The 72,089-nt window shown below is 36.5% G+C and overlaps 1 protein-coding gene and 1 non-coding gene across 2 annotated transcripts; one reads left to right on the forward strand and one right to left on the reverse strand.

The window, feature by feature from the left end:
* Positions 1–40,255: 40,255 nt before the first annotated feature.
* Positions 40,256–42,140, reverse strand: LOC122099422. Its single transcript, XM_042670057.1, is given in 2 exon segments — positions 40,256–40,449; positions 41,252–42,140. Coding segments are annotated over 2 exon segments (1,083 nt in total).
* Positions 42,141–68,639: 26,499 nt separating this feature from the next.
* LOC122099431 lies at positions 68,640–68,746 on the forward strand. The gene has a single exon (XR_006145917.1). It is a non-coding gene; the product is annotated as a U6 spliceosomal RNA (small nuclear RNA).
* The last annotated feature ends 3,343 nt before the right edge of the window (positions 68,747–72,089 follow it).

Here is a 72,089-nt window from a genome sequence, read left to right on the forward strand (position 1 = left end):
ACAGTCAATACATGAATAAAAAAATAAAATGAATAATTACACTGAACGCATTATGAATTAAACATGTGTGTAAACATAAATCACGTATTTAAAATGTACATGAATAGGATGCTTTCTAGTGGTGGGGATTGATTTCAGGCCTAAGGAACAGACTTGAATTTCTTGACTTCAAGGAGGCACACAGTCCAACAGTGTTACCCAGACCATGAGTTCACATCCCATTCCTGGCAGAAAAAATGACACCTTTATACTATGTGACGTCCAATTTTTAGGTATTTCATTATGCCTCCATTTAATGAATGTAATTTTTAAATGCTTCATAAAGTATTCATTAAAATCGATCAGAGTACCATAATGTAATTGTGTAAAATTTTATCCTAGAATCATTCAAAAACTCCCCATTCAATCATGACACACATCACATTCCATTGGTAATCATATGGATAGGAATGAGTTTCTTAGGATCTCCTGCCATTTGGAGGTGGCAGGACCAGGATTCAAACTGTGGGCTCCAGCTCCTACCAATTAAACCCGAGGATAGGGAACTCACCGATCTGTTCGAGAATATCAGCAAGTCCAAAGATTAGGCAGGCACCAGTGGCTCTCAGCAGTCCTCCATACTTACAAGGCTGTGACGGGAGGATGATGGTCAAAGTCACCCTAAGCATGAAAGTTGTTGAGACCCCTGTCCAGTTGTGCCAACAAAACCAAAAATAGAGCTGTGTGGCTCCAGTGGTAGAGGGGTAGCCTTGAGCAAAAGCAGCTCACGGACTGTGCCTAGATCCTGAGTTGAAGGTCCAAGAGTGGCAACAAACAGACATACAGAACAATCTGTGCAGCCATCCCGCTAAAGCAGGTCTCCCTCTTGTCTCCAACTGGATTGGACAAGGCACTGCTGTCATCTTGACTCCACCCATTCTGCCTGGATCACAGGATCCAGACCCCCATTCTTTCATGGTTTTTCTGTCCAATGGGATACAAGAATGGTGGCCACACTCACATTCCATTCTGCCCTGTAGCACTGGGATTCCCTCTGTTGGTTGACACCACTACAAGCAGTTGAGGAAGGTAGAGGTGACTGAGTGGTGAACAAGAGACTTGAGGCCTAGGAGAAGAGGCCTTGCTCAGCCCCACCACATGCCCGCCCGCGCCCCAGCTCTCTACCATCCTTCCCCGTGGTGCAGCATTTCAAACCTTGTGCTGCCTGCTCAGACCTGTGGTGTTTCTTGTAGTCCTCAGGCAGTTGTGCAATAGTGCACCACCGGTTGGCTTGCGGCCACCTTGTTGGCCACCTTGTACTTTGCTCCGGGCCTGAGTGTCCGCCATGCCTCTGCCATCCCTGCTCACCAGAGCAGCTGCCAACAGCTTCTTCCTGCAGCACATGTGAGTGGCTGCCATGCAGGCCCTCCCTGAGATCCCATATTCCCCTTTTACCCCCTCCTGACCCAGACCCACACCTCCCTGGTGCCCCATATTCTGGCCCAAATGCATCCCAAGGTGGAGGTGGGTGTTGACCCGAGGTTCCCACCCCCATCCCTAGTGGCCAGTGTCCCAGGAAAAGGGGAGATTCAGGATTGGGTGAGGAGTGGGCACCACGGAGCCCCTGACTTAGAGCAGTGGGAGCCACAGAGCTGCACATCTGCACTCTTCCTCTCCCTGGTGGGAACTTGGTGGCTTTAGTCAGAGGGGAACAACACCTCCACACCTGCCTTCTGGTGTCTTTTCATGGGGGTGGGGGTGTTGGATACAGATGATACAACCCCCTTGCTGTGTGAGCCCTTGTCTTCTGTGCTTGGTCACCCTTTTCAACTGAAGAGGGTCCCAGACAAACCCAGTAGGGAGGTAAGGGTGCTGGGAGTCAGAACAGAAGGTGAATATCTGGGAGGACCACCCCCCCCACACACACACACATACACCCGGCCTGTCTCCCCCCCACCCCCAGCTGTCAACAGTTCTCATAGGCTGATCACATTTTGCAGCTCTGCCAGCTTCTGCTGGTGCTCCCGGTCCATCTGGTTTCCAACAAACTCAGGAGAGGCACTGCTCTAAATATGTGTGTGTGTGTGTGTGTGTGTGTGTGTGTGTGAGAGAGAGAGAGAGAGAGAGAGAGAGAGAGACAGACAGACAGACAGACAGACAGACAGACAGAGACAGAGACAGAGACCGAGAGAGACAATGAAAGAGACAGAGAGACAGAGAGACAGAGACAGGGAGAAACACAGAGAGACAGAGAGACATAGAGAGAGAGAGACAGAGAGATTATCTTTCTCCTTGTAAGCCCGACTGTACTCAGGTGAGTAATAAGTTGGCAAATTACAGGTGCTGCATGGATGAGTGTTGTCACTGGTCTGGACATGTGTGTGTGTGTGTGTGTGTGCGTGCGTGCAAGTGCATGTGTAGAAGTGGGTTGTAACAAGGAGGCTGGATGTTTTGGTAACTTCTATCTGCTATCTTTGGGGGGGTGCATGGGCTTTACAGCTGAAGTCTGGGGGCCTGGAAGGGTGAGACGCTTGAAGGGGACTCAGCACACTTAAAGTACAAGAACAAGGGATCTCTTTTACCTGGAGCTGTGTACTCTCGGGTCTGGTAGTTGGCAGTGGGGTGCTTGGGAAGACCTGGGAGTGGCCCGCAGTGGGTGGCTTCCCAGGGGTACAGAGAGCATGGCCAACACTTAGTAAGGATATGAGCCCTGCTAGTATGGAGCACAACAACATAGGTCAGACTCCGGGTCTTGTCATCATGATGTCTGATGGGCAAGGCCAACCCTATTTTGAATCTTGAGCTGTGATATTCAGATCACAGCCTCCTGAGTAGCTAGGATTATAGACATGAGCTTCGGGCAGTGGGCCTCTGGTTCTTAGGTATCTTAGGGATTGACCTCAAGGCCTTAGGCTTGCCAGTCAGGTCTTCTACCATTCAAGACAAGCTTTTCTGTCTTGGGTATTTCTGAGATGGAGACTTAATATATGCTAAGTCTGCGCTGGATCCCGGTCCTCCTATCTGTGACATGTGTGTGTCACCAAGCCCTGTCCTCTGTAGTTGGGATGGTAGACATGTGGTGCTACACTCAGTCATTGGTCTAGATGGATTGTCGCAAATTCAGTCCATAGCAGCCGATTCTTAACCACAGGTTAAGCTCTGGGTTGGGCCCCCACCATTGGACTTCAATCTCCTCATGGGACCGTTGTGAGGAAACAAGGGATTAATACAGAGAGATCTCTGGAGCACGGCCAGGCACAGACAGAGCAGCCCTCAGATACGGTTCTCAGCAGTTCTGTGAGCATATGACAGAAAGATACCAGCAAAGAGCTCAAATGGTGTGTGTTAATGGTGAGACAGGCATGGGATTATGAACAAAACATGGGTCTCTTTCATTATGACCCTATCCCTATGAGGAAGTGGATCCTTCACTTTGTTCAGTTTTGCAGATGTGGAAACTGAGGCACAGAGAAGCTGGGTGACCTACCTGACTCCCACATGACAGGAAGCACAGCCTGACTTGCTGAGTCAGGCTCCCTAGGACAATAGGTGCTATTCAGTAATTTCTTGTGGTAGGAAGTCCACATCTTTTCAGTCGTGGGGCTTGAACTCAGGGAATGGGCACTGTCCCCGAGCGCCTCAGCTCAAGGATAGCACTCTACCACTTGAGTCACAAGGCCACTTCTGATTTTCTTGTGGTTCTTTGGAGATAAGAGTCGTACAGTCGTTCCTGCCTGGGTTGGCTATGAACCATGATCCTCATATCTCAGTACATAGGGTTATAGGCCTGAATTACTGGCACCTGCCTTAAGTGTATTTCTGAACTTCTTTCTCTTTCTCTCTCTCAGGAACTTTTTGAATGGGTGCTGGAGGAGGTGGCCCAGTGTCCCCATGTGGCTGGAACCAAGGTGGTCCTCTCATTCTGGAGGTGGGCTGTGGGTCAGGAGCTGTCTCGCTCAGTCTGTTGTATGAGCTCCATGAGGTAAGCCCCTCTATGCCTGGCTAGACCATGATGGTTATTTATTGTCTATCTAGCCTTACTTGACACAGTATTGTGTTCAATGTCCTTTTCTAGCAAAAATTTCTGGCCAAATTATGATACATAGTTACAGAATGAAAATGTAATGCCATCTTAAGAAAGTCATTTAGGGCTGTGGGATTGTGGCTTCATGGTACGGTGATTCCTTAGCATGCCTGAAACCCTGGGTTCAATTCCTCAGTACCACATAAACAGAAAAAGAAACACTGGAAATGGTGCTGTGCATCAAGTGGTAGAGGGTTAGCCTTGAGAAATAAAATCTGAGGAATAATTCCCTATCCCTGAGTTTAAGCCCCAGGACTGGCAAAACAACACAACAACAAAAATTTACCTAGTAAATGCAAAATAAAGAACCTATACTTGGAACATATAATTACACCTTCCATACTGATATCTGACAATAGTCCTTAATTCATGTACTTTACCTATATTAGGATACTGTGTTGAAAAAAAGTGTTCTTTATAAGGTCATGGCAATTAATGCCAAGAATGTACTTAGATGTCAGGTGAAGATTAACTCTGGAAATTCAAAAATTCCAGGTTTTTGAGTGATCACTGCTAATCACAATGAGAAGGGTAGTCTAAGTGAGATTTGGAAACTTTTTTGGCCAGCCATGGCACCAAAAAGGCATAGGCTAATTAATAGTTGTGACGAAGAGAAGGAATGACTCCAGATGGAAGGAATAAATGATAGTAACTATGGTATAGCAGAAACCATTCTAGGGACTCATTTTTGGTTATTGAAGAACTAGTTACCAACTACGCTTATTCCTCATTGCCTTTAACATTCTAAATCTCTTAGGCTAATTCTTAATCTCTGTGTGATAAATGTATCTCCTTCTATGCTGTTCTTTCATACCTGATATCCTTTGCTGTCTAAAAATCTCTTTCTGTATTTCTATATGAACATTTCCTGATACTGAATACACTTACACAGATGGAAGAGGATGCTAATGTATGGGTCCCATAGCTCATGAGTCATTAATGTAACAGCATGGAAAAGTAGGACATATTTATTCCTACCTCAATTAATCTGAAAAGTGGCAATGTCACATAATTTGGTTCAGATTTCCATTCTTTGTATTTTGTCTTTTGTCTAGTGTCATTAACTGCACTAAACACAAATATGAGCCGGGTGCTGGTGACTCATGCTTGTAATCCTAGCTATTCAGGAGGTTGAGACCAGAGGATTGCGGTTAAAACCAGCCTAGTCAGGAACATCCATGAAATCTTTATCTTCATTAAACCAGAAACCCAGAAGTGATGCTGTAGCTAAAGTGGTAGAGCGCTCAACTTGAGTTGAAGATCTGAAGGACAGTGCCCAGGATCAGAGTTGAAGCCCCACAACTAACAAAAAAGTGCAAATATGACTTTAAGTTTCCCCAAAGGGAATGATGAAGTAAATAGTAATCTTCTCAAGCAGAGACAGTAATTCCAAAATGATTCAGTGCACCTACTTTTGCTGAGTTACTTGTTATGTCTTCTTTGCTGAACATATTCTCTTCTTTTAAAAATTGTCAAATATTAACTTAATAATAATCTTCATCTAATATTTCTTAGTTCAAAAGAGAAGTCTATACAGTTGATGTCACTTAGCTTTCTTACTATCTTAGTTCAAAGTCAACCCAGGAGGCAGAGTCTGTCAAACTCTTAACTGTAATTAAACACCGAAAAAGCCAGAAGTGGAGTTCTGGCTCAAGAAGTAGAGTACTAGCTTTGGAGGCAGGTGGGCAGGAAAAATAACTGTAGAGGGACAGGGTGCACCCTCTGAGTTCAAACTCCGGAACCAGCACAAACTAAACAAACAAGCAAACAAAACAAACCTCAAGTATTTCTTTGGGACCCTCTTTGAAGGAGTGCTGGTCTGAGGAGAGGCTCCTTTTGCTTCACACACTCACTGGATCCTGCTTTTTTGAAATCCTTCTTGCTATTGAAAACTCAGGACCAGACTAAAGGAATTGATAACTGACTCCTGTAACAAGAGAATCATCTCAGGAGTGAAACGTCAATCCATAAGACACTTTAAACCTCCATATCTTTGTTTCTTTGCAGTATAACACTTTTTTTGGGGGGGGGTCCGGTCATGGGTCCTGAACTCTGGGCCTGGGGGCTGTCCAGTTATAAACAGTGTTGGATAACATACAATAAGGATGACAAGAGGAGAGTTTCAATATCAATAAATAAAATCACATAAACAGGTACCGACAGTAAAAAACACTAAAGTTATTCCTGCAGTTTCTCTAATGTGTACTCACTTTTCTTGGTGGTATTTTTTTCCAATAAATAAAATCGTTTATTTCCACATTTTGATGGACTAAGCTATAGTTTTCAACTAAGAGTGATTATTCCAAATAACATTCTCATATAGATAGTATTCAAACCAATGTTTCCAATGATATATTAAGAGTATGTTCTTCAGTACAGCTATAAACACATGACCCAATTTACATAATACCACTTACATATCTGTAGTTACCATAAAAGGACACAGGCTGTAGAGCCAGTAGTTAAAATTTATTTTTATTTATGCATGAAACAATTTGTGAATTTATACCAACAAATTGAATTTGACTCTTTATTTATAAGCTAAGGTGGAAAACGTAAGGACTCTTCACTTATCTTTTTTCTTGCTCCAGAAGTCAACAAATATATTCTTCAATATTTCTGGTAGATTACCTCCATTTACAGATGAGAAATATAAGGCCAACAGTCAATATAGTGAGTAAATAATGATACTGGAATTTGTATCTGAGCTCTTCACTCTGTGCTTACAAGGAGAGTAACATGGTGATGGAGAGGACCAATATGAAAAGACTATGTGGAAAAATCATACTTTATAAACGGTAGTTTTAGGACTAGAGGATCAGTGATGAGTATTTGAAACAGGCTGGTGTCAGGAGCATAAAAGGGAGTACATAGAAATTGTATTAGTGACAGAAACAGAAAATCTTGATCATTCATCTTATCTAATGGCAGGGAGTAGAAGGGTAAGAAGAAATCTAAAGTGCATCCACATCTCTGGCTAGCATTTGTGTTAGTTATATATTCTTGGTGATAAGGACTACAAGTGGAAATGATGGATTTAGAGGAAAAACTCTCAGAAAATTCTAAAGTTTATGTTACACAGATGCAAAGATAGGTCTGTTTAGATATCATCAAAATATCCACGACCATAAATATGAAAAAGTAATAAAATCAGGGGTATTATTAAAGGGAAGAGGAAAAGGAAAATTCGGACAAATGTGCGAGCAATGTGAGCAACAGTGTGGACAAGATTAGAAGAAAGAGATAAATAAGGAAACAAAAAAGTAATAAACACAGATTTACAGAAGTAAAGGAAGGAAAGAATTTGCAGGAAGGTATTGAAGGAAATATGCTATTTGGATTTGAAAAGTAAACGACATAGACAAGTTCAAAAAGAACAGTGTTTTGGTGAAAGTCATATTGATAAAATTTTGAGATATGAATGTGAAGTCATGAAATTCTGGATCCATGAATTCAACAGATCCTGTTGATTTTAAATGCAGGGAACAAACGCTTTTATCATAACCTTAGAAGAATTATACAGATATAACTCTCATTAACTACTTAGAGGTATTCTGTGAATATTTTTGAAGACTTATTTAGCCAGGAGTTTAGAGATTGAACTACAGCACAAACCAGCCTAACTTGTGCTCCAATTCCAAGGAGTGACCCATGTGTCCACACTAGTTTGGGATTTTATTGAAATGTCTTTAGATATGTTTGGATATCTTATCAGCCTAATCATTATAAATGTAGGGCAATAGCACCAAGTATTAGGTTAAACATACAGCTTTACTGATGTGACTGAAGACTCCTCGAATTGATTCTTCTTTAGAATAAAAAATGCCTCAATAGCCATTGACAGATCATAACTGCCATATACTCTATTTAAATCTAATTTTTGTTAAGAATATCTCCATGCTGTAATAACCCTGTCAATCAACCTGCCACAAATTCTTATATGTAGAAGTGCTCTTATAACCTTCAAGTTTGTATTGAATGGAAGAGTTCAGACATTGCCCTCACCACTAGGATTAAATGACTAAAAAGATTAGACATTTTGTGTTAATGCCATTCTTTTATTTTTTCATACACATTGGCAAGTGAGGAAGGATTCTGATGTAACAATAGTACAATTTTGACTTGTACTAACACAACATCTAGGATCTAGTGTTAATTCAGGTACTTACTAATTAGCTCCATAATTTGTGGATATTTATATTTCTCCTGGTAAAACTAATGAGCTCCAAGGAAATGCCCCTAAGGAGCCTTTCAATTCCAATATCACTGTTTGTCTCATACTGCTTTAAATTCTACATCCTCGAACGTGGGCATAGAGTTATACTGTGGAACTTTTCTCCTCAGAGAGTGAGTACTACCCTATTGTTTATCATGGACAAAACACCTTGATAAATAAACTGGGCGTGTGCAAACAAGAACTGGTAGTTGAACAATGTTTTAGCAGTTTGTAAAGATGAAATGGAAATAGAGTAATCATGATCTCAAAAGGAATGTGCAAAGAAGACAAAGGCACAAAGTAGAATGTGCCAAGGGAATGCTGAAGTATAATTTCAAATTATGTGCTCAGGTGTGAGGATGTGTTCAAAGTACTACTTCAGAGAATGTAGTTTAATATCTTGGGGAAAAACTGCTTTAAACTATTCTGGGATAATTGTACAAGTAGAAGCCCCTAACTCCGACTGTAATCACCCAAAACATCATCAAATTAGGGACTATTTTCCAAGTGCAACGTGAGAAAAAGAGGGCTCATCACAGTTAGTGTTCAGGTTGAAGTAATGGAAATCATATAATTTTTCTTATAAATCTTCATTTATTTTTGGAGCATTAAAGTAGGGAAAAACCAAGTAAATATATTGCATGTTCCTAAATTAAGCGGGATGTATCATATTGTTCTCTCTTTTAACTTGGAAGTTGTAGATTATATCTTTTTATGCTCTAACTTGGGACACTGCTCTGCTCTGTTATTTCTTCTCTTCCCCTTCTTTTGCCCGTCCGCTTACATAATTTTTATTTAAAGAGACATACTTGAGCTTGCATTTCTAAATTCTTCAAAATTATCTGAATTTCTTCATACTTCTGGCAGCATCATAAATCTTTCTCAAGGGAATATTTTGTCACTACCATTTTTATCCTATTGGATATCTTCCTGCCTAATTCAGTGCAAAATATACATTAGACTCATCCAGATATCTCAACACTTGTACCAACATAAAATATTATCTAACTTAGAAATTATGATTTTATTATATCTGGGGAGGTGGCATCTGTCATTTTTGAATGACCCTAAGTGATACTTACATTAAATCATGTTTTAAACCAATATGCCACTCAGAAGATGAACGAATCAATAAAATCGATGAAATCGATATTACACACACACAAACACACACACACACACACACACACACACACACACACAAGGTGGAATTTTATGCTTCCAATTCTACTAAGTAAAATAAGCAAGACACAAAGAAACAGATTCCATGGTTTCCCTCATGTATAATAACTAGGGAATGTCTAGGATGGTCCTAGCAGATGAATAGAATGGCTCAAGAGCTATGTATATATGACCATATAAGTGGATGCTGAGCAAAATGAACTCCTAGACATTGAAACAGAGGTTTTCCTTTGTGGTTGTTGTTTTTAATGTACTATGTGATTTCTTTTTTCTTTTGTGTTTTCCCCTGTGGTTTATCCCCTGCTGCATATGATTTCAGTATCCTGTGTATTGTATACATATTTATCGTAATTTAGCAAGGAAGAGGAACAACAAAATGTTGACACAAAGGATAAAGGACAAACCAATGCAATAGCAATACTCACAAGACAGCATGTTGGAAATTTACACTACAACTTGTGAGGGGTATTGTGAATGAAAAGTGTGAGAAAAATGAGGGAGGGGGTAAAAAGTTCGACATGTTATGTATTCACTACATTACAATTACTGAAACCCCTTCTATATATTAAATTGACAATAAAATTAAATTTAAAAAATAAGCTACATAAAATATAATTCCACTCTGTTGGTATACTAAATATTATTCTATGTGTATTACCTTTAAAAATGAACAAAATTTGGCTTCAAATTTGAATTAGTTGCCCCTTTCTTTATCAGAGGGTCCTCAACTGGAATGTTACAAACTATAAAAAATTTTCAGAATACACATGCCATTATTTTGAAAAAAAATATTTTAGTATTGTCTCATACTAAATAGAAAATAGTTCAATTCTCTGGAAACTCCTAACTTTTAAAACTGAATTTTTTTTATTATTTATTTTATTTTATTTGTGAACATACTGTACAGAGGGGTTACAAATACATGGGCAGGATAATGTGTACATTTCTTACCAAGCATTGCAGCCTCCTCCTTTGTTTACCCTTCACATCCCTTCCCAGCCTCCCCCCTGCCCCCCCAGTCTCAATCCTCCCCCCCCCCCCCACGCACCGACGTTGTAAAGCTCGTTTTAGACATAACAACTTGTACTTCTCATTGTTGCAACAGGTCCACCTGTATCCTTAAACAACTGGTTTTTCCCCATCTCCTCCACAAGTTATACTGACATCAAATATAGTGAAAGCAGGGGTTGTACTCTGGGGGAGGGCCATACAAAGCAACAAAGAAATAATCTTATAAATGCGTTAGAAACACATGCATGAAAGAAAAAAAACATTAAAATACATATCTAAGGGTTCATTTTCCTGACATCACATTATCTGACCTTTTCCGCTTGACTCATACATATACTAGATATTGCAAATAAGGGAAACCATGGGGCCTATGTTTCCTTGGGCCTGGCTTACTTCGCTTAATATAATTTTTTCCAAGTCTTTCCATTTCCTAACAAACGGGGCAATGTCATTCTTTCTGATGGAGGCATAGAATTCCATTGTGTATATATACCACATTTTCTTGATCCATTCATCTACTGAGGGGCATCTGGGTTGGTTCCAGATCTTAGCTATGGGAAATAATGCTGCAATAAACATAGTTGTGCTGGTAGCTTTAGTGTGGTCTTGTTTGTAAACATTTGGGAAAATGCCCAAAAGTGGGATTGCTGGGTCATAGGGGAGTTCTATGTGGAGACTTTTGAGGAACCTCCATACTGCTTTCCAAAGTGGTTGAACAAGTTTACATTCCCACCAACAATGAAGTAAGGTTCCCTTCTGTCCACATCCCCTCCAGCATGTTGTTGTTAGAGTTCTTGATTTTTGCCATTCTAACTGGAGTGAGGTGGTATCTCAATGTTGTTTTGATTTGCATTTCTTTTATGGCTAGGGAGGTTGAGCGTTTCTTCATGTGTCTATTGGCCATCCTTCTTTCTTCTTCAGAGAAGTTTCTCTTTAAGTCTTTCCCCAACTTGTTTATTGGGCAGTTGTTTCTTTGAGGATTTGTTGTTGGGGGATTTAATTTTTTGAGTTCCAAGTAAATTTTAGATATGAGACCCTTGTCTGTTGTATGGCTAGTAAAGATCTTCTCCCAATCCGTGGGCTTTCTATTGATCTTGCTAGCTATGTCCTTTGCCATGCAGAAGCTCTGCAACTTCATGCAATCCCATTTGTCCAAGCTTTCTTTGATTTGTTGTGTTTCCGGTTCTCTATTCAGAAAATTTCGGCCTGAGACAAGGAGACCTAGGATTTCTCCTATTCCATCCTGTAATGTTTTCAGACTGTCTGATTTGACTTGGAGGTCTTTGATCCATTTGGAGTTGATTCTGGTGCAGGGTGATATATAAGGATCTAGCTTTAGCTTTCTACAAATAGTTAACCAATTTTGCCAGCACCATTTACTGAAGAGGCTGTCTGTGTTCCATTCTATTGTTTTAGCTCCCTTATTGAAGATTAGATGGCTAGAGGTCTGTAGGTTCATTTCTGGGTTTTCAATTCTATTCCATTGGTCCTGAGGTCTGTTCTTATGCCAATATCAAGCTGTTTTAATTACTAAAACTGAATTTTTGTTAAGAGGAGAGAATATATCTGTTCTTCAAAATTCCTATGACTGCTAACTACTCATTTTCAAATTCTGAACATGCCATACCAGAGACATTTAAAACAGTGCCTGTATGCATTTTATTTAATTCTGCAATTGATGCAGTTTCTAATGGGGCATTACATAATTAAAGGTCAATAGAAAAACTAGCCACATTCTGGTAGAAGATAAAACTATGAAGAATCTATAATAATTAATTACTCTAGAGTAAACATTTGTTCATCAGATTAAGCTATTATTTCTATGACAATCAATCCCAACATTTTATGCATTGAAGTCATTCTAGCCCAACATTTTCCAACTTGTAAGGTGCATCGTAAAATTCCCTAAATTCACAGCATGACTAGCTTAACACTATTGTGAAAAATTCTACACTTCTACTAATGTAATGCCCTTTCTATTGTTCTAAGAACACTGCACTAAACTTTGCTGCATCATTTTCCCCCAAGTGGTATTCTTGAGATCAGAAAATTTGCAAATATTCTTTATACTTATCTGTTATCTATAATAGATATTCAGGAGGCTACGATCTGAATATTATGGTTCAAAGCACACCCAGGTAGGAAGGTTTCTTAGATTCTTTTCTCCAATAAACTGCTCAGGAAAAGACAGACACAAGTGGCACTGAAGTTCAAGTGGTATATCAGTAATCTTGACCAAAAACAGGCTCAGGGACAGTGCCCAGCCCCAAAGGTCAAGCCCTAGGACAAACAAAACAACAAAAACAAAATGAAAAAAAACCCTGAAACCCAGCATATTTCTCATTGTATACAGAAGTACGTAATTGAGGAAATTTCTACAAACTTTAACTTTGGTGTGGGTATGGGGAGAAGGAGGACTGCTTGGGGAGGCCGGGGGAGGCTGGGAAGGGATGTGAAGGGTAAACAAAGGAGGAGGCTGCAATGCTTGATAAGAAATGTACTCATGATCTTGCCCATGTAATTGTAACCCCTCTGTACAGTATTTTCACAAAAAAAAAAGAAATTTCTTCCTGTGTTATGTATATGTAGAAGAAAAAAGATGTCTCACAATAACTCTCTTCATACCATGTTACACCAAAATCTCAAAATATTGCTCTTTTTCTAAATGTATACATTACTATCACTCATTTCTTGGCAACTCTTTCTAGATTATTCATATTATCACGTTATACATGAACTGTTGGAATTATCTATTAACTAAGTCCTAATTATAACTCTCTTGAAAGAATATTCTAGACAAATAGAATGCCAGAATCATTTGTGAATTTGTAAATTAAATCTTCTACATAAAAGAATTTTGTAATATTCTGTAGAATATGAAATTACAAACAAAATATTTATTGTGAATCTAAATTCTCATTTAGCCAGGTCTACAATGTGCTACATTATTTATCTTTTCTATTTTTCCAGGCTTAAGGTTTTGTAATCCTTCATCATTTCTTTGGAATCCAACAGAATGATGCTTACTTTTTCAAATTTTTGGTTCGGAGTCATGAGCTATTTTGCATCTAGGAATATTCTGTAATGAAGAGAGCATGTAAAACTTGACTGAGGATGATATATGAGTTGCATTTCAATAGGAAATGACTTCTCAAAACATAATGACAAAATTATCCCAAACTTCCAAATGGAAATTCCTTTCTTGACCTTTGGTTTGTTTTATTGAGCAAAATTATAGTACCTAGCCCAAGGAAAGTATCACTATGCAATCCACTCTCTAATCTCCTGTCCTAATCTGAGTGTTAGAATTTCAGGTTTGTATCACATCATCCTGCCATAGGTTGTTGGTTTATTTAATCTAGAAACATACTAGTAATTCTGAACTTCTCCGATGATCTTATCCTCTAGACTGACTGTTCAAACTTTTGATGTACAATTTTCAAAGATGTCCTAACATTTGACATAAGATATGAACATTTTCAGATGCATCTGCAGGGGTCTCTGATTCATTCCTCCATGGATACGATCCCTTTAGTAATGATTACTTGACTCTCTTACTATCTCTGGTCCTTACTTATATAACATTCTCAAGATTTTGTGGGGAAAGTTCACTTGAGGACTTTCTAATATTAAAAATTATTACTTGATTCTTGTCTTACACAGGAAATATTTTCTATTATTTTCTAACTTTTCTATACATTCTGAGAGTTGTTTCATATGTGTGTTTGCTCATATAAGTGCTTCTGTGTGTATGTGAATGTTTGTATGTATGTATGCAAAAATCTCAAGCTCTTATTCAGCAATCTTGCTCATAACTAGTATTACATCACTTGAGCCATTCTTCCAGGGCAGCTTTTGGCTGGTTAATTATAGGTATTGTTGCAAAGACTATTCTGCCCAGGCTGGATGCAAATTGAATTTCCCAGACTCTTTTACATTCTTAGTTTTTATTTTTTCCATGAGTATCAAGTTTTAAACTAGAAATACTTTTGTTAATGTAAAGTCTAAGCTGTAGCCCAGATTTTTAACTCAAGAATTCATACAAAGATAGATGAACATACACATTACATATCCTGAGTGTACACTCCTAGAAATGTGATCTTGAGCCGGATACTGGTGGCTCATGCCTATGATCCTCTCAGGAGGCTGACATCTGAGGATTGCAGTTCAAATGCAGCACAAGTAGGAAAGTTTTCTGAGGCACTTATCTCCAATTAACCATCAGAAAAAGGAATTGATACTGTGGCTCAAGTGGTAGAGCTCTAGCCGTGAAGTGAAGAGTGGAGGGACATCACCCAGGTCCAGAATTCAAGACCCGTAAACATCAAAGAAATAAAGAAAAAGAAATGTGATCTTAGCCACCAGTTCATTGCTAGTATAATTCCTGCTCTCTCAACATAGCCTTTTTTCCAGTTAAGTCCATGCTCTCATATCTGACTTCTTTGGAACCAGAATAATTCTTCCCTTCTAATTTTTAAAAATTTGTATGAATAACTACCATGATTTAGATTTAGTAGAAAACAAGGGTGGCCTCATCATTCATGTTCCACTTAGTAGTAATGTTCTCTATATCCCATAGTTCTAAATACTGGAACGGCTTTATTGTTTCAATGTTTTCTTATTTGCAAAGTGTTCTGTAGTGTATTGAACCATTATACTTAAGCACAAAACTTCTTTTTTTCTATTATTCCTATTGTTTCTCCTAATGTTAACTTATGTACACTTGGGAAATAATGCAGAACACACACACTCACAAATATATGTTTCTGAGAACCTTCTTCCCACGTAAAATGGGTTTTAATTACATTGCACACAGGAAATTTGAACTTAAACTACTCCACGATGTTTTTTTTCATGTTTTTTATTATAAAATGGTGTAAACAGGGGTTAGAGTTACATAAGTAAGTAAATGAGTACATTATCTATTACGCTTTGTTACCTCCTCTTTTGTTTTTGACCTTCCATCCCTTTCCTCCCCACCGCCCCAACTCCCTTCTCCCCTGCTCAAGTTGTAAAGTTCATTTTCTACAAAGTTCCTTGTACAACTCATTGTTACAATGGGTCATACTGTATTCTTTTTTCAGCTTTTTGTTATTTCCCTTCCCCTCCCCACATTAGAAAATTGTATATGCAAGATGGAGGTCGCCAACATCAAATATAGTGAAAACAGGGGTTATACCATGGAGGAAGAAAAAAATCACATAGTACATGTTAGATACATTAAAAACAATAGCAAGAAAGAAAAAGCAAGTTGTGTCCCTATCTTAGGGTACATTTCACTTAACATCATCTTATATGGCCATGTGTACATGGATAATGTTTTATAAAACATTTAAATTACATATTTTCTCATTACGAAGTTATCTCTGAAACACATTACCTTATGTCCAAAGATGTGCTTGTGCTATTTCAATGAAGCCAGAAAATATTCATTTTACCTGGGGCAGCATCATAGATTGTTACTGGAAGTAAGTGGAAGGAACTATTACTGCAAGTGCAAACTGATCCTAAGAGAGGAATTGAACATAGAGAAATGACAAAGTTCAAGTTAATTTGTGCTGTCCTTTTTTACTATACAAGAAAATAATCCAAGGCCTGAAGGAAACTCTGTCCCTGATCTTTTGTAGTGTGTCCTTTACTCATATAAACTTGTCTGTAAACTTCCAGTTGAGAGTATAACAAAAGGAAACAATATGCCATTTGAAGGCAAGCATAGAATAAAAGAAAATAACTTTATTTTAAAAGAGTCCTACTGTAAAGAAAGAAAGACATGCAGGTTTTAAAGTGTCTTATGCACGGATATTTCTCTCCTGAGATGATTCTCCTATTGCAGGAGTCAGTTATCCATTTCTTTAGTCTGGTCCTGAGTGCTCCATAACAATAAGGGTTCCAAAAATCAGGATCCAGAGAGCATGATCAGCAAAAGGAGCTTCTTCTCAAACCAGTGCTTTAAGGATGGTCCCAAAGATATATGTGGGTTTTTTCATTTTCTTGTTTGTTTGTTTAGTTTGTGCTGGTTCTGGGCCTTGAATACAGAGGGTGGACACTGTCCCTGTACAGTTGTCTTTCCTGCACACCTGTCCCCTAACCTAGTACTCTACTGTTTGAGCCAAAACTCCACTTCTGGCTTTTTTAGTGGTTAATTACAGATAAGAGTTTGACAGACTCTCCTGCCTGGGTTGACTTTGAACTGAGACAGTAAGAAAGCCAGATGACATCAACTGTATGACCTTCTCTTTTGAAACAAGAAATATTAGATGAAGTTTATAATAAAGCTAATATTTGAAAATTTTTAAAAGAATAGAATATGTCCAGCCAAGAAGCCATAACTTAAATAACTCAGCAAAAGTAGGTGTACTGAATCAGTTTGTAATTATTTTTTCTGTTTTGGAAGATTACTATTGACTTCGTTGTTCCTTTTGGGGATACTCAAAGTCCTATTTGCATTTTTTTGTTGGTCATGGGGCTTGAACTCTGATCCTGGGCTGTGTCCCTCAGCTCTTCAGCTCAAGTTGAGCGCTCTGCCACTTTAGGTACAGCACCACTTTGGGATTTCTGGTGGTTAATTAAAGATAAGGGTCTCATGGACTTTCCTGACCGGGCTGTCTTTGAACGACAATCCTCTAGTCTCATCTTCCTGAGTAGCTAGGATTACAGATGTGAGCCACCAGCATCCGGTTTATATTTTCATTGATGTGCACTTAATGACACTATGTAGACAAAGAATGGTTATTTCAATCAATAATGACATTGCAGCTTTTCAGAAAAATTGAGGTAGCAATAAATATATCCTCCTTTTCCGTTGTTACATTAATGATTCATGTGTTTTGGGACTCTTACATTAGCATCCTCTGCTATCTGTTTATGTGGACTTAGTATCAGAAATTGTTCATGGAGAAATATAAAAGACTAAGATTTTTAGAAAGCAAAGGAAGTAAGGTATGAAAGAATAGAATAGAAGGATATACAATTTATCACACAGAGATTAAGAACTAGCTTAAGTGACTAGAATGCTAAAGGCAATGAGGAATAAGCGTAGTTGATAACTAGTTCTTCAATAACCAAAAATGGTTCCCTAGAACAGTTTGTGGTATAACTTACTTATTATTATCATTTATTCATTCCATGGGGAGTTATTCCTTCTCTTCTGTCAAAGCTATTAATTATCCTATGCTTTTTTGATGCCGTGACTTACCAAAAAGTTTTCCAAATCTCACATAGACTACCCTTCTCATTGTGATTAGCAGTGACCACTCAAAATCCTGGTATCTTTGAATTTCCAGGATTAATCTGCACCTGATATCTAATCACATTCTTGGCATTAATTGCCATGACCTATTAACAGAACATTTTTTTTTTTTTTTTGGTTTTTTGGTTTTGTTTTTTGGGATCCAGTCGTGGGGCCTCAAATCTGGGCCTGGGCACTGTCTCTCAGTTCTTCAGCTCACAGCTAGCACTCTACCACTTTTGCCACAGTTACACTTCCAACTGTTTTCTTTTTGCGTATGTGGTGCTGAGGAATCGAACCCAGGGCCTCATGCGTGCAAGGCAAGCGCTCTACTACTGAGGCACCTTCCCTGCCCTTAAAAAAAAATACTATTCTAATATAGGTAAAATAAATGAATTACAGACTATTGCTAGGTATCAGTTGGAATGAGCAATTGTATATTCCAAGTATGGGTTATTTATTTTGCATTTACTAGCTAAATGACTTTTTTGCCAGTCTTGGGGCTTGAACTCAGGTGCAGGGAACTGTTCCTGAGCTTTTTTTTTGGCTGAAGGCTAACACTTTACCACTTGAGGCACAGCTCAAATTTCAGTTTTTTTTTCTATTTATGTGGGACTGAGGAATTGAACCTGGGGTTTGATTAACGCAAAGCAATAACTGTTCCATTTAGCCACATTCCCAAAGCCCTAAATAACTTTCTTACTTTTTTATATTAATATATTTTCTTATTGTAAAAATACTGTACAGAGGGGTTACAATTACATGAACAAGGTAAAGAGTACATTTCTTAGCAAGCATTGTTGCCTCCTCCTTCCCCTTACCATCCCTGCCCACTGATTCCCCATCCCTCCCCCGCCAAAGTTGTAAAGTTCGTTTTACAACATAACATCTTATACATCTCATTGTCGCAATGGGACTTGGTTAAGATGGCATTACTTTTTCATTCCATTACTATGTATTATAATTTAGGCCAGGTGGAAGAAAAGGAAGTGGAAAACAATACTAAGTCCAGTAAAGCTGACATTCCTATCACATCACTAAAGAAGTACAGTGTTAAGGCCTGCTGCACTCATAAGGCTGTTGCATGTGACATTATTATGTAAAACATTATTGGCCTTCATCTCCAGCATCCCTAATATTCTGTTTCCACTTTCAAGGTCACGAGCCAAATATCTAAGTCTTTTTATTGATAGGGTGTGTTTTCTAGGAGGGAAGAAGAAGGATGTGGAAGGTGATGGTGGAAAAATATGTATATTGGCTCCCTGTCCACATTTTTTGCATTTTTAAAAAGTGCTACTGATAAACTCCCACTTACATCTAATTGACTATGCTGTCTGCACAAAATGCAGATAAATGATAACATTTATTCTGGTGGATAATCACATATATTAACGAAATCCATTTCTGGAAAAAAAAGATACTAGGTAAGAAAGTATAAAGTATTGTCTATAAAATGGTTTCTTTTCTTGGAGAACAAAAGGTAGAATTGAAATGCTTACTCCAACTTTCTTTGAGATTTTATGCTGTCTCAGGATCAAAATGTTCTCTAATTCCTGTAACATCCAAGCATAAAAGACATGATTTGAAGATCACAGTAATTTTAGAAACAAAAGAACATAATAGTTTCCTTCCCGCAGAGATATGTGATAGCAATATGATTGATGGTACTGTAGTTCTCTTTTTTTTCCTCTTTATCTCAAATGTTGCATATCTGGGCATTTTACTGTATGTCCTGCATCAGCTTCCTGTAGGTAAGATTTACCTCTACTCTGCAATGTCAAGATGGGTCATGTGACTTACTTCAGTTTACAAAAACGAAACAAAAGTGGTGAAAGACTATTTCTAGGGGAAGATTTCTGCCTCTTTGTCTGTGTTTAATAGCTGACTTGTTTTCCCTTAGCTATAAAAATAGCATATTTTCAGAAGGAGTCTTCTTTCAACTTATATACTGGAAGAATATAGCATGTGAAATTGAGGCAAAACTCAAATACAGCCTCATACATATAATGCAGGCAGAATTAAGCTAATATTAAAATATGATATTAAGATGTTAGTTTCTTACCATTCTTGTATACCTTTATGATAGTTGACTATAGCACATCAGAATTTAACAATTACTAAACAAGAACTAAGCAAATATATAACATTTCCTGTTGGAAATTATTACAATTTTTTTATAAATAAGGATTCTCCATGTGATCACTTATGAGGTTATATTTTTTCTATAGATGGGGTTAATCACTCTAGACCATTGTATCTAATATCCATAATCATTATCCAGACCTTGTGATTGAGATGAAGAAGATCAAAATATCTAGATTTCTATTTCTCTTTTCCTCTTCCCATTTTTCTAGTGTGAATTCTCATCCTTTCTCAAAATTCTTCTATCAATAAAGGAAGAATGACACGCTGTGGATATCAAGCAACAGGCTTCAAATCAAGAATTTCATTCTTTCAGAATTAGATGAATAAATAAGACTGCCTGAAGGAAGAAAAAAAACATGATTTTTTTTTCTTTCTGGCTTCCACCATAGAGTCTGAACATGACTCTAAATATCTAATAAACCATTTGCCTTGGCTAACTTTTTAAAAATATAGTTTGTTAAAGAACAATTTTAAAACTAAAAAAATAAAATTTAAATAAACAATAATTTGTGGTTTGCTTTTGAGAGGCATGAAATTAAACAGCATTAGCCGGGCGCTGGTGGCTCACGCCTGTAATCTTAGCTACTCAGGAGGCTGAGATCTGAGGATCACGGTTCAAAGTCAGCTCAGGCAGGAGAGACCGTGAGACTCCTATCTCCAATAAACCACCAGAAAACCGGAAGTGGCACTGTAGCTCAAGTGGTAGAGCACTCGCCTTGAGTTGAAGAGCTGAGGGACAGTGCCCAGGCTCAGAGTTCAAGCCCCACGACCGACAAAAAAAAAAAAAAAAGAAATAAAACTGCATTAACACTGTGTGAGTTGAGAGGCTAAATTCTATCAGAATCTAAACATAATGAAAAATAGATGATTTTAAGGTAAATAGCTTGTAGGTACATTTTTAATGTGACATATGCACAGAGACATCTATTTTCTTTTCCTCTCCACACTGGTTCAACTTCAATAAGCAGTTCATGTAATTCAAATAGCTGTGTTTCAGAAATAGATTAGACACAAAATGTTACAAAAAGAGAGCCAGTATTGGGTGGTGCATTCTTTAAAAATAGCAGTCAAATAAATATTAACCATAATTCCAAAATAATAAAAATCAACTCCTCTTGAAAAGAGAAGATTGTAGCAGAATGTATAAAAAGTGATAGTGCCAGAACTGTTTCAGGAGCTGCTCTCTTGCATTTAGGATTTCTAGTACAGGACAATGTTTTAATCAGGATTAATTGCTTTCAGGAACTAACTTTTTTCTAGTTATATTTCAGTGAAGAAATAAGTTGTTCAAAATTAATGAATGGATAACAAGTTATAGTAGAAAAAAGTGCTAGACACTCATTGTGGTTGGCAGTAAAATACCTTCCAATAATGTCTCTCATCCCCCAAATGTCTAATCCCTCAAATGTAGATATATATATACATTTGTAAAACATTCATATCTCATTACCCAAGGAACACGAATTTGAATAATTACCAGATGGGGGAAGTACTTAAAATAGGTACTTAAAATCCCAGCTGTAGTTCAAAGGGGTAATGATCAGGTAAGAACCATCAGAAAGACGTAAAGATGCTATATTAGAAGATAAAGGTAAAGACAACCCAGATTCTGAATTTCTGAAAAGCGGAACATGTTGTAAATGCCTTTCCACTAGAATTAGCTAAAAAATCTTTTAGCCCTGTAGGTGGCTAGATTTTAATGTGGTGAGAATTCTTTTAGATTTCTGTCCTTTAGAACTTTAAAATGATAAATATAGATTATTCAAGCCACTTAACTTGTTGAAATTTGTTACAGCAGATTTGGTTTAGTAAACTAACTCAGCTACAATCTTTTCCTGATGCAACTATAGAGACATCACATATCCTAGTTTCTGAGATTAAGAAAAATTTGCCAGTGGCTTTGTACACATGTATGAAGGATATACTACTAAGGGCCTTGCATTAATGAAGTCTTCAAATTCTAAATAATATTTAAATAAGAAACTCCTTATCTTTATTTTCATGTTTGGGGATCAAAGTACTAAAGTTATGTATAGGGCTAGGGTAAGAATATGGAAATGAAATCTGTCTCCTAATATTATAAAGATTATGTCATTTTGAGTTACAGTTTCTAAAGTATTATAAAATAAAGTAAAACAGAAAGAGAAACTCAATTTTCCATCCTTCCTAACTTTCCAACAGAAATTAGAAAATCCAGTAAAGATACAGCAATCTCAGGATGGTATAAGACGATATAGGATCACTAGACAGTGACAAAGAAGATAACAAAAAAGGGTCCCCTGGAACCATGGGGCAACAAAATCTACACCTACAGGCTGTGATATAGCTACAAAATAGTTTCTACTATGCTAAGTCTTCGATATTTTATGTTTGTTTTCACAGCAATTTTCTTCTCTTAGGAAATGACTTTTTATTAATACTCAAGGGTTTGCAGCTTATAACCCAGCAAAAAATAATGCTTCTAAATGTAAACAAGCATGATTCTAAGAGTAACCAAGGCTACTTGTGTTGTTATAGCTGATAAATAAGAATGTTGTTGGGGAATAGTCAAACAATCTTGTACTTTTTCATATCTTTCCTCTTCTCCAACACGAATCATCCTAGGCAAGATATGTAAAACATTAATAGAGGATTTTTCAACTCCAAATGGATCAAAGAACTCGAAGTCAAAGCAGACACTCTGAAAAAATTACAGGATGGAATAGAAGAAACCCTAGGTCTCCTTGGCTCAGGCCAAAATTTTCTGAATAGAGAACCAGAAACACAACAAATCAAAGAAAGCTTGGACAAATGGGATTGCATGAAGTTGCAGAGCTTCTGCATGGCAAAGGACATAGCTAGCAAGATCAATAGAAAGCCCACGGATTGGGAGAAAATCTTCACTAGCCATAAAACGGACAAGGGTCTCATATCTAAAATATACTTGGAACTCAAAAAATTAAATTCCCCAACAACAAATCCTCAAAGAAACAACTGCCCAATAAATAAGTGGGCTAAAGACTTAAAGAGAAACTTCTCTGAAGAAGAAAGAAGGAGGGCCAATACACACATGAAGAAATGCTCAACCTCCCTAGCCATAAAAGAAATGCAAATCAAAACAACATTGAGATACCACCTCACTCCAGTTAGAATGGCAAAAATCAAGAACTCTAACAACAACAGATGCTGGAGGGGATGTGGACAGAAGGGAACCTTACTTCATTGTTGGTGGGAATGTAAACTTGTTCAACCACTTTGGAAAGCAGTGCGAAGGTTCCTCAAAAGACTCCACATTGAGCTCTCCTATTACCCATCAGTCCCACTTTTGGGCATTTACCCAAATCTTTACAAAACAAGACCACACTAAAGCTACCAGCACAGCTATGTTTATTGCAGCATTATTTCCCATAGCTAAGATCTGGAACCAACCCAGATGCCCCTCAGTAGATGAATGGATCAAGAAAATGTGGTATATATACACAATGGAATTCTATGACTCCATCAGAAAGAATGACATTGCCCCATTTGTTAGGAAATGGATAAACTTGGAAAAAATTATATTAAGTGAAGTAAGCCAGGCCCAAAGAAACATAGGTCCCATGGTTTCCCTTATTTACAATATCTAGCATATGTATGAGTCAAACAGAAAAGGTCAGATAATGTGTTGTTAGGAAAATGAACCCTTAGATATGTATTTTAATGTGTTTTTTCTTTCATGCATGTGTTTCTAACGCATTTATAAGATTATCTCTTTGTTGCTTTGTATGTCCCTCCCCCACAATATAACCCCTGCTTTCACTATATTTGATGTCAGTATATCTTGTAGTTGAGATGGGGAAAAACAGGCCATTTATGGATACAGGTGGACCTGTTGCAACAATGAGAAGTACAAGTTGTCATGTCGAAAACGAGCTTTACAACGTTGGTGCGGCGGGGGGGGGGGGGGGAGGTGGGGAGGTTTGGGTGGGGGGGTTAGGGGGAGGCTGGGAAAGGATGTGAAGGGTAAATAAAGGAGGAGGCTGCAATGCTTGATAAGAAATGTATCCGTTATCCTGCCCTTGTAATTGTAACCCCTCTGTACAGTGTGTTCACGAAAAATAAATAAAATAAAAAATAGAGGATTACTATATTTTTTATTATTCACACTAAACAAATACACTTTTCTTCTTTCCAAGCCTGCTTTGAAAAAGTTAGACCATCACAATTATTTTGTATACAAAAGTTTACTGCTTTGGCTTAGGTGTTTTCTTGCCCTTGGGTGTTGCTCTTTATTATTTTGGTAATTACATAGAAAAGACAAGATAAAGCCATTATGCTTATGTTGAATTATTCAAAGTCAAGCTCTCTTCAGACACAGTTTTCTGTTCCCTTCTACATTGCTAATTAAAGTTTAATTAATGCACTTTAATGATAAAAAAGTGATACTTTAAGGTCATTATCATTGTAACTGATTAAAACAGGAGTGTCTGCGATTGCTTTTTAAATTTTTTTTAAGTATTTTCCTTGGCTATTTTCATTATTGCCTTTGTTCCGGCCTTCTAATCAGGAACAAAGGGTTACACAAAAAGATCTTCCTAAGATATAGGATGTTAGCCAGAAAAAATTAGGTGTATATTTAATATTTTCATCTCTTAAGAGACTAAAAAGCTCAGAAGACATTTTGCTACTACTGGCATATTTCAGATGACTTAAATGTTTTGGTTCTTAAACTAAGTGAAATACATGTAAAATGTTACAGTTTTTACAAACAATGATTATGGCTTATACTTTTCTGCTCCAATTAGTTGAAACTTCTGACAAGATTGTAGGGCATATCGATTTCAGGGGAGAAGGGTTAATGTTAGAATGCCAAGAGAGATTCCTAAAACAGCACTGCCTATCACATATCTGTTAGTTATACTTATGGCATATAAGTGTATAAACCTACAAATATGATTTGAATAAGAAATGTGTGATTTACACAATTCATTCAATAACAACTAAAACCAGAAAACACTTCTATCTATTTATATAAACTAATATATCTAGTGAGGATTTAAAATTTTTTAGAATATATATTTTAACATTTATTTCAAAGTACTGTTCATTTTTAACGGTTTATTTTTAATTGTTGTCAGTTTGGGGGCTTGAAATCTGGACCTGGACACTGTCCCTCAGTTCTTCAGCTCAAGATTAGTGCTCTACCACTTGAGCCACTCCAGTTTTCTTTTGTCTCATTGGAGATAATGTACTCCCAGACTTTCCTGCCTAGGCTGCCCTTGAGCCATGATTTTCAGCTCTGAACCTCCTTAGTAGCTAGGGTTACAAGCATGAGCAACTATATCCATTAATATCTGCATATAACATTTCTTTTTAGTGAGAATGCTCAAAAACTTATCTTCTCGCTGTGATGAAATATATATTCTTAACTATGATCACTTTTATTCTTGTAGTATAAAATTAATATATTAACTTTTAGTTATATTAATGTATATTAATATATGTTAGTTATTATATATTAATTATATTAATATATTAACTTTTAGACATGGAAGTCTGCTAATTAAAGTTATATAAAACGTTAATTTTAAAGCGAAAGAAATTCATGATTCTATTTCTTGTTTTAAGTAAACAATTCTGCGTTTTGCTTTCAATTATATTTCTTTGGGAATGTGTAATATTCATTGATTTAACTTTTAAAATTGATAACAATTACATAATGTTAAGTTGATTCAATCTTGTATTTGAAAATTGGACCCTTACCACAAATATACTTCCACTTTCCTCTATCATATAATTAAAATAACAGTAAAGCAAAGATTGGTGTTAGCCATTCATGTGTAGAATCCTAGAAACTCAGGAGGCTAAGACCTGAATACTTTAGTTCAATGTCAGTTCAAACAGAAAAAAATGTGAGAAAACTTATCTCTAATTTTCCAGCAAGAAGCAGAAGGTGAGAATGTGATTCAAGATGTAGAGCAAAAAATTACAGCAAATAAATAGAGCAAAAAAAAAAGCTATGAGCCAAAAATTCAAGGAAGACCATAAAAAATTGAGTTCCAGCCCTAAAAATTGCATATACACACAAGACAACAACAAAAGGTAATATGAACATCAATAATGAAGACAAACTAGTAGAAAATATCATGAGAAATATGTAAACATCTGGAAGACAGAAATCATTTGACAGAATTTTGATTCATGAAAGGGAAAAGTGGCAGTCTCATTTGTACAATCTCATTGTAGTCATTTTTATTGAAACCTGGCTATTGGGTAACATCTGAAAGAGTAGATTGGATTACCTGACTTAGCAGACCTTGCCTGTGACTATGCACCATCCCACTATGCAAAATCTAAAATAATGCTTGTTAATTTAAATAAAACCTCATGTTAGAGACTCTTTGGCCCACATAGACTGAGGTCCTTATATTGAGGTTTCAGACCAGTGCTTTTGTGTATAACCACTCCTGTTTTAACAAGTTGGGACAAATAGAAGTAGTGGGTTTAATTAAAAATGGGAAGAATGCTACAGACTTATTTTTGTTGCTAAGGCTCTAACCACCTTAGATTATTTTTTAGGCCAAGCCACCCTTGAGTAATGATCGCTTACCTATGGCTTCCACAAACGTGAGATATCAGGAAATTTCATTATATCTAGCTTTCTTTGATTTTGTAGTTCCTCACGAATTTTTGTTTTTAGAACTGGCCCTCATATCAGTCTCTAAATCTCAGCCTTCTAATTAGCAAGGTATATTTCATCTCAAGCTTGGAACCACATTATTTTTCAATGTAAACATTCAATATTATCTTCTGTTTTCTAGATATTAAATTCTATCAAGATTAGTATGGATCTTTATGATCTTATAAGAACATAGATAAATCCCTTGAATACTTTTTCGAATTTATTTAAATATTTCTAGTATGACATCACAAATAGGACATTAATATGTCTCAAGTACCTTATGCAGACGAGTTAATTTAATCATTTTGTGCACATATTAAGTCCAACATAATTTTATCAAATCTATATTAATATCCAGTATTTACAGATACGTTTCTTTACCAAAAATAATTGTCTCATGTTTCCCTTTTATAATTAAACCCACCACTTCTCTTTTTTCCATCCAAAACCTGTTTCATACTGGCAACCAACATATTTTTTTTCTCCGACATTTAGATCATGCAATAAATAAACATGATTGCCATCAAATCTATGGTAGATTATTCCCAGTTATTGTATGCCTTAATTTTTTTATTGCATTCACTCGAGTTGCCTTTTGGTTCTGTTATTAGAGAATGTAGCATAATTCGTTTCCCATTCACTTGAAGAAAGCCTGAATTGATTTCCTTTTCTTTGACTAGAGGAAATAATGCTGTTATAATCCTCTGTGTTTTGGCGTTTGGGTGAATGTTACATTTTATTTCTATGAGACAAAACCTGGAAAGATCAATTCCTGTGCTATACAGTGGGTATTTGCTTATTTCATATGCTAAGAACCTGTCAAATGTTTTCAGAAGTGGATTTCCCATTTGACATTTCTGCCAGCATCCATTTTCTCTGTTTCTTGATAACATTTAGTACGGGCATTATAGTATTATGTGAAGTAATTCTTATACATGTTTTATGATTCCATTTTGGTTTTAATGTGCATTTATTTGGCGACTGATGATGTTTTTCTTATGCTTATTTTTCACAAGATATACTTTGCTGGTTTCTAATTGATGTTCTTTTTAACATTAGGTTTTGAGAGTTCTAAGTAGAATCTAGATTTGAGGCATTCTTCAGGTATAAGATTTATACATATTTTATCCTTGACTATGGGTACACCTCATCAGCATTATAATCATCACCATCATCATCATCACTATCAGTATTACTACTATTACTTTTCTACATGTATGTATGGTCCTGGGGCTTGAACTCAGGGTCCCTGAAATTAATTGCAATTTGTTAAAATTTACCATTTCAGTCATGCCTCACTTTTGGCTTTTTGCTGATTAATCAGAGATAATATTCTCAAGGACTTTATTTTGTGGAGGGCTGGCTTCAAACAGCAAAACTTAAATAACAGGCTCCCAAGTAGCTAGGATGAGATACATGAGCCACCTGATTCCAACTTCTATTCACTACTTGTACATGAGCTTTCACAGACGAAATTATTTTACCCTTTCATTGAGTTCTACTATATTGTTTTCCTTGCCTATAATTTTAATGCCAAATTTAAGAAAGCTTCGTCTCCAAAATTATCAAGAGCTCTTTCTTTGTTTTACATTTATATCACTCGTTTTGTTTTATATGCCACGTTTTAATCCTGCTTGAAGTTAATATTTGAATAAATTGTTATGTTTAAGTCCATGTTTACTTTTTAAATCTCCCCAATATTGTCTAACCTATCACCACTTATTAAAAAGAATGTCATTCCACAAATGTTTGGTTTTACCCCTTTTTAATATTCCTTGATAATATTTATGTGGAGCTAATCTGGTGCTGTACAGACCCATTGAGCTGTACAATTTTCCTCTACAAATATAACAATTTTATACTAACAGCTTTAATATTGGACAGAGAAATATATTCCAGTTTATTTTCCTTTGTGAATGAGTCAGAGTGCTGGTCAGGTGGTTTTAGAAGTTGTCATAAACATAAATAAAACTGTGAAGCTGGACGATTTTGGCTCATGTTTGTAATCCTAGCTGCATAGGAGGCTGTGATCTGAGGATTGTGCTTGAAAACCAGCTGGAACGGGAATGTCCATAAGACTCTTATGTCCAATTAACCACCAGAAAACCAGCAGTGCCAGAGTTTCTCAATGGGTAGAGCACTCATTTGAGCTGACAAGCATTGGGTCAGTGACCAGGACCAGATTTCAAAACCCACGAATGACCAACAAATAGAGGAGGAGACAATTTATGTCTTGGCTCAGTTGTATCCTCCAATCCACAAAAGTTATATGTCCCCATTTATTTAGATTTTTGTTTTTATATTCAGCATTGTATAATTTCCAATGACAGTGGGTGAACAGTACTTTAATAATTTTGACGATGTGTGAAGTTAGCAGAAAGGAATTCACAGAAAGCAGTTGAAAAATAAAGGGCAATGAGAATGGAGAAAAAAACAGGTTAATCAGGCCCTTGATCAATATGAGAGTGTGTAAAGTATTTCAATAAGATTTCTTCGTACAATTAACATACATCAATTAATAAATATCTTCCAAAGGCATTTGTATTCAAATATGACATAAAGGATATATACAGATTCTGTGGTGAAATGAAAGAAATATAGATGAGAAAATACATACTTATAGTAACTGTGTAAAAAAACTAAGAAATTTGGTTAACATCGTGAGGAGACATGGCTCATTAGATGAGAAGGCTATTGGCATCTAAGATAATACCAAAATGTCAGAATTGAGCCTAACTTTAAGAGTGCTTAATACTATTGTTTTTTGAGTCAGTATTCTTTTTGTTGTTTTTATTGGAGGTGGTGGTCGTTGTGGGCCTTGAAATCTGTGCCTGGGTGCTGTCCCTCAGCTCTTCAGCTCAAGGCTGGAGCCATAGCACCATTTCCAGTTTTCTGGTGGTTTATTGGTGATACCAGTCTCATGGATTTTTCCTGCCCAGGCTGGCTTTGAACCGCAATCATCAGATCTCAGCCTCCTGAAGTACCTTGGATAATAGGTGTGAGCCCTCAGCACCAGGTTTCAGTCAGTATTCTTAGTACAAGGAAAAAATGCAAATGGTTTGGAACCAAGCTGTAGAACACTGCCTTTTTTGCTTTAGAAGAGAGCTGTCAGGTACCTTATGAGTAGATAGATTTAACAAAAATTGAACATATCAGTCCACACTGAATGCTACCAAACATTTTGCAAAGTTCCAAAAATGATAAGAACTTTAACTGTAATAATTACCTCGACAATAAAGGACATGTTTGAGTGTTCTGTCTTTATTGTTACTGTTGTAAATGTAAAATGCCATTTTATTCATTTTTGTTGTTGTTTCCTTTGTATGTTCTTTCACCTATGGCATATCCCCTGTTGTCACTGTACTCAGTTTTGATACCCTGCATCTTGTATATACATGTCTTTTCTGGAGAGGGGAATGAAAATTACAAAATGGTGAAACAAGGACACAGGATGACACATTGCAACAAATATACTCACAAGACAGTATATTGGAAATGAACTTTACCACTTCATGCAGTAAGGGGTGGGTAGATAGGAATGTGAGAGCTGGGGGAGGGAAGGGATAGTGGGACAACACAAGGAAGGGAAAGAGTAACAATGATCAACAACTAATGTACTCATTGTCTTACTCATGTAACTGTAACCCCTCTGTACATCTTAACCATAAAATAAAATAAAGTAAAATCAATAAAGGACATGTAAAGTAAAACGATAACTTACAGAGAAATGAAAATAATAATATACATATATGTCTGTATATATGTATATACACAAATGTATATTCATATATGTATACATATATAGGCATATGTATGTATACACATATAAGTATGAATATATGCACATGTATACATAGTGTGTATACATATTCATTTACTTAAAACACTTGAATCAGAAATATATTAAGAGCATATTAATACCAATGAAAAAAATTAACCATCGTCAATAAATTATCAAAAAATTGAAATACATATCTCTATATTAATATAACAACAAAAAAGGAACATATGGATATATCATAACATACCTAGACATTGCATACATATAGAGATTAGTGGAAATAGAATCAACAATGAGATTGCACTGCACAACCACTATGTAGAAATTGGAATTCTTACACATTGGTGCTTGTCACTTAAAATAATACAGTCAGTTTGTTAAACATACTGGCAATCTTTAAGATATTACACATAGAGTTGCCTCTATAATCCAGCGTATTTTTTGTTTTCTTTTTGGTCAGTCGTGGGGCTTGAACTCTGGGCTTGGGCACTGTACCTGCACTTTTCAGCTCAAGGTGAGCACTCTACCGCTTGAGCCACAGCGCCACTTCAGTTTTCTAGTGGTTTATTGGAGATAAGAGTCTCACGGACTTTGCTGCCCGGGCTGACTTTGAACCGTAATCCTCAGATCTGAGCCTCCTGAGTAGCTAGGACTACAAGCATAAGCCACTGACGCCCAGTTTGATCCAGCATTTTGAATCATAATTTTACATACAAAATATATTTCAACATATATCCAATGAGACACGTGTACAAAAATATAAATAACAAAACCTTTACAATAACATATGATAAAAAATGAAATGTCCTTTGAGGATGTTAAATAATTATTCACATGCTTACAAAACAATATACTCCATCCATGAGAAAAATTTACATGGTCTTACTTTGGAAACAGTAATATTACATGGAAGAAATGGATAGACATTTTATAATCATGTGAGCTTTTTAAAATTGGCACATCTGTAGAGGTAGAATATGAAATAATAGCTGCACAAAAGGAGGTAGGTTGAAATGATGACAGGAAGTGACTACTAATAAATATTGGAGTATTTTGAGAGGGTAGTGATGATAAAATGTTCTAGAACTGAAGCTGATGTTCTTACTTCAATTCTTTAACATTTTAAGAATCATTGTACTTTATTGAAGAATTACAGAGTGCATTTGCATAAACCTGAGGAAAAATTTTTATAATAGTAGTATGTGAATCTGAATAGTAGTGTGTGAAAATTTAGAATTTAAAATCCCAGAAATCTGTAATGCATAACTTTAGTATGTTGATGAATATAACTAGCAATAAAGTATAATCAGTGATATATTCTCTGAGTGACTATATATGACATTGCAAGTAAGTGAATATTCTACAAAATTATATGAATTGAGGAATGAGATAGGATTGAGAAGGATGAGGAATAATGATCATCAAGGTGCATTGTATTGGCCATGGAATGTGGCTTAGTGGTAGACTGCTTGCCTTGCATGTGTGAAGCCTTGGGTTTGATTCCTCAGTACTACATAATTTTTAAAAAGCTGGAATTGGCAATATGACACAAGGTGTAGAGTGCTAGAGTGAGGAAAAGAAGCACTTGGGCATTGCCAAAGCCCTGAGTTCAAGCCCGAGGACTACCAAAAAAATAAAGCTTCATCGTATAAGCCAGGCACTAGCTACTCACCTGTAATCCTCAATAATCAGGAGGCTGAGGATTGAGGTTTGAAGCCATCCCAGGCAAGAAAGTCTGTGAGATTCCTATCTCCAATTAAATCTCAGAAAAATCAGATAGTACTGCTATGCCTCAAGTGATAGAGTTCTAATGTTCATGCAAAGGAGCTCAGGGACTGCGCCCAGACCCAGAGTTCAAACCTCAGAAGACAAAAAAGAAAAAAAAACCTCACTAAACACTATTCATAAACTGCTTTGTCAAAAAGCAACTCCCATACAATTACTTAAAGTTAATTAAAAATATGATTAGAATAAAATACAAATCACTTTGGGAACCAGACATAGATAGAATACAGGGGACAGAGTAAATTTTATATCACACAGATTGAGTTGAAATGTGTTCATTAGTCTTCTTACATCATTTATGAAATTGACAATAGTGCCAAATATAGGTCAATTTCCTTGAGGAATAGATTGAATTCTATTGTCTTTTCATAATAAACCATAGAGGTGATTTTTTGGGCCTCTTTTTGAAGTATATCTGACACTTTAAAGTAGATATTTCCTAATCTAATATTAATTTAATCAATAATTTATTAGGGTGATGTTGGTCAGATTTTTTTTCCAGTAAATCTTATCCCTTATAATAAATGAGAGCATGCTGTGTCAGTCTCCTATCAATATGACAACATACTTTATAAAATTAACTTAAATTGGGGAAAGATTAATCTTGGATTCTGATTTTATACATTTCCGTTTATGTTTATTATCCTCCTTGCTTTTGGTTGGTGGTTGCACAGTACCCCATGTCAGGAACATGTGATGGAATGTGTGTATTCATGGAAGCCAGGAAGTAAAGAAGAGGAGGAATAGGAGTGGGATAGGGAAAAAAGAGGAGGAGGGGAAGAGAGAGAGGGAGACGGAAAAGGAGAAGGGAAAGGAGAAGGAAACAGAGAAGGAAAAGAAGGAAGAGGAGGAAAGGACTTGATCTTAACATCCTCTTTGATCACAAGTTCTCAGTTAAAAAATCTCTACAACTATGCCCACTAAAAAGGGTTCACTTATTTAAGGCAACATAATGAAAGCTAATTATTAATCCCAATCCTTTGTGACTTTAGATTTAATTTCTAGATTGGTGGGTAGATATTTCTACACATTTCAATAACTTCTGTTCCTACATATTGACTTGAATTAATCAGAGAAGCTATTTGGCATGGAGCTCGTTTGGTTATACCATTGCTGGAGAGATGAATGAAATATTTGAGTGCAAATACTTTTTATTTAACAGATAAGAAAGCTTCAAGAGATTTCATTTTGTGACCTTCAAAAATGACTATTTCATCTAACTCATAATGACTTGAATTTTTCATAAACTTTATGGCATCTACATTCAAGTTTTTGTCATCTATAGTGAGGTTCTTTCTACTTGAAGGAAAAATTAATATTATCATGATCATTTATTTCTTAAATATTTTATAGAGAGTAGGTATAATATGAATTTCTTACCATTCAAAAATAAGTTATATTCAAGTCTATAGTGTATGGCCAAGGTCGCAGGACCCCCCAAAAGAAGACCACCGAGAGTCAGACTCCACAGCTGTTTTATTTAAACGGGCTGCAGCTTGGGCCTCTTCCTACACTCCGACACAGTGGAGCCGAGGAGGAGAGCCCCGAGCTAAGGATTTGCAGGTCTTATATAAGCACACAATCAACCAGGTGTTTTGATTACCACCACGTGTTGCTTTGTTAAGCAACACGTGGTTGTCACTGCCTCAAACTTTAACTTTTCATTCCCCCCCTTGACTTATGGTCCTGAGCCACAATCTTGTGGCTCTGGCCCAAAACTAAACTCCAACACCTCTTGATCTTGAATGTGTATACCAATAACAATCAGTCCATTTTTCTTTTCTTCAGGAGTGGTTGGGTAGGATGCTTGGAGACTTCCCATGTTTCCCCACGATAGTCCAAGACAAAGGGGTCAGCTGGTCTGGTGTGGGAACAGTGGATCTAAGCAGCAATGCCATCCACCTTAAGGGCAGTAGGTGTAGCCAGTAGCACCATGTAAGGTCCCTTCCACCATGGTTCCAGAGATCGCAAGTTGTGCCTTCGAACAAACACCCAGTCCCCTGGTTTAAACAAATGTGGGGTATGAATAGAAGCAGAATCTTATAATGCCTTAAGCTGGGGCCCCTTACTCTTATGCACCAGCTGTAAATATTCAAGCTTACACAGAAATTCAATATCATCCAAATCAGCAAGCAATTCAGTCTGAAGGCTAGGGATAATGGGTGGAGGGTTTCCATACATTATTTCAAAAGGAGTAAAGCCAAGCCGATAGGGTGAATTTCTAATTCTAAACAAGGCAAAAAGAAGGAGCGATACCCAGTCTGTGCCACTCTCCAAGACCAATTTAGTTAAGGTCTCTTTTGGAGTCCGATTCATTCTTTCTACCTGTCCTGAATTCTAGGGTCTATAAGCACAGTGCAATTTCCAATCCAGCCCAATACCGCGGCTATTCCCTGGCTTACTTTTGAGACTAAGGCCGGTCCATTGTCCGATCGATGGTGGATGGGAAGTCATACCTGGGTAGGATTTCTTCCAGGATCTTCTTAGACACAATGTTCGCAGTCTCATGCTTTGTTGGGTAGGCTTCAACCCATCCTGAAAAAGTATCTACAGAAACTAGCAAATATTTATATCCAAATTTTCCAGTTTTAATTTCTGTGAAGTCTACTTCCCAATGCACACCTGGCCTATCTCCATGGAGGCGAGCTCCTTTTGTAACGGGTTCATTGGGGATATTGTTGAGCTGGCAGGCTTTACAATTTTTAACATAAGTTGATTTCCTTGCCTAATTTTTACTTCTGAGTGTTGGAGCAAGTCCTGCATTCTTTGGGTTCCCTCCCCAGTTTTCTACCCGTCTTTGTTTCCTTCTCTCTCTGGGGGTTTATAGGCCATGGGAATTTTCTTTATCAACCCCAAGTCTTCTTGGGAGTACTGAGGCTCAGGAGGCAACACGTGGTGGTCACTGCCTCAAATTTTAACCTTTCAATAGGAATAATTGGTAAGTGATGGAATATCATGCTTTAGTTCAGATTTAAAGTTAAATTTTCAAAGTGCATTATAGTTCAATTTTGGCAATAAAAATGAAAAACAGACATGCTTTATCCTGAAGAATGTCATTATTTGATCTGTGAAAAAATAAAATAAACGTAATATTAAATTCAGTGGAAATAAGAAATCAAATCCTTATGCAATGCATCGATTCCATAGATTATGAAATATATTGGTAAAATCAATAAAACTTGTGTTAAGTATGTTACTTAAGACATGAAGCAAGTGATAATTTTGTTTTCTAGGTGACGTTGATATAGAAATCAAAGCCCAAAGATTCCAGAGTTCTGTGTGATTGATACGTGTCAATTTTCACATATGCTTGTCTCATGTCAATGCTATTTCAGCATAACTGAGAACAGAACTAAATAAAAATATCACTCAAATGTTTAGCTTTATTTTGTTACTAAATATGTCATTTTATATCTATTTTATTTGAAAAATCTGGTAAATTTATTTAAGTCATATCAACAATAATGAGAAATAAACAGGATCTAGCTCCTTAAAAGAGAATGAATAAGAAAAAAAATGATTCTATTGTTTTCTTCCAAGGCTGGATTAAGCCAGGCCCAAAGAAGCATAGGTCTCATGCTTTCCCTTAATCGCAATAACTAGTATTTGTCTGAGACAAGCAGAAACAGTCAGATAAGTTTATGTTAGGCAAAATGGACCCCAAAATAAGAATTCAAATTTTTTTTCTTTCTTGCTATTGTTTCTAACATATTTATAAGATGATTTCTTTGTTGCTTTGTATGTCTCTCCCCCACGGTATAACCCCTGTTTTCACTGTATTTGATGTTGGTATACTTTGTGGAGGGGGAGGAAAAAAAAACTTATTGTTTAAATAGTGATAAAGGTGGACCCATAGGAATAAAGATATGGACAAGCCATTTTGTTGAAAAACGAACTTTACAACTTTGGCCGAGGGCGGGCTGGAGTGGGCATGGGAAAGGATGCAAAGGGAAACAAAGGAGGAGGCAACAATGCTTGTTAAGAAATGCACTCATTACCTTGCCCATGTAATGGTAACCCCTCTGTAACGTATTTTCACAATTAAAAAATAAAGAAAAAAAAGAAAGAAAAAGTGAAACAACAAGGAAAAAAATTTAACCTCATTTTGCATTTTGACTTTGTATATTCTGGTGCTTTGCAATTGTGTATTATGTGACTATCCCATAAATCTGGGCTTAAATCACTAGGGCTACTGGAAGAAAATTTCAAAATCTAAAGCAGCTAACACCGCTGTGCAGTTGTTTGTGGGTTTCACTACAGTAGCAGCAGGGCATTGTTATACCTGGACTGGAGAACCTACAAAGATCACCAGAGACCAAGATCAATGTAAGTGAAAAAAGAGTCGTTTATTTGCAAGTTCAAGCTTGGTCCTCCACGCACTCAGTAACACGTGACACTATGCCCAGAGCATAGATTCAGTACAGTTTTCATGGTATTGAATACACAACATTAAGGGAGTGTTACATGAGATATTACATGATTGGCTAATATTTTAAGCAAATTAAGCTACACATACACGATTTGTTATTATTAATACTGACTTGCTATTGACGGATACCACTTGGCCACTGGGTCACCGTGTCTCGTATAGCCACCCAGTGATTGGTTTATGTATCCAAAGAAAATTCCTGTAGCTTTCCCAAGGATTATTTATGTTTCAGTTGCCAGGCAATTGTTTTCTTTTCTGTATCATTTCTGGGTCAAATTCATGGTTCTTTCTATAATCCGTACCTCACAACATGGTTGCTAGTCCGTAATGGAGTTACTTAGTTCTTTATTGTGCCTCTTTAAGTCTTAGACTCTTCATTCCCCAGTTTCTATTATGCATCTGAAAGGCTAATCATTGTCCTTACGGGCCTGCGTTATGTCTTTCATCAGGGATTAATTGATATGGCGCTCTCAAGACCATCATTTGTACGGTATTGACTCATTTCTTAACACACATCACTAATCGATTTACAACACAAGGCCCTATAGTGAACACAAGCACTAGAATGATAATGGGACCCAACAGAGGGGATATTAATGTAATAATCCAAGAGGAATAGTTAAACCATGATTCAAACCATCCTTCTTGCTGTTCCCTTATTCTTTTACAACTCCAGAGTGATTTGCATAGAAACAACATTCTTCCCTAGGGCAGCACATAGACCTCCTTGCTGTAAGAAAATTAAGTCCAGCCCTTGCCTGTTTTGTAACACCACCTCAGGTAAGAAATCATGAGATTTTTGAAGGTAGGCTGTAGAACGTTCCAGGTTTTTGATATCCTCATCTATAGAAGCACAAAGGTTATAGTAGGGTTTTCTCTGAGTAACCAGGGATGCTACTCGAGTCCCTACTCCAGCTAAACCCACTAGGGCCCCGAAAGTCATGGTTGTTATTATTTCTATTTTAGCTCTTCGCGGCCAGTAGCTTGCTGCGGACATTTTTATCATCTTGTCTTACAGAGAATTGTAAAGTATTCGTGGGATGAGTTGCACCATTACACAAAAGCTGTGGGTCCTATTTAAAGCCTCCAATGCACAAAAGGGGTTAGGCCAGTTGAACATGTCTACCAAACATCTTGGGGAGACAATCGATAAGCTTCCTCGGGAGTCCATTCTTGGGTCTGATTACCTGTGAGTAAAATTAGTTAGTACTCGTCCTACACATAACCGTTGTCCTATAACTGCCTTTAGGGTAAGTTTTGCCTCTTTTTATTCCCATCTGCATGATTTACTTGTTTTAGTTACATTCTGTACCACTACAATACCCTCATAAAATGGGGGTCTCATATCATAACACATCCAACATGTACTGGTAATATCAGGGCGGGTCTGATTGATTACATTATAAGTTTGAACCAACAGCTGCCATACAGAATCCTCCAGCAAGGGATGTTCTCCCTGAGGGGGTCTCCTCTTTTCGGAGGAGATGGGGTCACTACAGCCTAGGGCTTTTTCTTTTCACTTACTTTGGCTTTTGTGGCAGAAGCCAGTCTTAAAACACTGTTTGGTCCCATTACTGAAAGGAAATAGCTAGCTGTGGCAATTGTCTGTAGAATTCTAAGTGTGCCATTGTGAGTCTTTCAACATCGGTAAAATTTTAGTCCCCAAGTCTTTCCTAATTCCCATCCTAGGACTTGTTTGCCCTTGTCTGTGAACCGAACTTTCACTCAGGCATCAGAATCCTGGGGAACCCTAATTTGTTATTTCACAGGCATCCCATTAAACTGGATGCCCGCTGGCCCTGATTTAGTAAAAGTAACAAGGTCTTCTCCTTTTCCTTTCCATTTTCCTGAAGTACTTGTTTTGCAGCCCCAGCTCTTACAGTAAAAATCCTCTGGTCCTCCACAATTACTAGTCCTTCCTTCCCCTGGGCAAACATACCAGTGTCTCCATCTACACTCAACAAGCCTAAGTCCTTCCCATACTCCCTCAGCGAGCTAGCACAAATTAAATGTAAGCCTGTCTCGAAACCATAGGGAGGGTCCCTCTTTCACAGCCAGAGGGAAATGTTTGTCCATTACCTGATTACTAATAATCCAAGCCCAATTATATGGGCGATTAGGATTGCAAGCACCCACTATTATGTCAATACAATTTCCAAGTAAGCTATACGTCAACAACCATTTCATGACTTAGTCTTTTTACGGCTCAATTTGAGCTTTAAGGATTGTCTTTGAAAATTGAGACTTATCACTCTGGGTTCTCTCCAAAATCGGTTATGGGTTCTACAGGCTTCGCATGCAAATGTTGGATCCAGGTAGCGATGCCATCGACTTTGAGGAAAATTGGATTCGTCAAGATGACCACAAAGGTCCTTTCCACCGCGGTTCCACGTTTTCCTGTCGGTGTCTTTTCACCAGGACCCAGTCCCGGGGTGGAAGTGATGTGGGATCAGTGGAGGGCCTGACTCATACAGCACATTCAGTCTAGGCCAGACATAAAGGCGGGTCCTCTACAGGACCCTGAGAGAGAACAAAAGTTCAGAGTCATCACCTTCCCTAAGAAACTGCTCTGAAAATTAGGAATTATGGGAGGGGGCATTTCGAATACAATTTCATAGGGGGAAAGACCAATTTTCAAAGGGGAGTTTCGTACTCTGTATAAGGCAAAGGGAAGGAGAGTTACCCACTCACCACCAGTCAACATGGTCTATTTGGTCAGGGTCTACTTTACAGTTTTCTACCTGTCTTGAGCTTTGGGGGTCTATAAGCGCAATGCAGTTTCCAATCTGCTCCACGTGCATTAGCAAGTCCCTGACTTACCTTCAACACAAAGGCTGGTCCATTATCTGATCCTATCATGCTAGGGAAGTCAAACCTGTGTAAGATTTCTTCCAGCAATTTCTTAGCCACCTCCTGTGCTGTTTCATGCTTTGTAGGAAAGGTTTTTACCCATCCTAAAAAGGGAAAACTAATAGATATTTATATCCGTACTTGCCAGGTTTGATTTCTGTGAAGTCCACCTGCCAGTAGGTTCCTGGTCTCTCTCCTCTTATCCGACTGCCTGGTCCTGCCTGAATTTTCCCTGCATTAGTCAGCTGACATGCCTTACAGTCCCTGACAATCTGTTCTATTTTAGCATGTCTATTCTTGACCCTAAGACCAGTATTTCTCACCAGGTCTTGCATCTTCCTCCTACCCATGTGGGTGCTCAATGGATTTTCAGTAGTATTTTACTCCCTAACTGTTCAAGCAAGACAATGTTGCTCTTAGAGTCTCTCCATCAACCATTCAGGCATTGTGCCATTGTTATTTGATCAATCCATTTTAAATCTTCTGTGGTATATGTAGGAGTGTCCAGGAGAGATCTTGAACCGGGGTCTGGGAGGTTTATCATCGTTATAGAGTCTCTTTGTGTTGTCATTTCCCGGGCAGTTCTGTCGGCCAGGTTATTGCCTTTATTCACAGTATCTTTAAGTTTTTGATGTCCAGGGAAATGAACAATGGCCAACTTCTTAGGCAATCAAAGAGCAGCGATTAAGGCCAAAATTTCATCTTTATTTTCGATGGACTTTCCCTCTGCTGTCAGTAATCCTCTTTCTTTCTAGATAGCTCTGTGTATATGAGCCATTGCAAATGATTACTGACTATCACTATACAGAGTTAGTCTTTTATTCTTTCCTAGCGTTAGTACTTGGGGTCAGGGCTATTAATTCGGCTCTCTAGGCTGACGTGCCTATGGGCAGAGGTTCGGCCCAAACCACATCAGTCTCAGTCACTACTGCTGCTCCTGCATACCTGTGTCCTTGATGAAGAAAGCTGCTCCCATCTGTAAACCACACAAGTTCAGCATCTGGTAACACTGATCTCTTAAGTCCTCTTGGATATTACGGACTTGAGCCAAGATCTCCGAGCAATCATATAGTGACATGTCTAGGTCTGGATCTGGTAGAAAAATCGCTGGGTTGACAGCTGAGGGAACCAGGAAATTAATTCTGAGAGGACTGAGTAGCAGTCCTTGGTAATGGATTAGTCAGGCATTGCTGAGCCATCGGTCTGGTGGTTGCTTTAACACACTCTCACTAGCATGGGCGTGGTCACATAGAGTTCCTGCCCCATAGTTAATTTGCATCTTTTACCATTAAAGCAGTAGCCACTTTCATTCTCAGGCATGGTGGCCATCCTGCTGCCACCGGTCTAATTTCTTTGATAAGTAGGCTACTGGTCTTCTCCATGGGCCTAGATATTGGCTTGGGACTCCTTTCATAATCCCATTATGTTCATCCACATACAAATTAAAGTGTTCATTTGTATCAGGGAGTCTTAATGCTGAGGCTGACAATAAGGCAGTTTTTATCTGTTCAAAGGCTTGTTCAACTTGCTCCATCCATAAAAACAGCTGCTTTTCTTTGGTAGCCTCATAAAGGGGTTTAGCCATCTCCGCAAACCCAGGAATCCACAGACAACAAAAGCCTGCTGAGCCCCAAAGCTCCCTTACGTGGTGCTGAGACTGGGGTGTTGGAATTTTAAGGAGAGTTTCTTTTCTTCCTTTTGTAAGCCACTGCTGGCCCCCTTTCAATAAATAGTCCAGATAAGTTACCTCTGATTTGCAGATTTGAGCTTTCTTGGCCAACACTCAAGAAACCAAGGCTTCCCAAAGTCTCGAGTAAATCTTCCATTCCTCAGATGCATTCTCTTTCAGTTTTAGCAGCAATTAATAAATCATCCACATATTGCAACAAAGTCAAGCTAGGGTGGCTTCCCATAGACTCACCTAAGTCCTCATGCAGGGCTTCATCAAAGAGTGTTGGTGAGTTTGTAAATCCTTGAGGAAGTCTTTTCCAGTTCAGCTGTCCATTAATATCTCTTTCTACATCAGTCCACTCAAAGGACAAGAGATCTTAGCTTTTAGCTGCCAAGGGTAGGCTGAAAAAGGCATCTTTTAAATCTAATACTGTGTACCACTGTCTTTTGTGAGGCAAGGTGCTCAGGAGTGTGTAGGGGTTGGGTACAGTCAGGTGAATGTCCATTACCCATTTATTTACCTCTCTTAAGTCCTCCACTGGCTTATATTCATTGGAGTGGGGCTTACAGACTGATAGCAGGGGAGTGTTCCATGCTGACTGACAGGGCCGCAGTATACCCAGTTCTAGCAGACACCTAATGTAGGCCGTTATTCCCACCCATGTCTCCATGGATATAGGGTACTGCCAGACTCTGACTGGGTCAGCTCCTGGCTTTACCTCAATGAATAGAGCTGGTCTATGCTTCGCTAGTCCCACTCCTCCAGTCTCTGCCCAGGCTTCTGGATACCTTTCCAGCCAGTAGGTGATTTCTTGGTGAGGAGCCTGTGGTGATTGGTGCAACCGGTACTCGTCTTCCAGGCTCATAGTCAGAGCTTGTATTGGTCTCCCTTGGGCATCTGTCACCTGGGAGCCTTCTGGATAGAAGTGAATCTGTGCCCCGACCTTAGTCAACAAGTCTCTTCCTAATAAGGGATAAAGGCTCTCTAGGATAACTAAAAATGAGTGAGATACTCGTCCTGTCACCAGATCCACTGTGCTTTGGGTGGTCCATGAGTATCGTTTAACTGCTGTGACCCCTTGCACCGAAGAAGTTTTGTTCGAAAGTTTTCCATGGGGCTTTATTACTCCTTGAGACATTTTGAGTTGTGGTCATATCCCAAATTGCTGAAAGCATCGGCTATTTCATTTTGTGACAATTGTAATTAATATTCTCCTTTCCTCTGGTTTTATGTGTGGATTGATTTACATTGAAATGGGTCAGAACCAGAATGCACCTGGCACTACCCTTACCTTCCTAACAACTAATTTAAAGAATGTTAAGGACAGAGCTAACAATGTCCCCAGGTGTAAAGTGTGGACTAGCTGGTTTGTCTTAGATCCCAAAGGGGTAGATAGAGACACATTGCGATATTCTAGCAGTGGCATCCGATAGATTACCTGACTCCAGCTTTGCTTCAAGTGGGCCAATCTTTCTAGGCCAGATTTCACCCTTCGTGGTAGAAAAATAAGGGGGTCTGAAAGAGAAAGTAGTTATTATAGGATGAAGAAACAGAATGAAGACTAACAGCCTCAAACGGAGACAAACAAGGTCTCTTGGCATCCTCCTGCGTATGAACCTGAGTGAGGAAACGTTTCATAATACTCACATTACAAACACACAGACATTAGGACAAGACACACATTTAACAGCATGCCCATGGTACACTGTCAGACAGAAAGTGAGGGATTACAGACAGGATAAATCCCAAATGACCTCACTAGTGGACAGACTACCTTGTAAACTATCAGACAGAAAGTTTCTGACAACAAACAGGCCCAAGTGTCCACACTAGTGGATAATTTACCTTCCCGGGGAACCTGGGGACCTCTCCCACCAGACCAGTTGGCTGCCTTATAGCACTATCCGACAGGACTTCTTGTCAACTCCAATACCAATCTTGCATGACACAGAGACCCCAGACAGTTACAAAGTGGCAATGCCTTAACTTACCAGCCATTCTTTGCTACTCTCTGATCAGGTATCTGAGTGGGTTTATGGGTTTATCCCTGACGAGCCCCCACCTGTTATACCTCCTCCAAAGACCACCAGAAACCAAGATCAATGTAAGTGACAAGAGTGGTTTATTTGCAAATTCGAACTTGGTCCTCCGTGCACTTGGTAACTGGTGACACTAAGAGGCCCCGAGCATAGAATCAGTACAGTTTTTATAGTATTGAATAAGCAACCTTAAGGGAGTGTTACATGGGAAGTTACATGATTGGCTAATATTTTAAGCAAATTAAGCTACACATACATGATTGGTTATTATTAATACTGACTTGTTATTGACGGGTACCACCTGGCCACTGGGTCACCATGTCTCGTATGGCCACCCAGTGTTTGGTTGATGTATCCAGAGAAAATTCCTGTGGCTTGCCTAAGGATTATATATGTTTTAGTTGCCTGGCAATTGTTTTCTTTTCTGTGTCATTTCTGGGTCAAATTCATGGTTCTTTTTATAATCCGTACCTCACAAGGTGGTTGCTAGTCTGTAATGGAGTTATTTAGTTCTTTATTGTGCCTCTTTAAGTCAGACTTTTCAGCACAAACTCTACAAAGGAAATAATTCTAGTTCTTTGCAGGCAAGAATGTGATGAAAAGCATACTTTTACCGTCCTACATGAAATAAGAAGACACACTTTAAAAGCTTACTAATTGATGAGTCCTTAAATAACAGTGGCAGTTTTAAGGCACTCTAGATAATTCAAGTCCTTTACCTCCCCACAACCATAACTGCTATTCACAAATCATTGCCAAGATGAATTTCTAGTTCTTTTTGATATTTTGAATAGCTTAGGAGTAACATAAACAATAATTCAACTGGTTGAGAAAATTTAATTTAGAATAAGCAAAACATCAGAGTCAGCTACATAGCATAACCTTTAGGGAGAATGAATTAAGGAATATGGTATGTCCATTGTAACTTAATATTAGACATTAGGGCAAAATGCCAGAAACAGGCTCTGCAAGAAGGACATAGAACTCTTTAAGATATATTAAAGATTACCTAGGGACTAGTAATTTTACCTACATTTTCTATTATATGATAGCACATTTGTGTCTGCTGATCACAGAGACTCAAAAAGTTTTTAAATGTGATATGAAAAATGCATTGTCATGAATGAATGAAATCAGGGATTATATGGCTCAGGAGCTGGGTGGATCTGTTAAATAATCTCATTATTTTGAATGATCTAGTTTTTTTTGTATGTGTGGAATTATGAATGTATTTTATGACTGGGCAAGGAAGTTTATTATTAGATAGATCATTTTCTCATACCCAATGTCAGGAACCTAACCTAAGTTAGATTGGTAAATAGGTGAGTATGAGTGTGTGTGTGTCTCTGTGTGTGTGTGTGCCTGCAAGTATGTATTTAGAAGGAAGAATCTTCTCTCTCTCAGGGTATATACTTAATTGTATTAGTTATAATACATTAATGACAGCAGATAAAGGCAATTAATATTTTGTGCCATATGTTTATGTTCCTAAGAATGCATGAACAAACTAACAATTATGTATGGGATATGAGTTTTTTGGAAGGTTTGCTGAAATTATAAACATTTGGAATCTTGAGAAGGATATCAATGGCAATGATTTTAATGTAGATCAATTTTAGACAACACTTGCAAGGATATGTAATCCTATATGAAAATGCAATATTTATTGATTTTTCCATAGCTATACTATTCTATAAATTTGTGGGGAAACAAGTTAAATTATGGAAACATAAAGTAATGTCATTATTTATTGCATACAGTTTTATACTTTAGTTTCTTCAAGTAGACATACCATTTGTTTCTACTATATAAGAAGGAAAATCCTAAATATTACATTTTGTGCCATATTTCACATTGGGAAACTTTGTCTATATCAATAAGTTTATGTATTTTGTTTCTGCTTTCCTATTCATAACTCTGTTTCTCATAGTATTCTTCTAAGAATTTTTTCTTTCTCCCAGTTTGGGGCTTGAACATACCTCATGCTCTCAGTTTGTTTGCTAATAGTAGTAAATCTACAATAAGAAGCTTGTAGTTATTTGGAGATAGAATCTCATGAACTTTCCTACCAGCCTGAAAACCATTATCCCTAAAGTCTCATCCTTCTTAAACACTAGAATTATAGAGATGAGTCATGGACCCCAAGCATCAATGACTTTTCATGTCTTATAGATTCCACATGTTTTCTAGTAATTGTAATAATAAACTACCACAGATTGGGTAGCATTAATAACGTAAATACTTTGCCTCTGAGTTGGTGGAACTAGAACTCCAAGATCAGAATTGGCTTCTTCTGAGTCCTCTTTCCTTAGTATATTCAATTCCTTCTGCTTCTCTGGGAGGAGAATTCAACTTTAATGCTACCTTTGAGATACTGTATCCACATGCAGTGAACGAGTTTTCGATTTTAATATGACGTCAGTGGGACAGTATCCAACAAATAACATATTCCTTAATGGAGAAAAGAAAAATCTCTAATAGGAAATTATTTGGTTTGGCCATGGAAATTATGATTATACTTTAAAAATTAACAAAAGAGGTAAAGTTTTTATTAGAGCTTGTAAAACCAGTATGAAGTCTTGACCTTAGACATGCCGTTCCTAACCTGGCACACACTTAAATTCCCAGTGGTACAGGAGGATTGACCCCAAAACCCTGTACTTGTGAAACAACACCTCTACTACTGTCATACCTGCAGATTGTAATTGGATTACTTATTTTGAGGTAGTATCACTATGCGTGGGCCTTATTGGACTGTGGTCCTCCTAACACAGGCAAGAAAACTTTGCAGCGAGCAAATGGTTAGAGTTTCTGAAACTTCTTTTTTTGTCTGGGCTCGTATGGAACTGGAATTCTCTCATCTTTGTTTCCCAAGTAGATAAGATTATAGGTTTGAGCCACATTATCTAGTAAAGGTATACAATTTCAAAATGTCTGGATATTGCCTGTATTTGTGCTTAACATATATACCTAACCTTAATTTACTCTGAGTTGAAAACATTGGCTTTCTTGATATACATGGCTTTGTTTGGAATGGAATCCCATAACAATCAAAAAAATCTCCCAAAAGTTTATGTCAAAAACCATGGAAAAGAAGGCTTCAGGCTGGAAAAAAACACTAATCCTTAATTTATAAATGCAAAATATTTATAGTGTTAGTCAGTGCTTTCTTAAGTATGAGAAGAGAACGAAGGCAGAAATGTGAAAAACGTCAGATATAATTTTGATAACTTTCTAGGTCTCTGTAGAAATTTTGTAGTTGTCACTTCATGTTATCTTACTATCTTAAAGCTTGCTTTGTTAAAACCCTCTGGGTAGATATTGGTTGGGCTGACTGGTAAACTTCTCGAAGAAATGAACCTTATTTTAGAAGGCTGATGGTGTAGTAAATAAAGGAATGTTGAGAAAGAGAACAGGTATTGTCACAGAATGAGCCAACCTGGTTCAACAGCTGAACAGCAAAACAAAGCAGCTTCAATTCTGATGATCCACTAGGGAAGATATTTGGATATCTATATACACATATGCATATGCATGCATGCATGAAATCATAATTCTCCAGTAGAATGTTGAGAAACTTGGCCTGACACTTATAAAACTATATCAAACTGGTTGTAGGAAAGGTACAGTAAAATATTAATATTTTAGCATAGATTTTGCATTGATTTTTTAAGAATGAAAATTCTTCCTTCATTTTATACTTTACAAATATCCTTAGTAGATTCTGTTTTTTCATATTGTAGTAGGAGAATCTATACAATGCTGAGAATTGGAATTACACAATATATGCAACTTGGCTGGGAACTGGAATTTGAAGTATGTAATCTTAGCTAGTTAAGAGATTGAGATCTGAACATAACAGTGTGAAGCTAGCCTAAGTGGGAAAGTTCATTAGATTCTTATCTCTAATTAACCACCAGGGGAAATGAAGTTCCAGTTCAACTTATATGTAGAGCACTGACCTTGAACACAAAAGCACCATCCAGGCCCTGAGCTTAAGCCCTAGGATCAACAGAAACAAAAACACAAAATACAACATGGAATTAGATATTTTATAATGAAGTATATTTTAATACAGTCTACATTGTTACAAAGACTAGACTTCTGTGTTAGCTTTATAACCTACCATAATAAGTGATATTGCCCATTTATTAAGCAGAAAGGCTTACTCAGATTTACAAGTCTGAAGGTTTCAGTGTATGTTCAGTTGGTTTTATTACTTTGGAGGGCTGGCTGTGACAAGACAATGTCAAGGTGTGAAGTATGTCAAAGAGAAATGTTTTTTACCTAGAATGATTTTAAGATAAAAGAAGAAAGTATGTGAGAGGCTATATTCTCATGGGTTTCACTCTGAAGAACTTAATCTCCAGAAGAACTATTCAGGTATTCTCCACAATCTGGGAGGAAGTGGAAAGTAATTTTTCTTTAATACATAGGTCTTTCTACGGCATTCTAAATTCAAATGGCAACATTTTCACCAATGATAATGATTTGTCCAAGGGTGGAAGCAATTAGATATTTCAAGAAATTCTAAGCAGATCTCAGCAGTCTAAATATTTTATGGAATTCCTATTAAAATATTTTCTTTCAGACTGACTGGGTCTTCATACTACACATGTGTATATCTGTGTGTTTGTATGTGTGTATGTGTTTGAATAAATTAATACAACAATGTAGCTGATAAAAATAGTCCTATGGCCTTTTGTTTTTCTTCTCATACTATGAAACCCTGTAAAAATTACCAATCAAATAGCATCCAAGATTAAAACATTAGTGCTGTCCAAAAGATTTGCATGCAAACCCAAGAACGTCCACCTCATTTCAGACCACCATGTTTTAGGAAAATTTTAAGTCTATCAATTATGTTGTCACCAAGGAAACAACATACAATATTTCTTTTAAAAATACCTAGACTGCAGAACACTTTAGCCAGAAAATTGAAGGAATATAATTTATGGGATTTAATATAAATATTTAGACACTTAAATGGATATTCTATTATTATTATCATTGTGAAAATTTCTTACAGAGGGTTTACAATTGTTTCCTCCTTCTTTATTTCCCCATACCATCCCTTCCCCTCTCACCCTCATCCAAACATCCCTCTACCATCACCCTCCCCATTACCCCCTCTGCACACTCCACCAAAGTTGTAAAGTTCGTTTATCGACATAACGTCTTATACATCTCATTGTTGTAAAATGCGTCCACCTGTAAACCTATTTAAACAGTTTTTTTTTCCCATTCCCTCCAAAAATTATATCAACATCAAATACAGTTAAAGCAGCACTTATAGCCTGGGGGAAGTACATACAAAGCAACAAACAAATCTTCTTATAAATGTGTTGAAAACAATAACAAGAAAGAAAAGAAAACATTTGAATCCGTATCTTGGGATTCATTTCTCCAAACAACAACCTTTCTGACATTTTCTGTTTGTCTCAGACATATATTAGTTATTGCAAATAAGGGAAACCATGGGATCTATGTTTCTTTGGGCCTGACTTACTTCACTTAATATATTTTTTTCCAATCTTTCCATTTCCTAACAAATGGGGTAATGTCCATTGTGTATATATACCACGTATTCTTGATCCAATCAAGAATATGTCTAGATAGGTTCCATATCTTAGTTATGGTAAATAATGCTGCAATGAGCATAGTGATGCTGGTAGCTTTAGTATGGTTTTGTTTGTGATCATTTGAGTAAATGCCCAAAAGTCGGATTGCTGAGTCATAGGGGAGCTCTATGTGGAGTCTTCTGAGGAACGTCCATAACAAATTCCAAAAGGGTTGAACAAGTTTCTACTCCCACCAACAATGCAATAAGGTTCCCTTCTGCTCACATCACATCCAGCATTTGTTGTTATTAGGGTTCTTGATTATAACCATTATACCCATTTTAACTGCGGTGAGGTGGAATCACAATGTGGTTTTCATTTGCATTTCTTTTCTGGCTAGGGAGGTTGAGCATTTCTTCATGTGTCTATTGTCCATCCTTCTTACCTATTCAGAGAAGTTTCTCTTTAAGTCTTTAGCCCACTTATTTATTGGGCAGTTGTTACTTTGAGGATTTGTTGTTGGGGGATTTAATTTTTTGAGATCCAGGTATATTTTAGATATGAGACCCTTCTCCGATGTATGGCTAGTGAAGTTCTCCCAATCAGTGGGCTTTATATTGATCTTTCTAGCTATATCCATTGCCAAGCAGAAGCTCTGCAATTTCATGCAATCCCATTTGTTCCACCTTTCTTTGATTTGTTGTATTTCTGGGTCTCTATTAAGAAAATATTGGTCTATGCACAGGAGACCTAGGGTTTCTCTTACGCCATCATGTAATGTTTTCACAGTGTCTGCTTTAACTGTGAGTTCTTTGATCCATTTGGAGTTCATTCTGTTTCAGGGTGATATATAAGGATGTAGCTTTAGTTTTCTACAAGTGATTAACCAATTTTTCCAGCACCATTTACCGATGAGGCTGTCTTTCTTATATTCTTGTTTTGAGTACCCTTATTGAAGATTACAGTGCTATAGGTCTGTAGGTTCATTTCTGGGTTTTCAATTCTATTCCATCTACTCTGAGGTCTGTTCTTGTGTCAGTACCAAGCTCTTTTGATTACTGTAGCTTTGTAGTAGAGTTCATAGTTTCATATTTATATTCCTCCAGCACTGTTCATTCTGTTAAGGATCATTTTGCTATTTGGGGTCTTTATTATTCCATATGAATTTTCGGATTGCCTCTTCTATTTCCTTGAAGAATGAGGTTGGAATATTGATCGGTATCTCATTGAATTTGTAGATAGCCTAGGGAAGTATTTCCGTTTTCACGATGTTGATAATTCCAATCCAGGAGCATGGGAGGTTTTGCCTCATTCTAATTTCTGTTTTGATTCCTTTTTAAAGTTTTTAAAGTTTTCATCATTGAGGTCGTTCACTTCTTTGGTTAAGTTAATTCCTAGGTATTTTATATTTTGTGGGGCTATTACAAATGGAGTTGCTTTCCTGATTTCAACCACGCTTTACTCATTGTTGGCATACAGAAAAGGCATTGATTTTTGAGGGTTAATTTTATACCCTGCTACTTTTCCAAAGTTTAGAATCAGCTTGAGTTATTTAGGAGTGGAGTCCGTGGGATTCTTTAAAGAGAAGATCATGTCATCGACAAGGAGGGAGAGTTTTACTTCATCTTTCCCTATTTGGATTCCTTTTATGTTTGCATCTTGTCTTATTGCTGTAGCTAGGCATTCTAATGCTAAAATGAAGACAAATGGAGAGAGTGGACATCCTTGTCTTATTCCTGAGTTAAGAGGAGATCGCTTTAGTTTTTCACCATTAAGTTTTATGCTGGCTGTAGGTTTGTAAGTTTGTCATCTACAGCCTTTATTGTATTGAGGAATGTTCCCTGGATTCCTAATTTTTACAGAACTCTCATCACAAAGGGTTATTGAACCTTGTCAAATGCTTTTTCTGCAACTATTGAGATAACCATGTGGTTCTTATCCTTGCTGTTTGTGATGTGATGAATTATACAGATTATTTGGTTATATTGAACCAACTATGCATCCCTGAAATGAATCCTGTTTGATCCTGGTGTATGATTTTTGGGTTGAATTGTTCAAGTCAATTGGCTAAAAGTTTCTTAAGAAGCTTTGCGTCAATACTGATCAAAGAAAGAGAACAAAGAAATGGATCTATAGTTCTCTGTCTTTGATGAGTCCCTGCCTGGTTTGGGGATGAGGGTTATGATGGGCTTCATAGAATGAGTTCGGTAGTGAACTTTCTCCTTCAATTTCATTGAAGAGTTGAAGGAGTATTGGTGTGAGCTCTGACATGAAGGCCTTGTAGAATTCCGCTGTAAATCCATCTGGTCCTGGGCTTTTCTGAGTTGGGTGGTCTCATTACTGTGTCTATTTCAATACTTGATATGGGCCTGTTAAGATGGTTTAACTCATCTTGGTTTATTTTCAGCATTACGATATTTGCTAGGAAAACGTCCATTTCTGCCAGGTTCTCTAATTTATTAGTATAAAGGTTTGAGAAATATTCAGTTATAATGTTCTGAAGCTTGGTTGTTTCTGTGGTGGTTTCCATTCTCATCTCTGAGTTTATTTATTTGAGTGTATTCTCTTCTTTTTCTCTTAAGATTTGCTAAGGGTCTGTCAAATTTGTTAATTTTTCAAAATACCATTTCTTTGTTTTTTTTGGTTCTTTCTGTTTTCATATTTGGATTCTAATTTGTTTAATTCTGATGTAATTTTAATGATTTCTTTCCATCTACTCTATTGGCGTTTATCTTGCTCCTCTTTTTCAAGGTGGTTAAGATGTTGTTGGTTTCAGATCTCTCCAATTTGTTGATGTAGGAACTCAGAGCTATAAACTTGCCTCTGAGTACTGCATTTGCTGTGTCCCAGAGGAGCTGGTAATTTATGTGTTCTTTTTGTTGAATATCATGAACATTTTAATTTCCTTTCTCATCTCTTCCATGACTCACTGGTAATTCAACAGTGTGTTGTTCAGCCTTCATGTGTTACAGGAAGTTCTTTGGTGGATTTTGGTGTTGGGTTCTAACTTTATTCCTTTGTGGTCTGGAAGAATGAATGGTATAAATTTAATATTTCTGAATTTGGACAAGTTTGTTTTTTGACCTAAAATGTGTTCTGTTTGGAAAATATTCTGTGTGCTGCTGAAAAAAAGGTGTATTCTGATGCTGCTGGGTGATATATTCGGTAGATATCTGTTAAATCTAGCTGATCTATGAAGTTGTTTAGATGTGCATTTTCTCTATTGAGTTTTTGACGAGTTGATCTACATAGTCCGGATAGTGGTGTGTTAAAGTCGCCAGCAATTAATGTCTTTGCATCTATGTGAGATATGAGGGAAAGTAGTGTCTCTTGGATAAATTTTCGTGCTCCGTTCTTTGGCAAATATATATTTAGAATTGTAATAATCTCCTGGAGGGGAGACCCCCTAATTATTATGTAAGGACTTTGGTAATCTCTTCTCATTAATTTTAATTTGAAGTCTATTTCATCTGATATTTGGATTGAAACTCCTTCGTGTTTATAGGAGCCATTTGCTGGGTAGATTTTGTTCGAGCCTTTCACTTTCAAAAGTTGTTTGTTTGTATAGGCAAGGTGTTACTCCTGAAGGCAGCAGATAAAGGAATCTTGCTTTTTAGTCCAACTAGACAGTCTATGTTCCTTAATTGGAGAGGTAAGTCCATTAATGTTGAGAGTTAGGACTAAGCGATATTTGGGAGTAGCAGGATACAACTGTAACATCATTATGGATGTTTACAATGGCATGGAATTCATTTCCTTTTTTATCTGACAAATGAATATATGAAATAACATAACTTTAACTAAATATCAAGACCTAACTAAACATATTACCAGAAAAGTCATCATGCCATTCATATTGCAACTGGGGTAAAAGAAAAATCCGTCATACTCATTCTGTAGTTATTTTACATGTTGATTTTTTTTCTTAAATTATTTACTTTAGCTCGCATTTTAAAAACATTGTGTTAAATAATGTATATTTTGGTAATTAATTTTGGATGCCTCCTTAAATTTTGTTTTGAGTATAATGTCTCACTTCATTTACTAACTCATGAAATGATGCTGATTACAAAACAAATGCTAATAACTAATGTTTATAATACACAAAATCTCATAAGCAAGATTTCATGAAGCATTGGTTAACATTTTGATTTCATGGTCTCATGATGATGAGTCCTATCTGCACGAGTACAGTTGTACCTAGATTCCTCAGCCTAAATTTAGCCACAGTTAAAAAATGTTTATATCTTTATCTGTCATCCATCAGAGATTAAACTTGAGTATAAAATCTAAGAAAATGATAAGGTAAGAATTTAGCTTTTCTGGACATAAAGTAAACAATATGCCTCATAGAGTAACTCATTAGTTTAAAAACAAGGTATTTCTCCGAAACATTCTAAACATTTCCTTACAATGTATATTATTCTCAAGAAGGGAATGGGGAATTTGAGAAGAAGACTAACCAAGTATTGTCTTCAAATATACATAATTTGTATTTACCTCTTTTTATTGTTATAAGCATTTTTGATAAAACTCTGAATAATTGTTTTCTTGGTCTGGTATAATATGTCATAGTTGCATATACCAAACTACATTCAGAACATGGTATATAGTAATTATATAAGGAAAACATATTCAATAAATTGCAAAAAGTATATACCTATAGTGATAATATTTTGAAGAGTGCATTGGAAATATTCTAATATAATTATTAATTTGATTGAACAATTTCACATTGACAGTAATGAACTAGATTACTTTAATGCTAATTGGACAAGATTGTCTTTCTAAATGAGCAAAACCATTACCTCCTTCTACTTTATCAAGGAAAAAACTGAGCAAAAAATGGAAAGTAACATATGAATCTATAACATCTTGAATGAATTTTTGTTTATTAACAAATATTAATTTCACAAAGTATTTTATTGTGTTATATACATCTGTCCATATAATGTAGCTTTGTAAATTATATTCCTTTTATTAATTTCATTATCCTATTTTTATACTCATGTTTTATTCTGTCATCATACTAACATAAAATATTTGAATATATTTACTCCACAATATTTATCTTCATCTCCTCTCTTACTTTTTTACAAATTTAATCATTTTCAACTTTTACACCTGAGTCATTCATTTTATTTTCTGAGTCTAGAGTCTGCATATGAGAAATCTAGTATTTGTTTTTCACACTATGGGGTATTGCTTTAATATGAAGGTTTCCAGTTCTAACTATTTTCTTGAAGATGATATGATTTCATTATTATGTGCGGCTAAATAATATATCATTGTGCATATATGCATATATATTATAATATCTTTAGTCAATCAGTGATTAAGGAACATGTACGTTGATTCTGTAGTTATTTATGTTTTTTTATGTGGGAGAAGGAAGGATGGAAATAATGATGTTTGGACTGAGAAACATGCTCTTTAGGCAGGCACTCTAGTAGTTGAAACATCCTCTCAGCTGCTCTTTCATTAGTATTTCAGTAATGCATTATATTCAAAAAGTAAAATTTAATTACATTTGCAAAGGAGTTCTTTTTCAGTATCAATATTATTTTTATTACAGTTTTACATTTAGTATGCCATATGAGTATGTGGGTGTATCTGAGCATGAAAATGCATGCATGTTTGTACATGTAGCTGACTCTAAGGAAATGGACACTGTGAGATACAGGATTCAAATAAAAGTTTGAGACCTGTAAGTTGATAAATTAATGTATAAGTCCAGTTTGTGGAGTGTGATTTCAAGATCATATGTTTTAGGTTTCATACCAACAAATTAGATGTTTCTAATCCAAAATCATAAGGAATAAAAAGCTACTCTGTTTCATAACCATTGTCTTAGGACTCTAGACATTTTTTATTAGTGAAAAATATGATTGAAAGTATGATGGGTCAGTAGTAAGCCTTTAGAAACTCTACATTTTCCCCAAAATCTTCAGATGTACTATTTGGAAGTAAATTAAAATATATTTATAAACATACAGATACAATATGATTTTATGTATCTAAATATATGTATATAATATAAAAGTATCATATATTTAGTTATGATTTAAATGTGTATCTTAAATATTTATTTAATTTTAATGTAATTCATTTCATCATATATATATATATATATATATATATGTCCACATTTTTTTTGGTAAGTCATGTGGCTTGAACTTGGGACTTAAGTGTTATCCCTGTGCTCTTCAGCTCAAGGCGAGAGCTCTACTGCTTGAGACATAGGTCTACTTCCAGTTTTCTGGTGGTTTATTGGAGATAAGAATGTCAAGATAAGTATTCAAATGCTTTTCCCCCCTTGGTATTATTGCTACCATATTTATAAGATGATTTCTTTGTTGCTTTGTATGTCCCTCCCCCACGGCATAACCCCTGCTTTCATTGTAGTTTATGTTGGTATAATTTATGGAGGAGAAGGGAAAAAAACAAATTGTTTAAATATGGATACAGGTGGACTAATTGCAACAATGAAATATACAAGGTGTTATATCAAAAAATGAACTTTACAACTTTGGCCGGGAGGTGGCGGTAGATGGGAAGGGATGGGAAGGTGAAACAAAGGAGCAAGCAACAACGCTTGATAAGAAATGCACTCATTACCTTGCCCATGTAACTGTAACCTCTCTGTATGGTATTTGCACAATTTAAAAACAAAACAAAACAAAAATAAAACCTGAGAGAGTCCAGGACAAAGACGCCAGAAGCAGCAGGAGAGCAGATTCTGCTCAACACCAGCAAGAACTGACAAGGAGCAGATATCTTCATCTTGCAGATCACTGAACAGAGATGGCCCAGGAATCAAGACTGTGGTCTGAGTAGAACCCTGACATCCTTACTCCTCAGCGAGCTAAGGATGGAAGGCCACCCCTCCCCCACCAACAGAGATCTCCATCTTTGATCCTGACAAAGCCCCACTGAGCAACTACCTCCAACTCAGGCTTTGGTTGAAAACAAGAGTCATTTAACTGCTCACAGAAATCTGACCTGATCTGCCAGCCTCAACTCCACCCAGGGCAAAGTCACACATCCCAAGCAGAGATTACTTGGCCTCTAGAGGAGTCACTTTCTACATTGGGTAAACAGAGTCAGTGGCTGCCCCTCCCTACAGCAGCTTAGACAATCAATTGTAATTTAATAAACAAAAAACCAAGAATGTCTCTAGGCTGAGCTCTATGAGTGTCTCAGGAGCTAACCCCTCAGGAAAAACTACTGTTTGCTGAAAGGCTTCAACCCTACCCAGAACCTAGCTTCATCACAGCATCTCCAAACTAGAGGAAACAGCCATCTCCCTCTTTTGTGATACTCAAAGCAGATTTCCCTCACACTGAACTCGCCTGGGAGGCAGATCACAAAATCCTGGGTAATGGAGAGCATTTTTCTGCCTGCTCAAACAAACTAACTTAAGAAACCAATCAAGCCAGTGGAAAAACAACCACCATAAGCAGACCAGAGACTCCACCAAGAGACTGGTTAGGGACCCAGTGGAGATACAGGATTTTTCAATTCTCACCCTCCCCCACCAAAAAGAAACCAAAGAACTCTTTTTTTTTACCTTTTTTAATTTTAATTTTTTTGAAAAATATTTTTTCTATTAATCTATTTTTTTCTGTCATAAATTTTTAGGTGTGTGTGTGTGTGTGTGTGTGTGTGTGTGTGTGTGTGTGTGTTTTATTTTTTGACCTTTTAGTCCTTTTTAAATTCTTTTCATTTTTTTTCTATTTCTTCCTTTTTTACATGACTTAATTGCTGTTCTGCTTATCCCCAGATATATACCTGCCATTGATTATTAGACCTTATGCCCCATTGTGTACATACTTAATCCAGAAGTTTATCACTCAATTGACAACCTCAGGCTTAACTTCTTTATTAGCAGTATTATACCTTTATACCTATATAATTTTCAAGTAACTAATTTTAGGAAAATTTATTTTTTAGTTTTTCATACCTCTTTCTATCTCTCCCCTCTTCTCATCCTATCCTTTTCTTCTCTCAATATCACTTCTTTAAACTTACATAATTTTACGTGTTTCATCTTTAAATTTAAATTTTTGTTTTTCCATTTTTTTCTTGTTTTCTTGTTTGTTTGTTTTACGCACTCTCCTATCATTCTTTCCAATCCATTTCCCTCTCTGCGATTAGGATTTGATTAAATTCACTCTTTTTTAACCTCTCCACATCCCTCTAATCCTATTTTTCAATCCATTTCTCTTTAAACCTAAAAATTTCTGGTATGCCAAATGTATATTTGCTGTTTTTAGCCCATAAATCCATAGTTGTCTGATGTTGAATAGATAGTATCTGATGAACTAGATTGTATGTGCAGCCATTTTGATTGTGCAACTACAGTACTTTGGTTGATGCTTGCCTTAAAATAGTGTTCTAGCACAAAATTGGTGTTACTTTCATACAAAATGGGCAGAACAAGCCAGAAAAACACAAGAAAAATGGCAGGTCTGGGTATCTCAAGTCCCACTCATGACATCTGTTAACAGAACAATTCATGAATAATCCAGAGGAGAGTTCCTAAAATGATCTACAAATACTACTGGTGAACATGGTGAATGAAAAGATTGAAAATCTGCAAAGGACTCAGTGTGAACATGATAAGGAGAGAGATGAGGCAAAGCAAAGGTTAATACAGGAATGTCGTAAACGTGAGGAATCTACTCAAAGATTGATACAGGACTTGAGTGAACAGGTTTAGAATAGTCAAAGAGAAATTAAGGAATTGTGTGAACAGGCTGAGAATAGTCAAAGAGAAAGATAGGAATTGCATGAGGAGGCTGAGAACAGTCAAAGAGAACTATAGGAATTGTGTGAAGTTGAGGAAGCTAATCAAAGGGTAAAACAGGCATCGCAAGAGTGGGATGAGACTAGACAAAGATCAATAGAAGCATTCATGGAATCCACAAACAGACAGCTGAAGGAATTCACGGAGATCACAAATGGAATGTTGAATGGAGCCCGACAGAAGGAATGGGAATCCAAGGAAACATAGCCAATCAACTAAGTGATTTGAGAATAAACTCTGAACGCCAAATTAAGGAAGTAAAAAAGTTTATACAAGATCTAAAAAAAAGCTCCAAAAATGAATTTGAAGCCATCAAAGCTGACCAATTAGAAGGAAAAGAAATAAAAACCAAAGTAGAAATTCTTGATAGTAGATTTGATCATGTACAAGATACAATCACGGGGATTGAAGATAGCCTAGATATTATAGTGAAAGAACATACAACTATGCAAGTCAAATCCAAGTAATATAACAGATCTATTCAATATTTGGAAGACACCATCAAAAGGCCTAATCTGAGGATAAAGGGTGTAGAAGAGCACATTGGGACAGAAGTTAATGGTTTAGGAAATTCATTTAACAGGATGCTAGCAGAGAACTTCCCAACCATGCAAAAAGTTAGGCCTATTCAGATACAAGAAGATTTTAGAACCCCAATAGACCAGACCATAACAGGACATGCCCCCATGACATTAATATCCGCAGAGGATCAATTCAGACCAAGGAAAAGATCCTTCAAGCTGTCAAGGAGAAAAGATCAACCACTTATAAAAGGAAACCAATTAGAATAATCTCTGATTTGTCAGCAGAGACAATTAAAGCATGAAGAGCCTGGAATGATGTATATCATGCCCTAAAGACAAACAATTATCAACCAAGATACTGTACCCAGCTATACTCTCCTTCATAACCGATTGTCAAATAATAATTTTCCATAGCAAAGAAAAGCTGAAATAATATATCTCCACCAAGCCAGCCCTACAAAGACACTTAAAGATTTCCTCACATAGAAAACCAACAAGACCACAATAAGAGCAAAGAAACCACACAAAGAGTGAGAATCCAAGAACCATAAGAAGAACACAGTTGCCTCAGCGCCCAAGAAGTTGGATAACATGGCAGGAACTCCCAAAAACCTCTCAGTCATATCTTTCAACATTAATGGGCTTAACTCTCCAATTAAGCGACATAGATTATCTAATTGGATTACAAAGCAAGATTATTCTATCTGCTACCTTCAGGAATCACACCATGCCCATAAAAACACACATATTTTGAAAGTGAAAGACTAGAACAAATTGTACCAAGCATTCTCATTGTGGTGAGGTGGTATCACAATGTTGTTTTGATTTGCGTTTCTTTTATGGCTAGGGAGGTTTAGCATTCCTTCATGTGTCTACTGGCCATCCTTCTATCCTCTTCAGAGAAGTTTCTCTTTAAGTCTTTCACCCATTTATTTATTGTTCAGTTGTGTCTTGGAGGATTTGTTGGGGATTTAATTTTTTGAGTTCCAGGTATATTTTAGATATGAGACCCTTGTTCATTGTATGGATAGTAAATATCTTCTCTCAATCCGTGGGCTTTCTATTGATCTTGCTAGCTATATCCTTTGCAGAGAAGAAGCTCTGCAATTTCATGCAATCCAGTTTGTCCAACCTTTCATTGATTTGTTGTGTTTCTGGGTCTCTATTAAGAAAATTTCAACCTGTGCCAAGGAGACCTAGGGTTTCTCCTATTCCATCCTGTAATATTTTCAGAGTATCTGCTTGACTTCGAGGTCTTTGATCCATTTGGAGTTGATTCTGGTCAGGGTGATATATAAGGATATAGCTTTAGTATTTTACAAGTGATTAACCAATTTTGCTACACCATTTACTGAAGAGGCTGTCTTTCTTCCATTCTATATTTTGAGCTCCCTTATCGAAGATTAGATGGCTATAAGTCTATGGGTTCATTTCTGGGTTTTCAATTCTATTCCATTGGTCCTGAGGTCTGTTCTTGCGCCAGTACCAAGCTGTTTTGATTACTATAACTTTGTAGGAGGGTTTATAATTTGGTATTGATATTTGTCCAGCACTGTTCTTTCTGTTAAGGATTGTTTTTGCTATTTGGGGTCTTTAATTTTTCCATATGAATTTTTGGATTTCCTCTACTATTTTCTTGAAGAATGAGATTGGAATATTGATAGATATCACATTGAATTTATAGATAGCCTTGGGGAGTATTGCCATTTTCACGATGTTGATCTTTCCATTCAAAGAGCATAGGAGGTTTTCCCACTTTCTAATATCTGTTTTCATTTCCTTTTTTAGATTTTTAAAGTTTTCATCATAGAGGCCCTTCACTTCTTTGGTTACTTTATTTCCTAGGCATTTGATTTTTTGTGGGGTTATTACAAATGGAGTTGCTTTCTTGATTTCAGCCACACTTTTCTCATTGTTGGCATACAGAAAAACCATTGATTTTTGAGGGTTAATTTTATATCCTGTTATTTTGCCAAAGATTTGAAGATGTTGGAGGGGATTTGAACAGAATGGAAAATTACTGCAGTGTTTGTGGGAGTGTAAACTTGTTCATCTACTTTGGAAAATGCTATGGATATTCCTCAAAAGACTCCACATAGAGCTCCCCTGTGACCCAGCAATCCTACTTTTGGCCATTTAACCATATGATCACAAACAAGACCATACTAAAACTACCAGCACATCTATGTTTATTGCAGCATTATTTGCCATAGGTAACATATGAAACCAACCCCGATGTTCCTCAGTAGATGAATGGATCAAGAAAATGTGATATACATACACAATGGAATTCTATGCCTCCATCAGAAAGAATTGCATTGACTCATTTGTTATGAAATGGAATGGCTTGGAAAAATTATATTAAGTGAAGTAAGCCAGTCCCAAAGAAATATAGGTCCCATGTTTTCCCTTATTTGCAATAACTAGTATATGTGTGAGACAAACAGAAACTGTCAGACAACTTGATGTTAGGTTAAATGAACCACACGTTAAAGATTCAATTTTTTTAATTTCCTGTGATTGTTTCTACGATGTTTATAGGATGATTTCTTTGTTGCTTTGTATGTATCTCCCCCAGAGTATAAGCCCTGCTTTCACTGTATTTGGTGTTGATATATTTTGTGGAGGGAAACGGAAAAATAGGCTTACAGGTGGACCCTTTACAATTATAAGATGAACAAGAAGTTATATTTATAAATGTACTTTACAACCTCAGTGGGGTGGAGGGTGGATGGGTGGGGATGGGCCGGTAGGGGCCTGTAGGGGTGGGGGTGTGGAAATAGGAAGGGATGTTATGGGGAAACAAAGGATGAGGCAACAATGCTTGATAAGAAATTTATTCACTATCTTGCCCATGTAATTGTAAACCCTATGTATGATATTTTCATAATAAAACAAATGCAAACAAAACAAACAAAAAATCTACCAAGCAAATGGCCCCCATAAACAGGCGGGAGTTACAATCCTAATATCTGAAAAAATTGACTGCAAATTAAAATTAGTCACAAGAGATAAAAAAATGTTTATTATATACTAATTAAGGGATCTCTCCTTCAGGAGTATATTACAATTCTGAATATCTATTCACCAAACAATGGAGAACCCAAATTTATGCAAGAAACACTACTTTCTCTCAAAGATCACATAGATACAAAGACATTAAATGTTGGGGGATTTAACAAACTACTATCACTACTAGATAGATCAACTCTTCAAAAATTCAATAGAGAAACTGCACATCTAAACAACTGCATAGTTCAACTAGTTTTAACAGACATCTACTGAGTATTTCAATCAGCAGCATCAGAATACATGTTTTTCTCAGCAGCACATGGAACATTTTCCAAAATAGACCACATTTTAGGTAAAAAATCAAACTTGTCTAAATTCAGAAATATTGAAGTAATACCTTGCATTCTTTTAGAATACAAGGGAATAAAATTAGAACTCCACACCAAAAGCCACCAAAGAGAGTCCTGTAACACATGGAAGCTGAACAACACACTGTTGAATCACCAGTGAGTCATGGAAGAGATGAGTAAGTTAATTAAAATGTTCATGATATTCAACAAAAATGAACACACAAATTACCATCTCCTCTGGGACACAGCAAAGGCAGTACTCTGAGGCAAGTTTATAGCTCTGAGTTCCTACATCAACAAATTGGAGAGATCTGAAACCAACAACATCTTAACCACCTTAAAAAAGAGGAGCAAGATAAATGCCAATACAGTAGACGGAAAGAAATCATTAAAATTACATCAGAATTAAACAAATTGGAATCCAAATATGAAAACATAAAGAACCAAAAAGATAAAGAATTGGTACTTTAAAAAATTAACAAATTTGACAGACCCTTAGCAAATCTTATGAGAAAAAGAAGAGAATACACTCAAATAAATAAATTCAGAGATGAGAATGGAAACATCACCACAGAAACAACCAAGCTTCAGAACATTATAACAGAATATTTTTCAAACCTTTATACTAGTAAGTTAGAGAACCTGGCAGAAATGGACATTTTCCTACAAATATCGTAATGCTGAAAATAAACCAAGATGAGTTAAACCAGCTTAACAGGCCCATATCAAGCATTGAAATAGAAACAATATTAAGAGACCGCCCATCCCAGAAAACCCAGGACAAGATGGATTTACAGCAGAATTCTACAAGGCTTCCATGTCAGAGCTCACACCAATACTCCTTCAACTCTTCAATGAAATTGAAGGAGAAAGTTCACTACTGAACTCATTCTATGAAGCCCAACATAACCCTCATCCCCAAACCAGGCAGGGACTCATCAAAGAAAGAGAATTATAGACCCATTTCTTTGTTCTCTTTCTTTGATGAGTATTGATGCAAAACTTCTCAACAAAATTTTGGCCAATTGACTTGAACAATTCATCCCAAATACCATAGACCATGATCAAACAGGATTAACTTCAGGGATGCAAAGTTGGTTCAATATAACCAAATAATCTGTATAATTCATCACAACACAAACAGCAAGGATAAGAACCACATGGTTATCTCAATAGTTGCAGAAAAAGCATTTGACAAGATCCAACACCCCTTTGTGATGAGGGTTCTGGAAAAATTAGGAATCCAGGGAACATTCCTCAATACAATAAAGGCTGTAGATGACAAAAACCTACAGGCAGCATAAAACTTAATGTGGAAATATTAAAGCCATTTCCTCTTAACTCAGGAACAAGACATGGATGTCCACTTTCTCCACTTCTCTTCAATTTAGTATTAGAATGACTAGCTACAACAACAAGAAAAGAGGCAAATATAAAAATGATCCAAATAGGGAAAGATGAAATAAAACTCTTCCTCTTTGCAGATGACATTAGCTTGTGTTTAATGAATACCACAGTCTCAACTCCCAAGTAACTCAAGCTGATTCTAATCTTTGGCAATGTAACATGGTATAAAATTAACCCTCAAAAATTCAGTGGCTTTTCTCTATGCATCAATGAGAAAAGTGTGGTTGAAATCAGGAAAGCAACTCCATTTGTAATAGCCCCACAACAATAAAATACCTAGGAATTAACTTAACCAAAGAAGCTAAGGATCTCTGTGATGAAAACTTTAAAAACTGGAAAAGGAAATCAAAACATAAATTCGATAGTGGAAAAATCTCCCATGTTCCTGGATTGGAAGGATCAACATAGTGAAAATGGCAATATTTCCCAAGGCTATCTACTAATTCAGTGCAATACCTATCGATATTCCTACCAGATGCTTCAAGGAAATAGAAGACGCAATGCAAAAATTCATACGGAATAATTAAAGGACCCAAATAGCAAAAACAATCCTTAACAGAAAGAACAGTGCAGGAAGAATATCAATACTAAATTTCAAACTCTACTACAAAGATATAATATTCAAAACAGCTTGTTTCGGGAACAAGAACAGTCCTCAGGACCAATGGAATAGAATTGAAAATTCAGCAATGAATCCACAGACTATAACACTGTAATCTTCAATGAAGAAACTAAAAACCATAATGGAAGAAAGACAGCCTCTTCAGTAAATGGTGCTTGCAAAATTGGTAAATTACTTGTAGAAAACGAAATCTAGATCCTTATATATCACCCTGCACCAGAATCATCTCCAAATTGATCAAATACCTCGGGGTCAAAGCAGACACTCTGAAAACTTTAAAGGATGGAGTAAGAGAAACCCTAGGTCTCCTTTGCACAGACCAATATTTTCTTTAAAGAGACCCAGAAACAGAACAAAACAAAGAAAGGATGGACAAATGGGATTGCATTAAATTGCATAACTTCTGCATGTCAAACACATACCTAGTAAGATCAATAGGAAGCCCATGGATTGGGAGATTTTCACTAGCCATACAAAGAACAAGGGCCTCATTTCTAAAGTATACCTGGATCTCAAAAAAATTAATTCCCACAACAACAAATCCTCAAAGAAACAACTTCCCAATAAATCAGTGGACTAAAGACTTAAAGAGGAACTTCTGTGAATAGGAAAGAAGGATGGCCAGTAGAAACATGAAGAAACGCTCAACCTCCTTAGCCAGAAAAGAAATGCAAATCAAAACCACATCGTGATACTTCCTCACCCCAGATACAATGGCTATAATCAAGATCTCTAATAACAACAAATGCTGGAAGGGATGAGGACAGAAGGGAAACTTACTGCATTGTTGGTGGGAGTGTAAACTTGTTCAGCCACTTTGGAAATTAGTATGGAGGTTTCTCAAAGACTTTACATAGAGCTCTCCAATGACCCAGCCATCAGACTTTTGGGCATTTACCCAAGTGATCACAAACAAAACCATACTAAAGCTACCATCATAACCATGTTTATTGCAGTATTATTTACCATAGCTAAGATATTTAATCAAACAAGATGCCCCTCAGTAAATGAATGGATCAAGAAAATGTGGTCTATATACCCAATGGAATTCTATGCTTCCATCAGAAAGAATGACATTGCCACATTTGTTAGAAAACAGAAAGAATTGGAAAAAGTATATTAGGTGAAGTAATCCAAGCCCAAAGAAACATAGTTCCCTTGGTTTCCCTTACTTGCAATCTCTAGTATATGTCTGAGACAAGCGGAAACATTCAGATAATTTGATGTTTGGAGAAATGTACCCCAAAGTAAGGATTCAAATGTTTTCTTTTTTATGATTGTTTCTAACAAATTTATAAGATGATTTATTTCTTGCTTTTTATGTCCCTTCCACAAGGTATAACCCCTGCTTTCACTGTATTTTATGTTGATATAATTTGTGGAGGGGAAGGGAAAAAATAAACGTGAACCCATTGCAGCAATGAGATGTACAAGATTTACCTCGAAAAACGAACTTTACAACTTTGGTTAGGAGGGGATTAAAGGGGAGGGGGAGTGGGGGGATGGGAAGGGATGGGAAGGGGAAACAAAGGAGGAGGCAAAAAAGCTTGATGAGAAATATAGTCATTTCCTTGCACATGTAATTGGACCCACTGTTTACAATATTTTCACAATAAAAAATTATCTGAAAAAATGTATGAATTGATAGTGCATATGATTTTATTTTTCCTTACAAACATAGAATGTAGTAAAAATTTTCATACCAATTACACTGCACTATGTTGAGGGCAGATTCTAATGTAAATAATATACTGTGTTCATGTACAGAATTTGAGCATCAAAAATTTTAATATGACTGTGGTCCTAAAACCAATAACTTAGTGATGTTGTGTGACAAATACAACTTCCTATACGTACAGAAATTTTCCTTGTATCTTTTTAATATATATTTTTTTGTAAATGTCCTGTGCACAGGGTTTACAGTTACATAAATAAGGTAATGAGTACATTTCTTACTGAGCATTTTTATCCTCTCCTTGTTTTTTCCCATACCATCCCTTCCCTCCACATCCCCCAACCCTTCTCTCCACCCCCCCGCATCTGATAGAGTGTCTTGTACATCTCATTGTTACAATGGGTCAACCTGTATCCTTTCCTTGTATCTTAAATGAAGAAATGCTGGCTTGATTTATGCTGATTCTACTTGTGTAGATACACCTAAAATCACTCGCCACGTCCAAGAGTATATAAATCATATGCACATCACCTTTTTTCATTTTGTTATAATTGTGTTCTACACATTTATTGACAGGTTACAAATTATTCTCAAATTTTAATGCATTAAAATACTTTCTTTTTTTCTTTTTTTCTTATTTTCTTAGCTAGGAAAACAGTAAGACCTCAGTAAGTATTCCTCACATAGGAATTTTCAAATGGGTTGGTGAAATGTTGAGCTGAGCTCCCATCTTCTGAGGACTCACACTTTTGCTTGGGAATTGATGCTGGCTGTTGGAAAAGAGCTCAAGGAAGAATGTCATTTAAAGCCTTATAACTTTATTCTGTACCAGGGTATTTTCTTGCTACTTTGCTTGTTGAGAGTGTCTACAAGAACAAGCATTCCCTGGGGAGCAGGGAGATGCCACATGAGGTTTTCTTACTGAGATTTCTGAGTGACTTGCTATCACTTGTACTGCATTTTGCAAATCGAATCTGTCAAAACCGTTTTAAGAAATAAGAGGAGTGGTAAATGAAGTTTTAGAGATAAATACTTCTTCAACATATTTAGTTCCAAGCATTCTGTCTAAGGCATATTCAACAACTAATGAAACTTGTGTAGTCTGTAGCTATGTGTCCTTCTCTATGTGTGCATGTATACATGTGTATATGTATGTGTGTATTTTTGTGTATAGTAACATGCATGTCTAGATATATAAGGGCATATACACACATATATTCATATACAAATAAATATACATATATAAATATATGTGCATATATATCAGTTGTTCAGTGATTTAATGTATAGTTCCCAGCATATTACCATTCTCACAAAGTGTACATGATAAACTGCTCTGAGGATATTTGTTGTATGATAGCCATCTTTTGTACTCACTTCCCCCATTAACCTTGTTTTTCATCCCTGAATATCTTCGGTCTACTTTCCATAGGTTAGCATTGTTTTCATTATATGTATTCACTGATAAAAGAAGAAAAAGTTTGTTTGTAAAAGAAAAAGAACTTTTAGGTCAGAGGTTAAAAGTATCCTAACATCTCAATGATTTCTATTAGATAAAATTTGTAATAGTAGTAAAAGTGAAAAGGAATTCCTAGATCTGTTGTTTTGCCATTTAGAATAAGAAAGAATAATATCACGTCACTGTAATAACTCTTAAAGAATGCAAGGGTAACTGATGGTCCCTATCATGTTTCCAAAACACCAGTGGATTCTGAAGGGTAATAGTAGACCAGCAGAAATTCTAAGTACCAGACATGGAGCATGAAAGAAAAAGAGAGGAAATAAGAGACTGAAAGAGAAAGAGAAATATCACAATACTGAAAGTGCATAACAGATATAAAAGAGCTGTATGAGAATATTCATACTGCTATCTTTAGACTCTACATGTACATTTGGAGGTATTTGATGTATGATAACCCAATAAAAATAAAAATGATTCAGAAGAAATTATAATTGCAAAAATAATCTTCAAAGAAGCAAACTCTCAGAAATATTTCATCACTTTGAAAAGGATAAAGGGGCTGAAGTTAGTAGTATGACAATTCACAAAGACATAAAAAGATATTAATATATTTAATTATATAACCCAAAGAAGAAAGCAATTATTGTTTAGATGATTTTTTAAAACACAGTCTCTCAGGTTTTGGGAAGGTGGCTCAGTGGTAGAGTGCCTGCCTTGCATGCACTGGGTTTGATTCCTCAGCATAACATAAGCAGAAAAAGATGGAAGTGTGTTGTGGCTCAAGTGGTAGCGCTAGCCTGGAGCTGAGGAAGAGCACCTAGGACCCAGAGTTCAAGCCCCATGACCAGAAAAATCAAAATATAAAACAAAACAAAACACAATCTCTCACTTTTGTGGCCTCACCTCTGTAATACCACTGCTTCAGCCTAGGGCTAAGGTTTTAGGTGTGGATATTTATCAACACTCCTGATTCAGACTCTACTTAATCATTTATAAATAAATATTTTGTTCTTAATTTTCCTCTTTGTAAATTCACATGCCCTATAAAAAATGGTTTGGCCATCCCAGTAACCTTCTCAATGTACCTCCTAATGACGACTTTCAAAAAGTTGTATTATATTACAAGGAAAACAATGCTACAAACAAGGAAAACCAATAACAAAATATTAATGATTAAAATAAAAACTAAAATAATTATCAGTGTTTTCAGTATTTGAAGGGTATTACCTATTAGATTTTACTATTTTCTCATATCCCTGTACTTTTAAAATGGGCTAAGATTATGATATTCAACAAGTGGTTTTTAGGTTATGAGTAATCTTTAAAGTTACCCACTAAGATTACTATTTATGGCTCATCTAATCATTTGTATATGGCTTATATCATCAATTGTTCCTCGCTAACATATAAAATAAGGAAGCCAGGGGCTGGGAAGGTAGCTCAGTGGTAGAGCGCTTGCCTTGCATGCTTGAGGCTCTGGGTTCGATTCCTCAGCACCACATAAGCAAAAAGAAAAAAGCCGGAAGTGGTGCTGTAGCTCAAGTGGTAGAGCACTATCCTTGAGCTGTAGAGCTGACGGAGAGCGCCCAGGCCCATAGTTCAGGCCCCACGACCGGACCCAAAAAAAATTAAAAAACATAAAATAAAATAAGGAAGCCCTATAGTTTTAACAGAAACTGTATAGTTAACAAAGTCTTAACTCTTTATTCTGCTCCTTTACACAAAGATTTGGCAACTTCTCATTAGTAATGTTCCTATAAACTCTGAAATATACATACATAGTAGCATATGTTTGTTTCCATAAATCTTAAATACTTTATCGAAAAGTTTTATTACCTGCCAAACAGCCCTTGGTTTAGTATATATAAGCAAATTCCCAAAATTAAATATATTTAAACCATTAAAACTTTTAACAAAACTTAACACTTGCTGCAGTGTTCATTATGACAGGAGCCTTGTATAGAATAATTGAATTCCTCCTCCTACACATCTCTTGAACAACAAATAATTGGAATTATTTTGTTTTTGTCATGTCAATCTTGACTTTATTCTTAAATGTGTGCTCATGTAAGAAGTACGTGGCTCTAAAATTTCATGAAAATTCTTTTAAACTTACTTTTTGTTGAATTATCTAGTTTAAGAAAATCAATCACACTTTATATATAATACATGTTCTATGTTCCATTCAGCATCACGTACTCTAACATTGAAACCATACAGAGAAGATTTGAATGGCCCATGTGCAAGGATGGCAGGCAAATTCCTGTACCATTTTATACTTTTACAACAACTGATGCTGGAGTGGATGTGGCCACAAGTTAACTGAACTGCACTCTTGGTGGAAGTGTCAACTTGTTCAACCACTTTGGAAAGTAGTATGGAGGTTCCTCAAAAGACTTCACATATAACTCCCCTATGACACAGCAATCCCACTTTTGGGCATTTACCCAAAAGATCACAAACAAGACAGTACTAAAACTACCATCACAATTATATTTATTGCAACATTGTTTAAGATAGCTAAGATATAGGACCAACCCCGATGCCCCTCATCAGATAAATAGATCAAGAAAATGTGCTATTTATAGCAATGAAATTCTATGCCCCCAAGAGAAAGTATGGCATCGCCCAATTTGTTAGAAAATGGAAAGACTTGGAAAAAATTATTAAGTGATGTAAGCCAAGTCCAAAGAAACATAGGTCACAGGGTTTCCCTAATTTGTAATAACTAATATATCTGGGATAAGCAGAAAAGTTCAAAATCTATGCACATATGACCAGATAAGATGTTGTTAAGGGTAATGAACCCCCAAATAGGAACACAACTGGTTTTTTTTTCTTTCTTGCTATTGTTCTAACGTACTTATAACAGGCTATGTGATTTTTTTTTGTTTCTTTATATGTTCCTCCCCCATGCTATAACCCCTGTTTTCACTGTATTTGAATTTGGTGTGCCCACCTCTTGTATATACGCTCCTGTAATAGGGGGAGGGGAAGGAAAAAAACAAAATGCTGAAATAGGGATTCAGATTGACCCATTGTAACAATGAGATGCACAAGACACTATGTTGAAAACTGAACTTTACAATTTAGGCAGGGGAAGGGGGGAGGGGAGTGTACTTGTAGAGGTGGGAGGGAAGGGACGGTAGAGGGAAAATAAAGGAGGAAGTAACAACGCTTGTTAGAAAATGTACTCATTACTTGCTCATGTAAATGTGACCTCTCTGTACAGTATTTTTAAAATAAAAAACTTATGAAAATGTTCTGAGATGAAAGAGTTTATTTCCTTTATTTTACTCATATAATATGGCTAACAAAGAAATTAATGCAAAACACTGATATGAAGGTATTTTGAATGAATGTGTGTGTGTGCACGTGCACGTGTTCTCATGCACTTGCATGTATGTTGGTGTGCTCACAGTTTGAAAAAATGGCTTCAAAGTCTTGCTAGGCCTGCTCTCTAGATTGGTGAGCTACTATATGAGCTACATCTCCATTCCTGGCCCTTTGCTAACATTAAAATTTTTGAAAAATAATATCATGAATTTATTTTGTCCTGATTGCCTTCCACTTTTATGCACAGATCTCTGGCTCCTGAGTAAATATGCCAAGTAATTAGGATTACAGGTGTGACCAACCAGCACAAGGCTTTCAGAATAATTTTAAAAGTGGAAGAAAGTTTACTTCACGGGGCCTGTTTTATCATCTATTACTTTTAAAACATTTTGAAGTGATTATTTGTGATTTTTTTTTCATTTTTTGGATTCTTAAGAAAGTAAGTGATGATATTTAAAGTTTAGTACTTTTTAAAATGGAACTTGGAAAAATGGGACAGAATATATTTGTCTCTCTTATAAGCTCAGCTCTGTGCATGATAACCCAATGTCACCAACACTGTCTGTGTTGAAGACAAAATGTAACAGAAAGCAATCACCATGGGCAATAATTGCTATGGTATTATTTCTTGGACAATATGAGCATTGAATAGACAGTGTAAGAGAATGGAGAGATTATACCTACCTTTTGTGTATTGCTGAAAGACTTTTGGAAACTTTGACTCATTTCCTTCCTCACAGTGTGTGCTTGGGCCATGCACTTACTGCCTTTAATTACAATTTTTCCCAACACTAAAATGGCAATAACATTAGCATTATAGAAAATGTTATCTTAAGAATTAAGGAAAATAAAACTTGTGAAATACTTAACATAAACTTACATGAATGAGTTTTGAGTTTAGCCAGCAGTTTTTTTTAATACTAAAAAGAATGCGATAAGTATTACAGAAATCATTGCATATAGTGAGCAAACAGAAGTAATGTTATCTATTGACCATGTTCTTCTTCCAAGGAAGCCAGGTGGATTATTTCTCATGCTGTAGATCAAACTTTTTATCTTATGTCTTGATAGTGTAAAAATATAAGGACAAAATAATGAAGGAATGTTGTAGACTGAGGTGAAGTCCATATGAAAATGTGCAAAACTGATAAAACATAAAAGTATCTGAGCATTATATTGTGTTTTACACCATTTAAGTTACATTGCATAGTTAAGAAAAACCTAGAAGAATGGATTTTGTTTTTGATGTCCTATCATAGGTCCTTGGATGAACTCTTTCCTCATTCTTGTAAAAACATCATCAGATGAGGGGAACAATATTATTTTTTGTTTGCTTCTGTACGTTTATTCTTCATTTGAAATCTGAACTACATGAGACTGAAAGAAAACAAAGAAATTAGACACGCAGTCTTTGGAATGAACAATCAATGTGAAATAAATAAAATGCATACAACCTTGTAAAAGGTCTGACTAAAGAGAGTCATATAGTCTCAAGCATAAACAGAAAATGATTAAGCAATATCATGTTATTTAAAATGGAAAATGTTAGGAGTTGCTTAATATTGTTCCTTTCTAATACCTTGAATTAATTATTGATTTTGTATAGAAAGATTAAAGATGAGATTAAAAATAAACTTGATTAAAAGTGGATAAAAGTTCTGAATAGACATGCTCTCCTTAAAGCCCTGAAAATTTCCAGTGGGTTTACAAAGTTCTTTAATACCACTTCTATGCTTGTTTAATTCTTTTTGAGCAGAAGTCATTAGAGAAATATAATTCAAAATTACTATGATACTATTTCATAATTACTGTAACTTTTATCAAAAAATCAAAGGAATCGGGTGTGGTCGTAAAGGCTTTTAATTCCAAGCATATAGGAGGTTGTATTTAAGTCTAAGGCCAGTCTGGAGTAGTGAAGATAATAAAAACCTGCCCTTTATTACCTTTTAATAAAGGTAATAATGCTAAGAGTGTAGAGAAAAGGAAATTTTCTACACACTTAAACAAAATGCATGTTAGTATTCTCCTTGTAGATAGTAATATGCAGCTTTCTAAAGAACTCCAAAGTTGAAATATCATCTGCCCCAACAATCATGTGATTATTTCTCTATGAGTAACTCAAATATATCTGCAGTTCATTGTACTCATCATTCACAACAGCAGCCAAGATATAAATCAAAGTTCAGTGTTCAACTACAGACTAATAAAGCAACTGAGATACATGCACAAATATCTTTTTCTGTTTCGTCCTTAAAATAGCAAGAGACTTCTCCCATTAGCCACAACTTAC

Source organism: Dipodomys spectabilis, unplaced genomic scaffold (genome assembly GCF_019054845.1).
Source record: "Dipodomys spectabilis isolate Male_0828 unplaced genomic scaffold, ASM1905484v1 ptg000513l, whole genome shotgun sequence".
Lineage (NCBI taxonomy): Eukaryota > Metazoa > Chordata > Mammalia > Rodentia > Heteromyidae > Dipodomys > Dipodomys spectabilis.